This window comes from Anarrhichthys ocellatus, unplaced genomic scaffold (assembly GCF_004355925.1).
Source record: "Anarrhichthys ocellatus isolate YVR2014 unplaced genomic scaffold, GSC_Weel_1.0 scaffold5, whole genome shotgun sequence".
In the NCBI taxonomy this organism is placed as follows: Eukaryota; Metazoa; Chordata; class Actinopteri; order Perciformes; family Anarhichadidae; genus Anarrhichthys; species Anarrhichthys ocellatus.
This window is the reverse complement of record NW_022280035.1, coordinates 9818791-9882717: the sequence shown is the minus strand read 5'-3', so window position 1 is coordinate 9882717 and position 63927 is coordinate 9818791. Positions and strand designations below refer to the sequence as shown.

The window sequence follows — 63927 nt, the reverse complement described above, 5'->3', positions numbered from 1 at the left end:
GCAGTGTGGGATGGCGGGCTAATGCATATTAACCTGAGACAGAAGAATAGAAGATAGGATAAGCCTAGAGTTTTGAAGGAAAGCGGACTTAGCTCAACTGTTGGCGTCCAACAAAGACAAGGTGGTCCACAGCCACATCCGAGCAGGTCAAAGAGTGAGCAACGCACATCCAAACCCATTCCAGCAATCAGCACACTTCTAGCTGCACATTGTTGAAAATCCAGATGGTTCTCGTAACAACTGCCACATTTACTTGCATATACATCACCATTTTTCTCTTGAGCAAAGATCGCCAGAAACTGGGTTCAATTTGTAGTTATGTCTTTCTTCAGCCACTCTCACTCCTCTTTCTGTTCTGCTCCATGCTGTTGTCAGTTTCTCCCCTTCCCCCAGTTCACAGGTGTGTTTGATTTATCGCCTCACTTTCTCCACCTTCTGTTCCTGTCAAGGTTGAAAAGACTTTTGATTTAAAAGGTGTATCCTCATGAGTAATGTGCCACAGTGTAATGCCCATAGGTTCAGTATTAAATGTCTATTTGCAGATCTGTTTAATCTTTATAGTCACATTTTTTAGTCAGATTGTATTTGTTCATGAACATGTAATCAATTCTATCTAAATGCCATTGGCTATTGGAAAGTTGTATATTTTCAACCCTGTGAGTCTTTCCAGTAAAAGGGTCAGTGGAAAAACAAGAATTAAAAAAACAAGTGTAGCATTGTAAAACTGGTTTTATAAATTCTGACTATGATAGAAAGGATTAGTCATCTATTGGGTGTTATCGTTGAGTCATAGGTTACAACTTTAATGTATCCCATGACTGGTTGCAATGAAACACAGTTCTGTCCTGAGCTGGACTTACAAGATGATAAAAACATGTTTTTCCCAGGGTCCATTCACTAAGAGTAATGTTATCTTTTCCCAGAGTGCCTGACATAAGTACTTACTTATGCAATTAAATGAATTTATTCCCAGTGTAACCTGATTTGTTGGCTTTAGATTTCTCATCTTTCACTCTATCACTTGCTCATCCAGGTCATGGTGACAAAAGTAATAAAAAAAGAAATAATCACAATTACAACAATTATGTATTATAAGCCAAGTTATTGTCTTTACCACACTGACAAATTTAAATTTGAATGTTCAAGTTATAAAATGTTTGTCCGTGTTCCTTTTTGCTTTTTACACCGATTAGGAACATCACATTTGGTCTAAATATGAAACGTGGGAAAATTTAGTTTTTTGTACAAAACGCCGAAACAAAACATTTTAAAATAACAAATCCAAGTTTGGAGTTTTTTTCACTTGTACTGCCTGAGTGCACGCTATGACATTGGGCTACTATCACCAGACGCAGGTAATTATAGATGAAGACGAACACGCAGCATGACGCTAAGAGGAGGGAGGCCTTACGTTAAACTGAAATCAACTGAGTGTCAGTTCTTTCCTCCGTGTCACACAAACTCTCTCCATCTTATGCCTCCTTTGTCTATCTTCTCACTCACTCCTCGTATCTCTCACTCCGGCGTTGAAGTTTCCATCAAAGCATCTCGTTAATGATGGAGCACTCTCATGCATCTTTAAGCACTTGATAGGGATCTGTGCAGTTTCAGCTCTTTGATCACACAGTTTAGTTTGATTCCAGGAATTTCAAATTTGAGTTTGAATCCATGGAAATTATGAGGTTCAACAGTATTTCTAGTCAATTTCTAGTTATTGCAAATTTAGAAATCTGGAGATATTGGAAAAGGACAAAGGGCTCTACATATATACTGAGAGAACTTATGAGCAAGATAACTGCTTCTGAACTAGTTAGTCTATTTGACTTTGAATATAGCATCACAGCATTCTCGTTTCTTCTTAATAGATTTTTTTTTCAGAGCAGACATTTCGACAGAAAAGCAGGTAAAGCAAAGGTGGAACTAATAACATTATCGATGGCTCCGGTCGAGCAATTATTGCAATACAAAGCAACAAGTTAAAATGTTCATATAAGTTCCTCCGAGGAAAAAGCTTCTTTTTAAAGTTACATAACACAACTGCCAACTTTATTCTCTCAGGGGAAGGTCTTTTTGTGTGTGTGTGTGTGTGTGTGTGTGTGTGTGTGAACATACAGATGTATGTGTGTGTAACCTCTTTCCGCACTTGCTTGTAACTTATCTATGTGGCCCGACAGTCCCTTACCAGAGACCAGGTAGCGTGTGAACTCTGCTCTCGTCTTCTCCCAAGTGTCATTCATCCCTCCTTTCTCTCTTTTCATCGCCAGCTGTTTTCATTATTTGTCCTTGGATGGACCTAATTTCTTTCGGCCATGGAGTAATAATCTGGGTCATACATCTATTCATGATTTAGGGTTCCTGTTTAGTTTAGGTTTTCCTGGAGGTAATGCAACTGGTTTGACCACAGCGATTGAAAATACAATTTTGGGGATTGAGAGTTGCCATAAAACGTGTCTGATCTCTTCAGCAGCACTCTGAGAGTCTGAATGTTGGAAACACTGTTTTTGTATTATTTGCATAATAACACAACAGTTGCAATGTGACACAGAATAAGATTTAGCTCTAAAGTGGCCCGTGAGTACATCTTAATCTGCATAGCTAATTAGACATTTCTTGCAAATCGAAACTTGTTTAGTATATCACCAGACGCCCTGTAAATGTAATGCACTGCTTAAATCTAATATTCTGCATGAACATGGAAAGCATACCTTGATATTTCAGGAATGTGGTCACACATAGGTTTATGCCATTTAGCCACTCATGTCGTATACATATCCGGATCTGCACTGTAAAAGGTGTTTCTACACCGGATCTCTTGGCTCTAAAAATATGAAAGATTTCATAGAAATTCATATAAAAACTGCTTCCTGAAATGTTTCTATCAAAATGACGTCCCTGGCATCATGTGTTATTATGAATTGTCTTTTATCGGTTGTGTGACGTACAGTAGATTTGCCCTTCATTCAGAAGCATTTCTTCACTGCACCATTACTCATCAGCAGAGCTTAGTAAATATTTGGTTGATTATGCTGCAGCAACGTATTTGCATATTAGCGACAGAAAAAACACCACTGCTGTCATAAGACATCGTCTAATTGTGCTCTATTACCTGAATACTGTGCTCAAACATATATTTCACTTTGCCCACTAGCTACCTACTATGAATATGCACAACACAATTTTCATTGTAATTTGGTAATAAAAAATCCGACAGTGTTTTACAACATAAGGAGTCTGTTGCATTTTACTCTGCATCACCCTTGAAGGAAGCAAGTGCTTCTTTTAGGATCCTGTTGGTGACTGCTAGATATTGTTTTATCTGAAACATAGGTAATAAGTATTACCAATAAGTATTTACCAAATGTATACATTTAGCTTAGGAGAATTTGTCGGCCTGAGACGAGGTGTTGAGGTGAGTCCAGAGAGAAGGGTATCGGGTGAAGCTAACAGGCATCAATAGCTAGAGAACTACTCCATGTCAACCGAAGACTGGCATCCTATTGTTGCTTGGCTGACTTCCAACGATACTTTGTGTGTGTGTGTGTGTGTGTGTGTGTGTGTGTGTGTGTGTGTACTAACATTACAGTAAAAGCAGAGACAGGCCACTGAAAGCAATGACGAAATGGGGAACACCGATGGAGATAAGAAGAAAATAAAAGAGCGCTAACTGCCTCTCGGTCTCTCACAAACACACACGTGCACAAAAACATACACCTTTCTATAAACACATGAGCGCACATTAAACAGGAGAGGACATGATTTAAAATCCAAGAATATATTGCATACATCATAGTAAACTGTATACTGAAATGTTATCATGTATACAAATACAAATACAGTGTAATGGTCTTGTTGTTGTAATAAACTTGCAGCCATGACAACACAGGCCTGAGGCCTCTGAACTTTTCGAACAACAGTGACTTTACAGACAAGGGACTATCTTAAAAATATATCATCATCAGCATTAAGCCAATTGTAATACAGACAGAAAACACATACACATACAGTACATATAATCTTTGATCACATGCTCAACTAGAAATTCAGACATTACACAGGTCTGTGATTTCGAGATTACATCTTATTCCTTAAGCCCAATCAGACGCTTTTCTCCTTTTCCAAAAATTCTATTATTATAGGAAAATGTGTTATAAAAGAAATACTCATGAAACAAACCACCAGAACATTACACCGATGCAGCATAATTGACACTTTCTCCTCCAAAACAAGACGGATCATGGGACATTGTGGCTTGTAATGTCCCCCTTCCTCATAACAGTTCCCTTTATTCAGCAACTATCTTTGGCTTCTTAATTCTCGCTATCAATTTTAGTGTTTTTCATGGTCTCACTGAAAGGCATACTTCCTTAATACGATTTACACTAATTGACAAAAATAATGATGTTTATAAGGAGAGTAAAACAGATGGGATCCACTTTGGATATGTTAAATTGTATTTATGGTCAGGATGCATTTCTATGTTGGACAGCATTGTGGAAAATAACTCTTACAAACAAATGCTAGAATGGAGAGAGGTTGCAACGTCTACATTTTCAATCAAGCTAAACCAGCAAAAATACTGAGCATATATGCATGACAAACATATATTTTACACTGAGATTATGTATGGCAAAGTCAACAATATGCTAAAATCAATTAAGGCACCCCATTATAATACATAGTGTGGAGTCAGTTCATCTGCTAACATTAGTGGAGTATTGTTATCCACGCTACTCATCAAAGAGGATGAATAAATACAATAGCTATTAAGTTTTAAATAAATAAATACAGAAGGGACATACAGTAAACTACAACTATACACAAGTTACTCATTCAAGACACCTACAGGAACATTGTGTTGTTTTGTTAATGTTATTTTTACAATCTTGGTCTTATTTGTGTAGGATTGGCCATCAATCGGATCAGTTACAATTTCACACAGTTATTCTGAAGTTCACAAAAAGGCATTGACCAAATTTTCCAACATAAACGTCTTTTATGGTGTAACATGACCTGTTGCTCACACTTCCTTAACCTGTAAATCATCATAATCAGATAATGTATTAGCTATTCCAGCATTCTTTACCTTTCATTAAGTTTGACTGTTTTGAACCAATAAGACACTATTTTATAGTTGTGATAAAAGTCAATTTCACCACAAATATCAGTGATGATGTGCAAACTGTTATAAGCAAAAGGATTAATGGCCAAGACATTGAAAATAAGACCAAAATAATAAATAAAAACATTATGTTTCTATGCAACTAAAGAAGAGTCCTAAACCTATGTTGACATACAACCCTGAACATGAACATAGCTGAATTTGACAGCTTGTCTGTTGTTTTCAAAGTGTCATTTTCAAATTAGACAGAAAAGAGGTAAGTACAGTACATTCTGGATATCCTTGTAAAACCTTTTTATTTTACAAAGTACAAATATTTTATATCATTGATCCTATTAGACCCTTATTTGAGGGAAATCATTTCATCAGTTCATTTCCTCTATATTCTCATTTCTCTTGAATATTCCTTAGTCTCTAACTCTAAATTGTGTTCAGTTATTTCCCTTTGTCGGTCTGTCAGATGCCGTTGGCTTTATTGAGTGAGGTGTTGCTGCCCTCTTTGGTATCTGTAACAGCCTTCATGGCTTGCTCAACAGCATCTGCCAGGGGCACCTTGTCCTCTGCTTCCGTCTCTCTGTGGTAGAAGTAGTTGAAGTTGGAAACAATGACGGGAACAGGCAAAGCAATGGTCAGCACACCTGCGATGGCACACAAGGTGCCGACCATTTTTCCCCCCGTGGTAATGGGACACATGTCCCCGTAGCCTACAGTTGTCATGGTAACCACAGCCCACCAGAAGCCATCAGGTATGCTAACGAACTGGGTGTTCGGCTCATCTACCTCAGCAAAGTAGATAGCACTGGAGAAGAGTATGACTCCGATGAAGAGGAAGAAGATTAACAAGCCAAGCTCACGCATGCTGGCCTTCAGAGTCTGTCCCAGGATCTGCAGCCCCTTGGAGTGACGTGAGAGTTTGAATATACGAAACACCCTGACCAGACGGATGATACGCAGAATGGCCAAAGACATGTTCTGACCTGAGCTCTCTTGTGGCGTTGAGATCAATTCTGTAATCACGGTAACAAAATAAGGGATTATGGATACAATGTCAATGATGTTCATGATGTTGTTGAAAAATTCCCTTTTGCTAGGACAGACCACAAATCTCACACACAGCTCAAAGAAGAACCACGCAATGCAGGCAGACTCAATGATGAAGAAAGGATCGGAGAAAGTTGTGGGCTTTGCACCAGATGGAGCCACAGAACTGTGAAATCTAGATTGGTTGAAAGGCAGAAATGCTGTGTGCACAATTGGGTCAGAGTCATCTCTGAATTCTGGCAGCGTTTCCATGCAAAAAATAATGATAGATATGACAATAACAAAAACCGACACTAGTGCTACACCTCGGGCTGCATTTGAGCTCTCTGGGTACTCAAACAGCAACCAGAATTGCCTGTACACATCATTATTAGGTAGAGGGATCTCAACATCCTTTATGAATCCTTCATCTTCTCTGAACTGCTCCATGGCCTCGATTCCAAGCTCGTAGAACACAATTTCATCTGCAAACACATCCAGGGGAACGTTAGCCGGACGTCTGATCTTACCCCCTGACTGGTAATAATACAAGATGCCGTCAAAGCTTGGTCGGTTCCGATCAAAGAAGTACTCGTTCCTCATTGGATCAAAGTAGTACATCCTCTTTAAAGGATCACCTAGCAGCGTCTCAGGAAACTGGTCCAAAGTTTTGAGCTGTGTCTCAAAACGAAGACCGGCGATGTTGATGATTACTTTCTGGTCTCCGTCATCCAGCCCTTTTTTATCCGTAAACAGATCCTCGCAGCAATCTTTTGCAAGCCGGCGAAAGATCGTCTCACTCTCCTTAGTGCCCTCACTATTTAGCAGCAATTTCCAGTTTGAGATCATACTGGCGCAGCTACTGTACCCTTGTCTGCTAGGAATTGGCATCTTTGGGGACTGGGGTACTCCTAGTGTCTGTGTGTGTGGAATGGGTATAGAAGAGGTGGATTCCCAAATGCAGGAGGGGACGGGTGTAGAGGAAATCTGAGAGGCTCGCATAAGGTAGTTGCTGCCTGGGCTGCTGTGCTCTGGAGGCAAGTCCACTGTGAGAGCTGTGGTTTCATCAGCGTAGGAGTCCACCTCATCCTCAAAGCTGCCATCAAGATCATCTAGGCTCTCAAAGTCTACCAGGGCCACATCCATGGCTGCAGTTCAGCCAGTGCAAAGCCTTGGTACCCCAGGTTAACGCAATCTCACACACACACACACACACACACACACACACACACACACACACACACACACACACACACACACACAGACAGATGGACAGATGGGAGGCTCAGTCACCAGAATCAGCAGCAGGGTACCAGAGCTCTTCAGCAAAGCACTTACAGTCACAGGAAAAATGTAAACACCTGTAGAGTGAGAGACAGAGAAAGAGAGTCAGTGTGTTTTGTTCAATGGTTAATTGTTTGTTCTGTGTTTATTGTCATCATTCGATAAGTATATGACATTGGACAGCAGATGTTCTATCAAAACTCCTTGTTTCTTAGATACCCATCTCTCCAGAAACCAGCAGAAAGAGAAAAGCGAGGGGGAGAGGGAGACAGAAATGTGGGAAGAAAGAGGAGAACGAGGGTGAGGCAGCTTGAAGATGTAAAGAAAGAAAGAAAATGGAGATTATAAAATAATAATCAATCCTTTTGAAAGAAAGACAAACTTCTTGTTACTTTTTTATGTTATGGTGTTTTATCAACACACTGTGATGAGTCATGTAACTGTGAAACACGAAGACAACAAACATAAAACAAGACTAGCTAATGGAGGGCTTATTTGTTACATGCTTGAATATCTTTGAATATCCACACACATTATTTCTCTATCTCACACATAGACATAATCGCAAACATAACACTCAAAGGGAATCAAGGTACGCGACCTGTAATAACCCAGGCTGTAGAAGGAGAGAGCATCTCAGGGTAACTGGGGCTGCGCATACATTAGTGCATAATTAACTGGCTGTTCAGTGATAGCTCGGGCCAAGCTTCCCCATGACACCAGGGGTCACATTTACACTGCAATATGACACATTACTTCTTCTGGAAATACACTCTGCTCCTATTGTGCCATGCATGTGTATCTGGATTTAAACTGACCCGAGCTAGTGTGACTTTTCATCAGCAAGAAGATTACATTTATCAGTAAGCTGCTCTTTGAGGTGTGCATCAATTAGTGTGATTGCATTTGTCTAAATGTGTGTGTGTCTGTGCAGTGCATATATTGTACATGTGTGATTGTGTGTGACTGAATGCTGACGCCTAATACAGATGTCTAATTAAAAACCAGTGCCATCTAAAACCAGTGCCAGTGATAGCAATACTCTGGGAAAAAGAAGGGGGGGGAGATGGGCCGGCTGAGTGGATAAAGAGCATGACATGAAAATTGTTGGGAAGAAGGATGTGGGTGGAAGGATTGGGGATTGGGCGGGATGAGGACAGAATGCAAGACAAGGAAAGGAAAGTGACAATGAGAGAGAGTGGGAGTTGATAGGTGGGTGGATAGACAGGATGATGAGAGAGCAACCCTGACAAGGAAAGAGGGGCAGTTTATCAAGAGCAGACGAAACAAACGACAATGAGGGGTAAAAGACACAAAATCTGTGATGGATTGTGCACACAGGAAGAGGGCTCACTCAAAATGAGTAAAGACGTCCAGTAGGATTGCACCTATGATACAATTACATGATGAAAGCCATGTAAAATGTTAAATCAAATCAACACCACAAGCATAACTTTCTCATGATTCTAAAATAGAAGTTGCACAAGAAGACACTTGCTCTTAGATCAATACCTGGAAATTAGCCAATGATATTGCACTGCTCGACCAATTCCTCATGTTTTTCCAATAATTCAATATGCCGAACGAACTGCCGACCCTTAGATGTCTGTCTCAGAAAGTAACGGAAAGACGTATGATTGCTGTGACTCACCAAAATAACAAAAGGTTTCCAGAACAGTTCAAGATGGTTGCACAGATTGCGGTATTTAGCTTTATTTACAGCTGTGCCACAGCTCTTTTGAAAGTTGTATGTTTAGGTTAAGATTCTGCCTTCTTCTAAAAACAGAGTGAAATCTGACTCAAGACATGTGAAATGAGATAAAAGCTGCAATGCCAAGCTGCTCCCTTTTCTGTTAAAAGAAGAAACGTAATGGGAACTTAACTGCCTAAACAAGCTCAACATTGCCCCACTGCAATAAGACTTTACAATAAATCACCTCTGGCCAAATCAATCACACAACTATAACACCGTTACACTGTTGTTTGCTTGTTTGGTTAAATCTTTGCACTATTGTTTAGTTAGTTAATTTAATATTGTTCTATTTTATTGTATATATTATGCATTTTTATATTTAATATTTCCCCTTGCGGGATTAATAAAGTAACTATCTATCTATCTATCTATCTATCTATCTATCTCTAGACAGAATAATAAGCAAGCAGCACACACCTTACCTTCCTGAGCAAGAAGTCTACTGACCATGTGTGTGTACAATATGCTGAAAAAAGCAAAAACGGGAGAGGGAGAAAAAAGGTTGTTGACAAGTTCTGCCACTGTGGTAGCTTTCTGCTTCTTCCTCAATTGACATCAGAAAGACTGACTTATAACAGACTACATTGGGTAACCTTATGCTGGACTAGAAACTAGAGCTGTGGCCAAGGCTACACGCACACACACACACACAACACACATGCAAACAAGCATGGACACAGGTCACAGAAAAACAATGAAAAGAAGCAGAAAGAAATCTGTCAATATTGTGCCATTTATATTTTTGTATGCAAGTGTGTGTCTGTGGTTGTGTGTATATGTACCTGTATATATAATAATAATACATTTTATTTGTATAGCGCTTTAAAAGGCACTCAAAGACATTTTACATGGTAAAAACAGAAACAATAAAAGCAATTATAATAAGAACAAAATAGATGACGTCATAACAGTAAGATATATATATATATATATATGTATATATATGTGTGTGTGTGTGTGTCTGACATGTGTGCCATAAGCCATCTCTCAGTGATCTGTGCTCAAGGCCTTCTAGAGTGGAATGGAGCGATTAGATCCTCAAATCTCTCCATGCTTGACTAACTCACCCTACACACACACACACACATTCCTGTACTTCTATCTTTGTGAGGACACTCATTGCCATAATGCTTTCCCGACCCCCTTACCCTAACCTTAACTATCACAACTAAATGCCTATCCCCAACCCTTAACATACCATACGTTGACCTTTACCCTAACCGTAACCTAAGTCTAGTAAGTCTGACAAGGGTCAGTGTGATACCGTCCATAATTAGAGCAGGAAAAAAGGAGGAAAAGGACTTTCTCAGTGTTCTTTCTGTCATACTCTCTTCAAAATCATTGTATTATATTATGATTCCATGTATTTGTATGTTAATTGATGGCAGTATACCTGCATATCTGCAAATGCTTAAGCAAACAAAAGAAAAATCTGCACAAAAACAATGTAATCAATGTGGACACAATATAAAATTAATCTAGATGTTGTGCATTGAATGAAAACACATGAGAGACTTTTTTCTAGAGTACATGACACATGCTGTACATTTATTCATTATTAAAATGATCCATATTAGCAAAAACTATTCTATTTAGATCAATTGAATGGATTCTTAAACATAAAAACACAAACTCTTCCAACCGTAATGAGGTTAAAATGTATATGCATTTTAACATTGCATAACCACAATCAAATGTTGTGATTTTAACACCATGGCATTTAAAATGAACCTACTTCCATTTGATTAATGACAACATTAAACCACATTTTAAAAGGCAGGCTGTCTGAAGTTCTGTGCTGAAGTCTTGAATTACATTAATTTAACAGATCAGTGGGCAAGGAAGTGATTTGTGGTTTAACAGGGTTTATAACTCAAAAGAATGAAAAATAAAAATCTGAATAAATAAGAATAAAACAATTAATGAAGAGATATTTAAGATATAATATATGTGGACATACACAGTATATCATATACTATAATACATTTGCATATACATAGAAAAAGATACTTGTAGCTCTGCTGTGAGGACAAATGCTTCTAAGGAGGCATTGTGACCTTGACTTGTGTTAGGAAAGCGTATAACAGAATAACAGAGGTGTCGTATGGGGCCCCTGCCAACCCATGTGGTCCTATTCTTGCCATGCTATTTATATACGGGGAATTATAGTGGGAGCAACCCATGAGATAACAACTCTTAATACACGTGCACACAAATACAGGCATGCACTTCACATAGTTAGTAGAAAGAAAATACATGTGGGACAGTATGGGAGTCTATCGGAAATAGGTTCTTTTCATGCTGAGCTGAGCAACTGTGCATTTCAGTAAGCTGAGCGCAGTGACTTTACCACATGTGTAAACATGAGCAGATGTTCAGGCAGATCTAGCTTAACTACAATCCTTTGCTATAGCTGGTCGGCAAGAGAAGCATGTGGAGAAGAGATTTAAATCTTACAAATTAAAATGATGATGATAATAATAATAATAACAATAACAACAACAACAATAACAATGGTACTACAAATAATAATTGGAATAATTGTATAACATTTACTTAAAATGAACCTTTTCCAACCTACGATTTGCTATATAAACCATTGTAACACCAATGTCACTGTCTTAAGATGCGTCATGCACACTCGTTGTCTCCACATTACACACACACTGCTTCTCTCCGACTGAGCGGATTAAAGTCATATCCTCTCCATAAAGAGATAACAAACAACATGTCCATGTCGTTAGTTGACTTTAAAGCTCTTTGTTGACTGAGTAGGAACGAGACTGCGGACTTCAGAGCTTTTAAAGCATAAAAGGTTTAAGAGGCAAAGAGGTCAAGCCTGATCCATGTAAAGTTTATTACAGCCATTACGCCTCCCGAACCCTCAGCTCTGACAGTAGCTGGAAGGTGGGTTTTCACGTGTGTTTTTCTCTTTGTGTGTGTGTGTGTGTGTGTGTGTGTGTGTGTGTGTGTGTGTGTGTGTGTGTGTGTGTTTGTGTGTCCAAAGTAATTCCACTCAGGCTTGAGGTTTCAGAGGCTTCATTAAATTTTCAAGTGATCTTTTGCTTGCTGCTGATCCTGGGGAAAGTCCTAACATTTTGATCTCAATGGATCTCAGGTCTGCCTTTGTCATCAGTTGTGAGTCACCTGGAAAGATTGGTGCAAATTTGCCTAATATTTCTCTATGGACACTTTTATCCCAGTTACTTATCTAGTGTAAGTTATATGACAATGCACTGATACATAATATTACGCTAAACTATATACTACATAGACTATATACCTAAACTGTGATGCAAATTTGCTTAAAGCTTCCACTGATGAAGCCGTTTCAATTTAGCATGTGTCCTGTTTAACAAATAGTCCAAATTCCAACACACTTTACGAAATAATATTCATTATTACAAGAATACATCTGCAGTGTGCCAGATGTTTGCAGCTGAGCCCAGTTGGTGATTTTGTTAAGTGCGCTAGCACAAGTGTAAAAGCATTAGGGTTAACTTTTCATTCTGTCAAAAGAACTACAGGGGGCCTTCTCTCCTCCAGGTAAAGTAAATACAGTATGGTTGACATTGTATGCTGGACTTTCTGTTATGTCCCTGTGTTGTGGTGGGGGGTCTCTGGCTGTGTGAGGGCATTGGTTGGTAGAGCTAGTATTTTTGGACCCTGGAGTTTTTTACCCTATTAAGCAGATTAATGCAGGCTGGGTAGCTCAGTGCTATAAGCCGAGGGATCTCTTCTGTCAGATCAACACAGATACTAGCGAGCCATCACAGATAGGCACACATACACAAATAACACACACACACACACACACATAGGGAAACATAAGGCTGCCCGAGTCACATATTTATACCTCAATTCTCCATATTTCTATATCTGTCAGACAGAACATATAGAGCAATATGTTCACTTTTAACACCTTACAACTGGTATGTCATCAGAATTTATGTGTAGAAACGAAAGTGTATTTCAGGTACGCTTAAAAGAATACTCCACGATTTAGCATTACACTCTATAACATTGTTAGACTCAAAACAGACAAAAAACCCAACAGAATACAGGATAAAATCTGATGCATCAGTTGGGTTGGAGATTTCGGTGCGTTATGCTAGTAGCAGCTAATGTAGCTCAAAATGCTAGCCTCGAGAAGAGATAAGAAGCGGGCTACAGAAGTCCAGTACGATCACTTCTTTTTAACTCCACGCCCCCAATGTTTTTTATTTTCAAACTTCAACTCCAGACTAAACACAATTACACACTTAGAAATCACAAGCGCTATAGCAAAGAGTACACTGTGAATGAAAACCATGCGAAGCAATGATGACACATTAATGTGTTCAAAATTTCAAAATGTGAATGTGTGATTAAGTGCACACTGAAGTAGACAAAAGCAATTATTTTTATTTCCAGATGATGACTTTTGAGGATGATTGGTTTTTGGAACATTAATTACTGTACCTACCTATCATTGGTGTTATTAAGCTTTGGTATATTTCATACTGGTAGAATAAAGTATATAGGAATTATTAAACATCATTGTCACTCCAGTAGTTAATTAATTATAAATTATTCAGTAATGCTCTTGACATTATTGTCAATGTATAAAATTGTACTTACTCATTCATAGCCCCCTTGCTGCCACATGATCATTTTATTTCCCAATGCTGTGACACATAAGTGTGATGTGAAAACCAAGAATTGTATATTCATTTAATACAGAAGATTATTCCAGAAGTCCAAACTGCAGCTTGATTGCAATCCACAGCCTGGTCCAGCCCAGAGTGACTGTTAAGTATCACACATCCAGAGAGTGGAAGTTAAAACTGTTCACCAATACATCATTTTGAATGCACACACAGAGACAGCTGACAAACTGCTTGAAAACATTTAAATAACATTTTGCCCATATGTCTGTCTGGGGCAGATTTGTGGTCTACGTGCAGTCTCCACGAGGCATTCATACGAAGTAAGCTGCTGATGCTGACATGGGTGTGTCTGCAGGCTCCAGGCCAAGTCCCAGCGCACAGCAGCTGGGACCAAAATCCTCCCTTGGCCTTTGAGACAGACAGACAGACAGACAGACAGACAGACAGACACACACCCGCACACACACACACACACACACACACACACACACACACACACACATACACACACAGACACACACAAAATCACTTCCTTCCTGATAAATACAAAACTTCCTGCGGAGCATCCAAAAACAGAACATTGTAGGCCTACTTTTGACAAAGACAAGACTGGAGGAAATTATACAGGCTAACCAACAGGTGCAAACTACGGTCATTCATTCAATCAGAGGAATAAATCAACAGTTTATGACAAGACCATTCACTTCAATTGCAAAAACATCCGCAACAAACCTGGAACAAAGCTTGTGACTGTATTTCAGATCTAGAGTACATGCCTTTCAATCAGAAGAAGTAAACATAAATCCATAAATCCATCTAATAGTGCTGGAGTTATCAGACAGACAGCATACTGCCTACTGCTCTGGTTTCAGAAAAAAATACATATTATGTCTGAGGTAAGAAGACATTTACCATATGCCAACTGCAATATAGTTATATTGTTTCTTGTTACTCCTAGATATGGACAAACAATGAACGCTGCTAATTGTTTGAGTATGGAAACATAAAAACATGTCAGCTCTTGTTATTTGACGGGGCTTCCTCAATTACTGGCACAGAGATTGATGTGCCAGCATGGGTCTGTATTCCTCTGTCACTTCTGTTGAATCAGCAATGTTGTGCTGCGTCTGCCTGCATCTCACTCATTTCTTCTCAAACATTCATATAAGGTCTCTTCATGTTACTTAACATCTTCATCGAACTCTTTTTGACCTTTGCCTATCATCATGATGTAACATAAAACCAAAATGTTAAATGTCATTCCGATTTACCTCAAAAGCAGTAAAACACACGCACACACACACACACACACACACACACACGCACACACACACACACACACACACTCACACTCACACACACACAAAAATGGACCAAACATAATGTGCTTTTCCTGTAAAGACCTGTTTCACTAAGTCTCAACACCAAGAAAAACTCCTTTGCCATAAAAGGTTTCTTATTTCTTAAAAAAAACTTTTGGGTTACGCAGGTGTTAATTAATCACAGAATGGAGTGTGTGAGCTATGACAGGTGGGAGAAAGATAGAGAGTCAGTGAAGATTTGAGGGGTTTTGTAAAAAATGAGATACTAACTTCAGAAAGTTTGGTTGGAGATAAATAACATTTGTGACTTTGATCAAAGAGGGTTTGGAGAAATGGATGCATGCATCCATGCAGAGGTAAAACTCTAAACACTACAACACTTGTAAGATATAGAAAAACATTATAGTTTGGTGTTACATGAAACCCTGAACCAGACAGAGAAATAAAACACATTACATAAAATCTTTCGTCAAACTGTGATTGACTATAAAAAATGACTATATAGATATATACTGTATGTCAGTGTTTTTGACACGCATACAAGCAACAGCGCTTTGCAGATCAAGGTTTTACATGAAACATGATGCACCCATTAAACACTATATCTATTTAAAGCTATAACACCAGGCCTGTTTCCAGTCTAAGAAAAAACCAAGCCACGGTCCTAGCTTTCCTCAATTCTGAACATATTTGAAAACAATTGAGATGGAAAAGAGGAAAACGAATGCACCATCACAGATGCCGTAAAATAGTTCTGAAGTAATATGTACAAGCTAAGTATCTGACTCTGTAATGTAAGGAATGATGGACGTAACAAACATCCAAATGAGAAGAATATATGTATCCAGATATATGGGAGAATTATCTTAAGGATAAGCCATGCGCCATTTCTCTCTGTTAGCAGGAATGTATTTTTTAAATGTTTTCAATTTCTTAAGAAAGGAAGAGGTCAGAAAAAGAAGTGGCCTAAGCTGTGATTTCTCTGTTGTTCCAGCGGCAGACATGAGCACCGCGCATGCAGCGCGACTGTGCAACAGCTGGTTGAATAGAAAAAAAGAAAAAAAACGCTGGATCACACAGGAGTCTGTAGCACTTGTTGTAACAGACTGTTGGAGGAGAGCGAAGCGGCCTACCTTCAGTGCGATCCTACAAACTTCCGGGCGTTGTTGGAGAAAGTTTGGCGCTCCGGGCCATGCCGGACTCATGGTTAGCGCGCACTGGAGCGACTGACCACAACGCGCGTCCAGTCACCCCCGGGCTGACCGCACCGACAGCACGCACGGCGGAGGTGTCCCGGCCAATCACCCTGGGGCCAGATGTGAGAGTTGTATAACAGCAGCATGATTATGTTTAATTTGGCCAATTCCCCGCTTGCAAAATCCCTGTTCTCTTCCGAGTTCTCCGACCAAAGCTGTGTCGCTTTATCTCGAGGGGGGGGAGAGAGAGAGAGAGAGAGAGAGAGAGAGAGAGAGAGAGAGACTAAGGAGATTTAAAAGGCTTGTTTCCTAACCTCTGCCTGGCTATCCCTTATGCTCTCTTGACCACCATCAGACTTTCTCTCCTCATTTCTAATCAATACTGTGGCAAGGAGCTAATTATTTTTTTACTAAATGTCTTTAAATTATAGGTTCACAAGTTGTGTTTCCACATATGCAGCACTACTCCCCACGACCCGTTTCCCTTTAAAAGAGTTGAGTTGTAGTTGTTTTGAGATGGCCCTGAAAAACATGTGAACCAATACTTTGGTTTTTAGTCCTGCATTCCATAAAGACATTTTACTGTTTTGCAATTCCACTTTGTTATCTATTGCATGTCCATTTATAAGTACATATATTGTATTTCACCTGGGCTGTGCATATCAAAAGGGAAACTCTCCATGGTTAAATAAGAGGGATTCACTGCATTACTGTCATACATTTCCCGTCATCACTGTTTAAATAGATGTATCTGACTCAGATGCTTCCACTGGCTGACCCCAGGACCTGTGAGCAGCCTCACGCTGGGGAGGGGATGCCACTGTCTGGCTCCTTTCTGACTGAACATTGATTGGGACAGAGTTGAGTAGCATGCACAGTATGGATAGGCTTCCCTCTGCAGGCTTCTGGTGGCACTGCACTTTGTTTACTTTTCAGGCCTTAGTTCTTAAATTTAAGTTTTTGGTTTGATTTGATTTGGTTTGCATTTGTTTAAAAATGTGACCTGTCTAAAGTCAGTTTCAAGGATGCACTATTTCCCCCAATAACGGTTGATTATAGTGTATCACATCTAATTGTTTTCAAAGCAATGTCCCCTATAGCTCCTTTAAAAAAATGCAGCTGTTTCCCCGAGGCATACCGAGTCGTTGGTGTTTTTACAGTAAAATGGACATGGTTCTGCAGTTTGAAGTGCATAGCCACATATCAGTTATGTAACAAATATATCAAAACTGCTCAAATCTGAAATAAAGAGAACTGGTTCCATATTTATGTCTGTATTGTTGCCACCACTCGATAAGCATCAAATATGTTCTTTTGTTATTCTTAATGTTCTCTTATATATCCTTTAGTCTAAAGAATATTTTTTTTAAATCTATAAATATTGGGCTACACTCTCAAATTTATTTGGCCCCATCCTTCAGGCATGTGTTCTTGATTTTTCAAGTCCCTTATTTAGGGACGAGATGTATCTCACTGTTTCTCAGACACACAAGTCAGGATAATTCTGCCTGTTTGTGTGTGTTTCCACCATCCTAATTCATATTCATGAGTAGAGCTGTCTTCTTCCATGAAGCCTAGACTACATGTCTCAACAGACTCTCTTGGTCTTATCTCATTCACTCACAATTCTCTGATTATTTTATATTCCTCCAAAAGTTGTTACTGCCAACACCCTTTGTGCTCCGTTTTCCCATTTGTGTCCCGGGAATAGGCCAAAGAGCAGCGGTAGCCAATTACAAAGATAAAGTGGACGACGGGAAAGAGGAAAGATCTGTTGAATCTGAAAAGTCTGTTAAATTAGGGTTGCGGTTTTTTCTTTTGGTGTCGTGTCAGCTAGTTATTTTTTTTATTTATCTCCAGGAGAACAAATAGCCTACATTTTAATCATATTTTGCATTGATCCAGTACCCACCATCTTTATTGAGCCTTATCCTTGATGACGTTTCACGCTTCCTCTCCTATGTTTAATGCTTATAAGTGAAGAGTGATAATGCAGGTGGGTGGTGAAACGTCTGGGTTACTCTCTATCCATATCACAGATTTTCCTACTAGCAATGAAGGATACTGTAATGCTAAATGTATATGAAAAAAGAGCTATCTTCTTGTTGGGTTGGGTGTTTCAACACAGGAGACCAAACAAATGGAGAGACAGTCAATTGAGTTTGAGATACATCTACTATAAGTCACTGCTAATGCTCTCCAATCATCAACCCATTAAGTAATCCACTTCTGATGCATTCTTGATCAATACACTAAGAGGCACGAAAAACAAAAACAAAGACCTGATTAGTGTGTGCGTGTGTGTGTGTGTGTGTGTGTGTGTGTGTGTGTGTGTGTGTGTGTGTGTGTGTCTCCACTGTGGCCACATCTGCAAATCTGTGTTTTACAGTGTTCTTGCAGGTACAAGATAATTCATACAACAAAGCAAAGTTAAACTTCAGACATAGGAGAGTAAGAACGCACCAAAGGAGGAAAGAAATACCAAAAGAGATCAAAGATCGAGGGATAAAACAGAAAAGGAAAATGGAGACCAGGAGGGATTGTAGAACGTGGTTTTTGAGTTCATTCATTATTTATGCGGTAGGGATATTTTAAGCCCCCATATCATGTCTCTGAGTAATGAGTCTGTCGAGGTACAGAAAGGAGAGGAAGTGGGTATCATTTGTATGTTTCTTCACTGTGGTGATAATTATTGCACTTTGCCCAAAACAAACAGACAGATTTGTTTGTGGTAGTGGTGTGTCCAGGTTGTTAATGGCTTATTTTCTGTTGCAGAGCTGCTCACCTTTTTTTTACTGTAATGAAACAAGAAAAGTAGAACTGAAACCACTTTCTTTTTTCCCCACAAAACATTTAAACAAAACAAAAAAATATTTATTTTCTTTTGTTTCCTTACTTATAGATATGTTTAGTGTAGTTTGACACAAACATTTACAGTAAAATGTGAAAAAATTAATTGGGTGAATTTGGTAAAAACACACACACACACACACCCACCCACACACACACACACACACACACACACACACACACACACACACACACACACACACACACACACACACAGTATTCAAAGGTGTGCTGCACAGCTTACCAGTAATGCACATAGAGAGAGTAAAGGATCTAAGTTTAGTATACTCAGACAATTGCAGGCCTGCTCATGGACACTAGGGGGAAGATTAAAGAACAGGAAGGGAATTAGTGGAGTATGTGTGTATGTATGTGTGAGTTACTGGTGAAATGATGTGGGCCATAAAGACAAAAAGTGAATGACAAACTTCGCACAGCAGGCAACTTTAAAGGAAACCCTTCATCCTCTGACCACTCAGTCAATAGAAATGTATTTGTAGCTGAATGATGAGGGCATGTGATATGCCTTTTGCTCACTGTTTTAATTGATACCCTTTAGTTGAGTGGATGTCTCTGTCCTTTAAACATACATACCTTCTTCTCAAAACATTATTAGTTATGTAGTTAATGTCATCTGAAGAAAAAAAACAGATTATTGTTATTTTATAAAAGGTCTGCGGGGACTCCTGTTGGTAGGTCAGGGTTAGGTCACTGCCGTGCTTGGTAAACTAGGCTATCTTGTTAATCCTCTCCACATGTTACCCTATGCCTTGTGGTTGTTTTGCCTCCACATGCTTAACTTTGTTGCCGGCTGAGATAAAGACAGATACAGTACAGTAAATAAACAGCACGTTGGGAAATAAAGATATCAGTAGATTTCCTTTTGGTTTATAGGAAAAGCCTCCTTCTCATTATGTCAAATATGGATGTATTTATGATTTGTCATCCATATATACTGGACTATCTGCAAATCAACTGCAGAAATAAGGATTTATATGCCATATGTATTATTTACAAAAATTGTCTTGAAATTCCTCGCTCTATTTTATGTGGTTTATGTGAACATCTTCTAATAATATGAGAGATGTCACTATGTTAAACACAGCTCTTAAAATCAACTCACTGTAAACAGCTATTCCATACCATAAATACATCTTATCAGCTAAGATAACATTGAAGACCCTTGCCGCGCTGTGTTTGGCTGTAAGTAAAGGTATATGATGAAGAGCAGACTACAGAATGTAGGCCAAACTCATGAATCAATTCAGCTCATTAAACACATTGACAAGCTGAAAATCCCCAGTGTTGTCCTTCTTTTCTCATACGTCCACCCAATGTCTGACCTAACTCCCACTCCAGCTCCTCTATTACGCACTCCCTATTTCAACCATGCATCATCCCTTCATTTGATGTATTTTGTTCAACAAAAACTACTGATCCAACAAAAAAAGCTGGTCCTCCACACTTAAAATGACTATAAACAAAGCAATATACACAGTTCTTTTGGCTGTTTAACTATCCAAAGCAAGAAGGAGATATCCCCTTTAAACATAAGGGAAACATGCTGTGTCTGCTATTAATAGAGGAGGTTACTATAACGGGCTTCCACTGTTGGTACAGGAGTGATAAAAACGGTTTCCCCTCCTCCACACACACACACAGACGTACGTACAAATATGCACATAGTACGTACACAGGTTTCCCCTATGGAACCTGGTGTGCTATAAAGGAAGCTAAGGTTGACAGGCTATCAACTGGGCTGTGTATTAGGTTGTAAATCAGCTAATTTTGCTATGAAAAAATATTCACAGCATGTGAGGCAATCACTTGGTCTGTTGGGTATATCCCTAAAGCATACAAAGACAAATGCTCTTGTGTCCATCAAAATGAAAGAAACTGGGCAGTCAAACAAATTGGTAACACATTATTTTGATAATTTTCTCCTGGCTACTTTAAATCATTAAATAAATGTTGCAGACAAAAGTAAAAGCGCAAGTCAGGACAAAAACAGGGAACAACCTGAATTGCATTGTAAGACGGGATGTGTGATATTGTTGCAGGATGCAGGAATAGTGGCTGTCTGGCTGGCTTAAAGAAAACTTGAGCCAAGCTTCTGTTTAATACGTAGATAATCAAACAGCAATCAGTGGATCAATACCCATCAGTTAGCTGGAAGGATGCCTGTATACTGTCCTTAGCTGACATACCGGAACCCAGCCAACTGAGGTGTACCAGAGGGAGCATTATACTCCTAATATATGTCTGAGAGGAGCATCACATCACCCACTGTGCATTACTTTGGTGCTTAGTGCTGGTGGAGAGGCAGAGATGGAGAGAGATGAGCACAAGAGAAAATGTGTGGGAAAGGAAATCTGAGAGGGTCAAATAATAGAGAGTGTAAGTGAGATCAAATTCACGCAGCAGCGATATAAGCGCAAGGAAAAGACAATGAGGGGAGAGATAAACATTTTCATCTCCTGGGGAAGTGTAAAACTCTATGAAATGGCACTGATACAGAGTTTGTTTGTACTTGTCCCACTCTACGTTGAACCAGGAGTCAAGAGCGTTTTGCTCTCCTCTCTCTTCCTCAGGTTCACCGTTGCTGGTTTTATAAACAGAAGCTTACGCAGAGCATACGGTTCACTTAAGGAGAGAAGTGGGACATAAAAACTATTGAGGGAAGGGTCGATAGTCAATTAAAATATTACTTCTTTAATGGACACAAGAGCGGCCGCTCCAGTGACGCAATCATCAATTTAAATTGTATATGGTACCTTGTTGTGTATACTCATGCTCCGTGATGTAGTTAGTTCAGAGACTGACATTAGCTTTTTACATCTGGCCATTGCATTCATGCTTAAAAATCATAAAAGTGATGTTCATTTGTAAGATCATCTTGCTACACAAAACTTGTTCGTATTCCAAAATCCAATGAAAGAAACCCATCGACTTTTTGTCGAGGGAACCAGTGGGAAGCTATCTTCCGGGGTTGGCCTACAAAAATACATCAGCCCCTATTTAGCTGTAAGAGCACCGAGGAAGAATTAGATATGATACAAAACTGTATGCTTCAGGGACTTTGCCATGTTTTGGATGTCATGAAAACAGTCACTGATTTAAAGTTTGAGGAATCATCTTCTGCTTAATTATGGAATGTCAGACATACAAAGAATATAGTAATGGTGAAAAACATAAAAGACAAAAATCTGCTGGTTTGGGCTAACATGATAATATATCATTATGAGACAAACTGATCTGAGTCCATTATTAATGTAGAATTGCAAATTTGTTTATCTTTTTCCCTTAATCTTCACAAATGGTTCTTTAGATCACATAAGAAAGACACAACAGTAGCTTGAGGTTATAATCAAGATGTTATTATTGATATTATGATATTCACAGTAGGTTTATAATTTGCAACTATATTAAATGATGCCAGTAATTCTCTATCAATATTCTCTATGAATCAGTTTTCACTGAAGGTCCTCGTGAAGGGCATGACAAATGTTCAGATCCATGTTTCCTTTATGCAATAATGGACGGTTTGCTTCATGGTTCAGTCTTTTTCCTAACAAGAAAAAACACAGACCGTATACTGAAAGCTGAGTAGAGGCTGCAAAAGCTAAAGACAGCTAGTGAAGAAGCTGAGGGTTATCTAAATCTCATACACACAATATTTGTGTCAAATAGCAAAGTGGCAAAGAGTTGAAGAAGGTAGAGGAAATAAAGTAAGAGGAGCTGGTTGTCTGGGGGTAAATATGTATTAAGACATTACAGACAGAATCTATTTGACCAAGGCCTGCGTGTGTATTCTAGTCAAACCTCAGTCCCTGCTCCGAGTGAGCTGATAATAACAGTCAAATAGAAAAACATATAGAAAAAAACAAACAACAGTTCATTTATACGGTGTCTGATGACACAAATAAGTTAAAGTTCTCATAGAAATCATATTTCCTATTCATTCCTTAATCCCTCCTTAGTCCTTGGAGCATATTCAACCTAAGAGATAATTCACTTACATACAACTTAAGTTTCTTGGATTAATTCAGCCAGCATACACTTTGACTCCCCGCTACACAGGAATCTGTACAAGCTTGTTTTAAAGTTGAAGCTTTAGGCATTTCAAGACATCATTGAAAGCAGCTGTAACTCTTAGATACATTGTTTACATGGCTACGTCTGTTCACCACCAATAGTGGGTTTGAGACCATTCACTTTGTGGCCTTGAAGTTCAATAGGTGTCTGTCCTGACAGCAAAACATGACCATCACAGGCAGTGTGTGTCCTCTTGTATGTGGAGTACAGCAATGACGCAGCAAAGATGTGTTTTCCTTGGTTAAGATGATGCTGACTGTTGGTTTCTTCAAAAGAACGTTTTCAGTCTCGACAGAGATTCACTTCAATAGTCCAGGCGAAGCTTTCAAGCCACATAAAGTCACATAGGTGTTCCAGTACAGAAAAACAGTTTTAAAGAATACAAGTACACATCAGATCAGACAGAAAAAGAGGGTGTGGGCAGAGTTTATCATTCTTTCATTATCGTATTTTCCTTCCCAACCTTTCCTCTCCCTCCTGCAATCCCCAGTACTCGGCTGATACTGCAGCTTATCTCATAAGTCAACACATGCTCATAGATCTCATCTCTAGTGAGTGTAGCAGGACATTCCTTCCTCTTTGTTTAATGTACTACGTGCATGTGTTGAAGATATGCACAGGCTGTAATCAGTGTGCTTAGATCGAGTAGAATATATAGACCTGGAGTCAAGAAAACCAGTGTCTTAGATAAGTGCTAATCTCTGAGTCTAAAAGCTCTCTATTTCTCACAATCTCTTTGTCTCTTTTATTTTCTCTGTCACTCACACACGCACACGCACACACACACACACACACACACACACACAACACTGCACACTGAGCGTGATGGGCCTATATATCAGAGATAAGCGCACTCAGACAGTCCCTTGGAGCATTATGATGCACTTGGCAGGGCAAAAACTCTGCCCGACTGACTGTTTGAATCTGTGCTTCCACTGGGCTGGCAGCAGATACAGTAGTAGCTGCTGTTGTGCTTTCACTATAAGACACAGTTACTGGGTTGTGACTGCAACTGACTATAAAGACGTTAAAACTTAAGCTAGCGTTAGTTAACCTCTGAAATGTTGATCAAACGTTTAGCTATCCCTGTTGTGGAGTCTGGCGTGTGGATTTGGACTCTCCTTCCCTCTCAAACCGTCCCTGTTTTCTCTCATGTTGAACCTGTTGTTACTTTCTCCATACATTCGTGAGAGTTAAATCTTTCCGTGGACACGCAACCCTCTCTAGGTAACTAATTCACATAGATTGGGACTCAATAATATCTCAAATAACAATGGCAAGAAGATGCTTATGCAAAGCATGACATATACTTTTAGAGCATACAGTTTTTGCACATAGCCGCAGTATAGATATAGTAATATATTGATGCCAATTTGCTTTTTAAATATTATTCATACTAATTCATGCTACAATGAATACTTCAAAGGACATTCAGCACTACAATAGCAGAGTTGCTGTTTGATAAAAAGCGGATGAAGGACACATAGCCTTGGTCCTGAATGATGTGGGCAAAATGCGGCAATGGAATGATTGCTTAAACTGCATTGAGTATCACAAAGAAAAACAAATACTGGGAACAAAATTAATCTCTTTTACAACCCAGGATACAGAATGCCAGGTGGCAGTTTGTCTTTGGTGATCTAATAATTGAGCTAACAACACTTTTAACTTGTTCCAGAAGCAGGCAAAGTTTAATAATTGTTAGCAATTGTTTAGGAGGAGAAATGTCATTGCTTCTTGCCACTTATCCAGCAATCAGAATACTGTATTGATCCCTGGGTGGAAATCAGACTGAGTATCACAAAGTTGGCATTGGTGATATGAGAAACGATGACCTTAAAGGTGTCATAGATTCATTTTAGTTTATCACTGTGCTCTGTCTTTGGTTGTTGGTCCTTAAAGAAATCCTTTTAAACTGTTAGAGTTAATACAGTACCATAAAAGCCTTATACATAAAACAAGTTAACTTTGCTGCCATAAATCTTGACCTTGGTTGAAAGTAATTATAGTTTACTCCCTTAATCTCATTTGATGTATTTCTACAAACGCGGAATGATATGAAGTCAAGAACAGCAACATTTATGCTGGGCAGTGTTAAACTGAACACTTCTTACTGTACATCTGTTACAGTGGACCAGGGTGGCGGCTTAAGAGACACTTTTAGGTAAAGTTAAGAGGATGGAGAAATAGGCACTCACTCAGAATGCCGCCGAGAAAACAATCACTATCTTTCTACATCACGTATCTTAATCAACGAAAAATGTAGGTGAGAAGCACACATTCATCATATTACTAAAAAAACATACACCAAATCAATACACAACAATAAATAAACATTCATTCTGTTTACTGAGACATTTCTTTTGTCCACCTGCTAGCCTGCATTGGCTGGAAACAAAAAAAGGCAAAGTCTTGGCGAGAGTGTTCTTACTGTAAATCCACTTGAGCTTCATTGAAGAAAAATGGCAGGAAAAAGGTGTGCTATTTATGGTCCGGTAATACAGCACAGGACATCATATATCTGTTGGTCTCAACAGAAACCACTAGCTTGCACTGGACATATCTAGAAGTGGCCAAGAGATGAATGCTAGGGCCCTCAGGCAGACAGAGAAAGCAACAAAGGACCATTTGGTCCAAAAGCGTATTGTTGCGCTCTTCTTGCGCATTTCAGTTTTCCCCTGACAGTAGAGATGTGATCTTGGTGACTTTGTTTTTCTCTGAGTCAGGACCTTGGCAGTTAGAGCGGCAGATTAAAGTTGCTCATGAATGCTGATAATATGGCCTGCTTTTAATCACAAGTTAATAAGTTAAGTTACATTTTTAAATAAATGTCACACTGATGTAAATTGTTGTTATCGTGCATCTTCTCCCAGCAGCAGTTTGAGCAAGAAGGTAGAAACTAGTGGTCCCTTAACACTGTTAATATTGGTTATTACTAGTTAGGCTACTATTTGGCTACTGTTGCCAGCAGGGTGACTACTGTCACATAGGTAAGACTAACTCCATGCAGACACTGACAATGTCCTAAATAAGATGGGTGGTCACTCTATGATATGCGCTGATAGGTCCACAAGATCTGAGACAACAAGAGGTCCTCTTGACTGACCTTTTCTCCAAGTTAAACCCACGTATCTGCTCTGGACTCAAATACTGGGTGCCATATATTTTTCAATACATAGTGTCACACCTTAATCCTCCCCTTGCAGACAGACCCCAGCTGAAGTTAACCATGTACAGTAGCTCACATTATACATCTGTACGCATCTTAGTGATGTTTACATAGTTAGTGTTGGCCAGTGTACAGTTTCCTGTTTTTATGCCCTCTGGTCTGAAGTTCTCAGTGCTGTGGTTCACAGCCTCCTGTATCTCCACATAGTCAGATTTACTGAGAGTGGACCCACTGCCGCTCCGACCGCTCTTCTTCAGATCGTCTGCTGAGCTGGCTTTAGGCACACTTGGGGTATTCAGATACTGTGCCTGTTCCTCGCCCTCCGTCTCTCTGTGGTAGAAGTAGTTGAAGTTTGACACAATGACAGGTACAGGCAGGGCAATAGTCAGCACACCGGCAATTGCGCAGAGAGACCCTACAATCTTTCCTCCAATGGTTGTTGGGACCATGTCTCCATAGCCCACTGTGGTCATGGAAACCACTGCCCACCAAAAGGCCTCAGGAATGCTGCTGAACTGGGAATCTGGCTCATCTGCTTCAGCAAAGTAGACAGCACTGGAGAAGAGGATCACACCGATGAACAGGAAGAAGATGAGGAGGCCTAACTCGCGCATACTGGCCTTCAGAGTCTGTCCCAGGATCTGCAGCCCCTTGGAGTGACGGGAGAGTTTAAAGATACGAAACACCCTGACTAGACGAATGACACGGAGAATAGCCAAAGACATAGCCTGCTGGCCTGCCTGGCCGTCCTCTGGCTTCTCTGCTAGCTCTGTACCCAGGGTGATAAAGTAGGGGATAATTGCCACAATATCAATGATGTTCATGATGTTGCCAAAAAAACCAGCTTTACTGGGACAGGCAAAGAACCTAACTAGGAACTCAAAAGAGAACCAGATGATACAGAGGGTCTCCACGATGAAGAAAGGATCCTTATAATAAGCTGAGCTGTCATAGGTAGAGGTGGCGTTGGACATGGACTGTAATGGATAATTGTACATCTCCTCATCATCATTTCGGAAAACTGGCAATGTCTCCAGGCAGAAGCTGACAATAGAAATAAGAATCACCATGACAGAGATGATGGCAATGATGCGCGCAGGACCTGAGCTCTCTGGATACTCAAACAGCAACCACACTTGTCTCTGAAACTCATTCTCTGGCAGAGGCCGCTCCTCTTCCTTTATGAAACCTTCATCCTCCCTGAAGATTTCCATAGCCTCCTCACCCAATTCATAAAACCGGATCTCCTCAGAAAAAATGTCCAGGGTCACGTTAACAGGCCGTCGCAGCCTCCCTCCAGATTGGTAATAATACAGAATGGCATCAAAACTCGGTCGATTGCGATCAAAAAAGTACTCGTTCCGGAGAGGATCAAAATACCTCATCCTTTTCTTGGGATCCCCCAGCAGCGTCTCTGGAAACTGGGAGAGGGTTTTGAGCTGTGTCTCAAAGCGCAAGCCTGAGATGTTGATGACGACCCTCTCGCAACATTCGTGATCCAGCTCTGGGTCATACAGGTCATGAGGCTGACCCGGATGTGCTGCGGCCTCGTCCGCAGGGTCGCTGGTAGCAACCGTCATGCTGGAGGAAGATGGGACCTGCAGGTTTCAGACAGGGTGTGGCCACGGCGGGCCACGAGGAGATAAAGGCACCACACACTCGCAGGTTCGGGTACAGGAAGATCCGTCTGCGAAGAGCTACAGGAAAGAAAGCAGAGAAAAACTGCAAGATTATTGTGATAACCATTGTGTTCCATGTTAAGTTTTGATGGCAATGCGCAAGAAAAAGTTAATTTAGATTTGTAGCATACATATTTAATAACTTGTATCCACTGGTATATATTTCTGAAACAATCAATTAGTTAAATTGAACATCTTTTACTGACTAAAATTGTGAGTAATTCCTAGAAATGTTGTGTTATTTCAAGACCTTCCTGTAAACAGGCAAGAGATGGGCAGTTGAAAATAACAAGCATGAGATGGGGGGCAGAGCCACTTGAGCACATTGGCTCCATTGTGTCTATGTGTATTAGGTTATGAGTTCTCTCTCATATGAGAACACTGCAGGATCAATATGCCAGCCAGTAATACTGTATCAGCTCTCACAGGGTGCAGTTACAACCAACAAATCTGATTATATGCTGAGTGCTCCACACAATCTGTATGAGACCAACATTCCCTTCAAAAGCTGAGAAAAACTTCATCAAATCAATGATCAAATTATCAGTATTATATTTAAGCATATCTGTCATATGGTTGACATAGCCCACTGCATTACAGCAGAGCTGTTTGTTGACAACAACTTTCTAATTTCATAGGCCACTGCACAAAATCAAAATGTATGAAGATGCATAGTTTTGGAGACTAGGCCTAGTTCAGGTCACACTATTTTACTTTAAAAGACAGCCACATATGTGTGATTTCGTAGTTAAAGCAACAATATCTGAATTTTAAAAAAACAAGTCCTACCTATGTGCACTGACGCTTGTAATGCTTGTTTACAATGTGTCCTCTGGTGGTAATGCGCCCAGCAGAAGTGTTCGGTCAAAAGTCAGCCCCCCGCGGTCAGAGCAGCTCCTCTCTGCCAGCCATATATCGCCCAAAGCTCTGGCTCTGCATCGGCGCAGAAGTGGGAGATGGGACAAGGCGTGAGGTCGCCTCAGTGACCAGCAGATAAGTTACATGTTGTGATGCAGCTAAGGCTACAGGTTGAAGCTGGTGGGGTGGGGTTGTGGTTTGGGAATAAAGTGAGCAAATCTAAAAAATGTTTGGCATCAGCAAAATATCACGCCCCCTCTTCAGAACAATACGCTGCCGCCTGCAACAACAAATGTAATCCTGCGATATCTGCAGAGACTTATTGGGGAAGGGAGGTTTGCGGGAGGCGTTGTTGTCAGTATTTCTACTCGGTGGCACCAATGGCAGATCTCATCTAAAGCGAAATCACCTGTTTGATCTCCAAACAGGTCCGTCTTCCTCCTGAAGGGTTTTCCATCTTTGTTTTAGCTCGTTAAAATGTTAATTCGTTTACTTTATCTTCACCCTCTTTTTTTCTGATGGGGAATAACCATATCAATACACCAATGATGCAAATTAGTAACAAATGGAGGCTTAATTTCGCAACCCTTTCCATGGAAAAACGCAGTCCTCTGAGGGCGTTTTTCATAGATGCAAACCTATTTTTTCCCCCTAATTTGGAGACAAAGCAGCCCGGTTCATGCACTGGGGTTTTCAAACATTACACGACAGTGTTGTAGTGGACTGGCAAGCGCGAGTGAGTTAGTTTGGAGTGCAGGTGCTAGACATGCTCAAGCCATTTGCAACCCTCTCCTGTGTGGATCATGGACAGCCACAATAGACTCCATGCACTAAACAAAGCAGCATAGCGTTATCTGTCGGACTACAGCATATATTTCAGATAATGGCATGCAGGAATTCACCCTGGTTCTCTTGGTGCGCAGACGCATGTATTTTTATCCAGTTTGTCTCCTCTTAAAAGGTGCCTTGGGTTCGTGAGTCCATTCCTTCATAGCTGTCCTTCTTCCCTTATTTGACTAATGTGTCCAGCGGATGTGTCACCTCATCACGACCAACTGTTTTTGAGCTGCCGCCTCTTCCCATGTCTCTCATATTTCACCATAATTCACCATAGTTGAGATGCGTGGGCTGCAGCCGGGCATCGCGGAGCATACTAAGATCTTCACGCGCGCCTCGCCCCATCGCTCTGCGCTCCCCGACACTCTTGTCCTCTCTGCTACACATTAAAGGGGAAGCATCGCCCACCACAGGGTGGTAACGGTTTTCAAAGAAACATGTCCACACAGCAAATTTGGTCTAGCCCGAAGATAGAAAGAAAATGAATAGAAAGAATACGAAATGTAAAATGTTTTATTTCAGTCAGGAAAACATTTGAAAAGAGACATGCAGATGTGGAAAGTCTTCCTCTGAACTGAAATGAGAGCAATGAATTAAGGGAATGAGGGATAATGAGCCAGCAGCTACCTGTGCATGTCCTGTTTGAGCAGAACACCAAAGTTCCTGCCTGAACTACTCGTAACCGAGTCATTTTATCATTATTTTCATATAGCTCATGGTTTGAGCACTTGCCACATCAGTCTGAATGGCTGCTGGCATGCCTCTGTGTCTGTTTAAGGATAATCTATTTGTATACATGTTTGTCTGTGTACTTTGTTACTTTAGTTTGAAGAATATTACAGTATGGGCTCATGATGGTAGAACCCACAAGTTGAACTCTATGGGTGTGTGGTCCCAGTGAGGTAATTAATGTAAAATAAAAGAATACAAAGGCAGGCTCCAGTAGTTTGTCATGTGTACTGTAACTAATTATTGCACAGACCCGTTAAGCACATACAGGCACACACTCACACAAACAGAGGACTAATGCTAACAGCTGTTATTGCAATCATGTAAGTAGACGAAATTAATGTCAAGTACACCAATTGGCTACACAGTCAAATAACTAGTTCAGAGGAGTTTCCCTGCAGACAGTCTTCCTGCCCTTTTTTCCTCCACTGCTTGAAAGTGGGTCATGTGATATGTCTTCAGGTAGAGCGCGGGAATCACACGCACATGAAAGGAAAAAGGAGACGCAACTACCTAAAGAATACATGAGGAATTCCACATGTCCTCCCCCATGTATTCTCCTTGTTCTGCCATTTCTATTGTCCAAGGACAGGTCGAACATGTTATGCAATTCTTCTCCAATGAAAGTGTCAAAATACTGATTAAGATGATGACCCAACCCCAGAGGGACTGCAGCAGTAGCCCACTCTGCACAGAGCTGATGGCTGAAGGTCTCAATGAGCTATTGACCCTTTTACATAAGCACGCTCACTGATGGAACTCTTAAATCCTCATCGTCCATGACTGTAAATGAGAGGGCACAATTCTAAATGGAGGGCATCTAAGAGCCCAGCCACCAATATCCAATGCTGGGTATCAGAAGAGTAATGATTCTTTATCTGCCACCACATTCACAGCAATTATCTAGAATACAGTTTTATTAGCAGGATGGGGAAGAGGGCACAGAGAGTATGAGATATGGGATCGAGTTAGTTGGGGTTGGGGGAAAGGCGAGTCATTCTCTGATGATTTATGTTTCATTTTATTCTTGTGACTACCTTGAAATTGCATACACTGGCAACGTTTCATGTTAGAATTCAGTGCTCATAACTCTTTTCTTTAACCAACTTGTTTTAGTAGCCATACCCAACCATAAATGAATGATCCCTTAACCATCTGAGGCACAATCTAACCTTATCATACCCAAACCTTTAGCTGCCAGCTAGGGGGAAAAAACAGACAAGAAAACAATAGAATAACACTGGCAATGAATGTTTTGCAGATAGTGCAGAGACAATATGTTTGATATGTTTAAGAGAGATGTTAGTCCAGGGAGATCTGTAATTAGCCAGAAAAAAGAACCCCTAAAGCCTGATAGCCACAATTTGTGTTAAAAAAATCTCATAATCGGAAACAAATTTATAATTAGATTCAGAGTGCCCTACACTTTCCTTTATGCCCCGAAATCCATTGCTCATAAAACTGTTACACTGATAGGTCATAGAAAAATGCCGCTCCTAACACCTCCAGAACTTGCCTGAGAATCATAACATTTACACCTTTTCTTTGGTATAAAAGTAATCCAGTTATAGAATACTGTACAGCCAAACAGGAAAGGCTAATGGTTAATGAAGCATATTTCAATGCTGCCATAACGTAAACATTTTTTAGTTGTAGCCCACATAAGAACTCACTGAATCCATAACAATATGCTTCCGGTTTGCCAACTGCAAGACAAAAAATAAGGAGGAGCGACGGATTCCATAAATATATAAATTTAAATATGAATTTGAGTGTTCGCGCAGAGCTGTCTTGATTTTGTCTGAGGAGGACCCTTAGTGTTTGAAAACCTCTGATCTATAGAATAAAGTAGGCAACTGATAGTTTCATATTTCTTGTGCAGTTGATCTAGAGTTTTGAGGGCTGTTAATTCTCCAACCATTTTAAATCCTCAATTCTGTTTCCAGTTCCCTCTCACCTTCAGGTTGTGCCAAGTCTCAGCAGAAGGAACCATTGATTCTGTTTTGTATTCAGCCGAGCAGACCACATGGAACCTCATAAAGAAACTTAAGGATGCTTTTCAACTAACAACCCCACATGACTGCCTGTAATCACATCTGAGCACTTTTTCATTGTTTAAAAAATACATATTTTTTCTTTCATCGAGCAATTTGTGACCGTGTTCTCTTGTGCCAGCTGGTGCATTGCTGTGGCTGGACAGGGGCCCATGGCTAACGGGGCACCCCAACATTTCAGAAATGTGTATGAAATAGTGAGGACAACATGAACGTGCAGGGAGTTCCCACTCTACACACAATGTGCATAGAACCCCTTGTTCCCAAGATATAAGCACAATTAATACAATTATTCTACTCAGAGAATAAATGAGTTTTTGATCCGTCACTGCAATCCCACACAAATAGCTCAGTTGAGATATGTTGTGAGATGATCAGCATATTTGTGTGTCAGTATGTGAGTCAGCACACCTGCACGCCTAAAAATCTCCACCCTTTTCTATGCAGCAGAATGTGTGGAAGCGAGAGAGGGATGATGAGCGTGAGTAACAGACGGAGTGAAGGAGAGAGGAGGGCGCTGATCCAACTTATGACAGCAGACTGCAGGGGAGGGGCTCTGTCCTGGATGACCTCTGCTGGTGCTGCAGCAGGTGATCACTCACTCACAACACACTCACATACAGATGTAATAGCATACTGTATTGGCATGTGCATGCAGTCACTACTAGAACATGTGCACACACTGACACACACATTTAGACAAAGTCATACTGACTCCATGTTTCTTTATAGCTCCAAGACAAGAAACTGTTTACCTTCCATTTCCCTGTGAACACAAGGAAATCCTGATTTTATTCCTAATTCATTTTTGCGTGTAGGCATCTAAATAGCACTCCGCAACAGGCATTCTCCTCTATGACAATGAGCCAAGAAACTTAATTACCACATCAGCTTTTTTTTGTCCCTTCATCCTTCTTCATTTTCTCCCCTCACTTATCTCTCTCCCTGCATGTCTCCCTCTGGGGTCCCTCTATATTTAGAGATTGACCTTGGAAGTTGCCTACCTGCCTGTTGAGAGCAGCCAGGCTGATGAGGATCACTGCTTTCATGATGAGATATGTCCTCACCTTTGGAGTAGAGTACTCTATTATTGATTCTGGATGTGGTTTCACTTTATGTTGTTCTCACAGCCTTCGAAAACAAGAGAGAAGAAAATCAATGACCCAACTGGTCTGGAGGTGTGGCTTAGCTTAGGGAGGAAAGTTGGGAGTATATTAATGATATCTATACTGCAAGAGTATGCACAGCTGAATATGTTTGCCATATGAAGAGATCTCCTTTACAATGAGGCTCAGCAGCATGCTTTGAAACATTAATTGAATGACGTGCAAATCTCCCCTAGCAAGTGTTTTCTTCCCACACTGCAAGCAGCAGTTAAGTGCAGCCTGTCTAGTCAGTTCAATCAAATCAACAGCTAATGTATATGAGCCCCAGTCTGTTGCCATTCTGTCGGTGGTGTGTGTCTTACTTGACAGGGACTTGTGGCAGCACCGTGTCAGAGCCAGCATACCGGAGCCTCGTTGAGGACGGCAACACCCGACCCCACAGAAATGATGGTGACAGGAGCGGAGGACGCAAGGGAGGACGGAAAAGCGAGGAAAAGGTTGGAATGACGTCAGGAAGAGCTCATACGCGTTGCAGAGAAGAGGCTTGGTGGAGGAGCAAGTGAGGAGACGAACACAGTCAGCAGGAAATGAAGTTAAACATGTGCAGAAAATGAAAATGAATGGAGGAGACGGGACAACAGAGGTGGAGAGGGTAGCAGATAAAGGTCACAGTGACAGAGTGATGAGTCATCCAGCAGAGCACAGCAGCATCTCTCGCTGTTTCACACTATCACCCTCTCCACCATCTGTTTGTTTTGACAGCAAAAACCGAGATGACTGGCAGCAGATCACCCCTCCAACAGCTAGAAAAAAAAATCTATTATGTCATCTGTGTCTGAATATGCTGCAGGTATTGTTTTGAATGTTTTTTTATTTGTGCGCCTGCATGTGTTTGAGTGTGTTTGTCTGAGATTGTTTTGTGTGTTTACATACAATACACATGTCTGGATGGGCAGTCCCACCTTGTCTACTCAGCTTGTGGCTGGAAACTGTAACTGATCAGCCAATCAGCATCCAGAATTAGTCAGAAGCACTAGCAACAGCATCATCACCCTTAGCAACCATCCTTCCCAGCTACCAATGGCATGGCTCTGCTACTGAACATGGAAATAACACATAACTGCAAGTCACAGAGAAAAATGCATTGTAGGTGGCAGGTGTGAGGGAAATCAAAAGTGTTATCTTATCTTCTATCATGTTTTGTATGTTAGGGACATTTGTAATCATTATTGTATTCATTTCAAAAGGGAGTGAGAGTCAACTGTTTTGGTTCACTCTCACAGTGTTGTTTGGCTCGGCTCAGCACCAACGGCAAACAGACAATTGTTTATTAATTGTGAACAAAGCGGATCATTTAGCAGTTAAAGATTTAGCACCTACGCAGTTAGTAGAGACCAAAAACAGAGCTGAGAGAGAGAATATTACCAGGTGGACACAAACACACCCATATCAACTTAAAGCTGATCATATGTCAATGTTGTATTGACACATTGTTTCTGTTGCCCCCCAAGTGACCCCACAACAAAAATAAAATCAGTCATTCCAACTTCCTAAAGATGTTAGAATATCCTTTAGTCATTAGTAAGTAAGTAAGATTTATTTATAAAGTGCTTTTCACAGACATTAGTCACAAAGTGCTTAACAGGAGCAGAATTACAAACATAAAAAACACAATGTGACCATTTGAGGGCCAATAATTTACATTTAAAAAAGCACAGAAAACAGAAAGTACAAAATTAAAACATAAAAGCAGGCCTAGGAGATGAGTTTTTACCCAAATGGCAGTCTAAACAGGTGTGTCTTGAGCTGATTTTTGAACAAGTTCACAGAAACAGCAAACCGTAGGGGTGCAGGCAGAGCCTTCCACAACCTCGGTGCTACTGCCTCAAAGGCTCGGTCACCACGGGTCTTAAGGCGAGTGCGTGGGACAGACAGATAATTTGACATGTTTGACCTGAGTGCAGGGGCGGGTGAATGAGAATGAAGTAGTTCAGCCACATATGTAGGAGAATTAGCTATTGCTGACACTCTGTGATCCTCTTATGCTGACATTTGTGTATGTGTGCGCGTGCACATTCAATCTGCTGTTGGCATCATCTCCACTTGGACGTGCCGTTCAAATGGAGTCCCTGCATGGTGAGACCCAACCCACATGGGCAATACCCCGATCCTCTTCCAGACACACACTCAAAACACACAGACACACAAAGTGACGCACGACCCACACTCGCCCTTCTCAGAAGTCATGTGCACATAAACACTGATGATGTGATTGCAGACAGCTTGATACCTTCAGTGCACCTGAAGAGGGCCGAGTCTGTTCTACAGTCTCTTCAACTCGCTCGACAACCTTCCCTTGTTGCTATGGCGATTTCCCTGGTGAAGCGCCATGGCTGGCGGTGAGCTTTGATGACGTCATAGGTATTTTTGTGATCTCAAAGGCAGATATCTTTCACCAACATGTATAGTAGTAAAGCCAGAGAGAGAAAGAAAAAAAAAACAGCAAAGAGCCAGGTAGATAAATAGTTTAAAAGGCGATACGGGTTGTCCATAATTGTGCTGCACTGATAAACATCTGGAGTATTTAGTCAACAACTATTACCACATATCCAATCACCTTAAATAAAGGCGGTTTGGTACTCGTGGACACACAATAGCCTAGAGATGTGGCAGAGTTATTAGCGAGCTGGTGGGCTCACTGGAGCAATAAAGCACACTTGCTCATACACAGGATGACAGTGTGATGGCTGTAAACATCTGTTAGAATGTTAATATTTACCTCCTGCGCCACAGAGATGATATGAAGTTTTCCACTGGACTCATACACAGCTCAGGTCTCTTTAGGGTTCAGCCATGCAGCCTAATGTGTGGCAATAATGTTCTCTTGAAATTGGGTATCACTATTTCTTTTCCAAGCCAAATTTCAATCCCTGGTGATGTTGCAGTTATTAAATCTGTCAGACAGAAATAGAGTATTTTATTTGTCAATGTTTATTGCATTGATGTTTGCAAATAGATGAAGTATACTCTCATAAAGAACTGGCCCAGTCACCCTGATACAGAGAGGTTCCCTTGCTCTGTCTGTTCAGCACAATCACGGTGGAGACTGTTGCTGCGAGCCAAACACCATAGGACTGTGTACGGCTCTGCATGAGAAACACTTATTAAACAGTGACAATTCAACAGCAGTGCCAACAGCATATTTATGGATGCTAATGATGCGATTATCTTGTGAAATTAGATTAACATTGAACGATTACAGCTTTTATAATGCCACTATCGTATTTGTCATGCACAGAATCACATTTTGATATTGTAAAAGCACTGAAATCACTGGATCTTGTGTCCTACTGTAAACAATGGCATGCTTTTTTCACCTTTATCCTGGTGAATAATGAAATACAAATTGAATAGGTTGCATCTATTAAACAACACCATACTGGAGTGAATGATAAGTGGATTAACTGTATAACATCCACACAGAGAAAGTTGTTTCAAATGTCTCTCGTCATGACATAATCAAAACATACAGTACTCACACATATCAGGCAAGAAGGTCTGTAATTGGACCTAGATATTCTCCAAAACATAAATGAGTACCATTCTCTCAGTAATTGAGTGAAAACAGACTGCAGCTCCTCCAAAATAAAGACAGTACAACTCATAATCTCTTTATATGGGTCGTGTTTAAGATGGCACAGAATAACACAGAACAAATACTGGCATACACAGCCTCCCCCTGACATTATTCTGCCCCATCTCCCAAAAAAATACCAGTGCACCCTGGGATAAAAGAGAGCCATTCACAGGCACATGGATATGTGTGAGTGTGTGTGTGTGCCTGTGTTTGTGTGTACAGTGCATGCATGTCTCTCTATCTTTCTCCATGTGCAGGTCAGGGGAATAGCTGCAACTATCACACACAGATATATATATATTTTTTTTTTTTTTACATATTAGCAATACAGAGCACAATGAGCTAAGAAAAAGGCATATGGCTAACAGTCTTTGATTTGTATCACAGTTTCATATCAGAAAATCCCGGTTGGCCTCAGTTGTTGCCACTTTTGACTTGCCGTAAAAGCTGTTTGTCAGTTATTGTCCGTAATGTCATATCATTACTCAGAAATATGAAAACAGAATGTGTAAAGTCCAGGAATTAAATGTGCTTTGCAAAATTGCTGGCTGTCCTTTTGGAGTTTATATAGAAAGCAGTATGGAGAAATGTCCATAACACAGTTCCAGCTGAATTCTGTCACTGCCTGAATCAGTCTCGATCTTTGATGGTTCCACTCACAGTGCGTTAACTTCAGAAGAGAAGCAGTCCGGAAACTGCAGCTACAAAGCTGTATTTAGAATATGTTATATGTCTGTTTTTAGTCATTCTTGTGATTGCATTCAATTCAGTGGTTGTGGGGGGGGGCTGGTATGCAGTCCATGAGGACAGCAGTTAGGAGGAGTGTAAGGGAAGAAAAATGGATCCAGTTGAGTTCTGTCTAAGCTCTTAAATTTAGCCAATCTGGCCCAACAGGAAGACCAGAGTCATTGTGCCCCTAAAGAGAAAAAAGGGTCACTACAGGTTAATGGGTAATCTATAAAGCTTTAAACTGAGCAAACATTTCTAAGAAAATATCAGTGAATGTTAGTTGAAATGTCACAATGTCACATTTATTTTTCTTATCAAATGGAGTCTGATTACCTAAATGTGAGGCAGTATAATTGCGGTCAGAGGTTCCAGAAGGTTTGTGCAGAAAAATGGAACGACCTTCACCTGAGAGAGAGTGAGAGTGAGAGTGTGTGAGAGAGAGAGAGAGATAGAGAGAGAGAGAGAAGAAAAAGCAAAATTGTTAGAGCCACACAGCATAGCCAGACCCATCAAACCAAGGCTGCTCCTCTTCTCCCTGCTTTCTCATTACCACTCGTGCAAAACTCAAACGAACTGTAAACACAGTTCAGACGGCGAGGAGAGGAGGGGAGAGGAGGCGAGAGGAGGGGAGAGGAGGGAAGAGGAGGGGAGAGGAGGGGAGAGGAGGGGACGGCAACTTTTGGATAAGAGAGTCTCCAAAGGTCCTGTAACAAGGGAAACATTTTACTAGAACTGTCCCCACTGACACATTTTCCATTAAGCTGTTTTTGAGTGAAGCAGATGTGCATCATAACTGCTCACTCACTGCAATTTACTCTGTATAAGAGCAACTAAATGTCTACACTGTAATAAACTTAAGAAAGAGGAGCAGAGGTTAGGAGAGGTAATTGGAGTTTGTTAAGAAACAAATGTGAGACTGGATTAAGCTTCAGAGATACACATTAGCAAAGGGGGGAAGGGTAAAAATAGAAAAGACGAATGTGCATGGTAAAGTGCCTTATTTTAATAAAATAGCTTCCAGACTGACCAATCCAGTTCAATGTTGAACAAGTAGCTCCTGTCTCCTCCATAATACATCTTGCTCACTGATCAATAGATCAGTGTTTCTCCTCACTGAAGCTTTTATGTGACCTAAGAAATGAGTAGGCAATTTAACTGATGACCAATACGGAGTTTTTCACTGGAAATATATGAAGTCAAGATCAGGGGTCAAAACGGAAAAGAATAATCAAAGAAGAGGTCATTCATTCTGTGGGACCTCTCACTTTGCCTTCAGGGTAAGTCAGTTAATGAGACCGCACTATTTTCACTCAACCATGACTGGAGAGGTAAACATATAGTATTTGTATACTTCCACACACATGTGCCCACAAGCACAAGTTCAAGTGCACACACAGTCGAACTAAATAGATTCAAAACATGGCTGCTTGACAGATTCCCAATCCTGCCCTTTTAAAATTGTATCTCCCTCATCTCTATTTGAATTAGAGTAGTTACTGTCAGTAAACCTATATTGCAAAGCAGTTTCAAAGACAAGAGTGATGTACAGAAAACATTATTTTCAATGGGCCTTCATCCAAATTCACACACTGAATCTACAATAAAGATGAATTGTTTTAAACATGCTAGTGATAATATGCTGTTTTTAGCAAATAAAATACAGGAAAACCCCTGAAAAGGACCACAATCTGCAACAGCTCAGAATGCAGTTAACAATGGTGTCAACCCAGAAGCTTTCGCTTCCTGCAGCCTGTTATCTCGTGGATATTTGACCTCTGTGACTCTTTGATATCAATGGCAGAGGAAGACAACGGTCACAAGGCAAGGTGAGCCACCTGATCTGTTAGGAGATGATGGCCACCAGGGAGCAGCATTGAGACAAGATGGGCCTGTTGTTGGTGCCCATGTTTATTTCATAGACCAAGTCAGCTGTATGTTAAATGCCCCCCCCACCCCCCACCCCCATGACACTAAACAGAAAAACCTACACACTCAGGCTGATGGAGCTGATGGAGGTACACACCTGCAACTTGTTGGACATCAGTATATTGTTAGCATTAATACAAGTTATGACAAAAAAAAAAATTGTCATATTTTGTGATATTGAGTAAAACAGTAATTGTAGGAACTGTTTGACCTGCACCTGTGAGGTGTAACTCAAACAGATACATTTATCTAGATACATATGACCTGCTTGAATTGCCTAAAAAACAAACAAACACTGGTTTCATGGCTAAAGGTAAAGGGGTAGTTCATACTCTTTATGAACTACCCCTTTACGTTTAGCCAGGGGCATGACAGGGATTAGAACCTACCAGTTTTATCAGTGGGAGAACAGCAGCCTCTGCTGAGCGACCCCAGTAGCGCACTCAAGACAGCCAGACACAAAGCGCTCCCAGTCCATTCATAATTCCTCACGCGCCAACTCTCCTTCCACTTCTCCCGGCTCATCGCCTCTGAGTTGTGCCTGCTTCATTTTGGGCGGGCAGCACAAGGTGGCAATTTGTAAACAGACCATCTTACTTCAATTTTTCTTTGTGTCAATGCTAAAGTCACTGAGTGAGCTTGTTGGTTGTAGTGGCGCTGGGCATGTCTGGTCGTGTATTTGTTCGCACTGTCATCAAAGCGTGATGACAGAACACTCTTATTAGAGACCGAGGACAAGCTTTTCAGACGAGAATCTTAAAATAAGCTTCCAAGCCACCTGGAAGGTTACTGTGGAAACAAGGGTGCCATGGCAACGGTGACTGGGGTTACCGCGGAAACCACCATCGCCATGGCGACTGCATCACAGCGGGCTATATTTGAGGCATCCAAAGAGAAAGCTACATCTTTGATCGTTGTGTGTGCATGAAAGAGGGCTGTGTTTCTCCGCACCAACGATGAGACACCGACAGTCGGCGTGCTCCTGTGTTTATATGGTGCCGTTTACACATTAAATAGCCTAGTGGGGCAGTCCATATCAAGGAATTAAAGGGGATTATTTTTAAAGACAGTAGCATTTGGACTAGACTTTAACAATAAAGGCATATCACAGAACGGTCTAATTGAGATAATATATGCAGAACTATGTTTTCAGACAATGTGTTTAAACACACATTTTTAAATGATTCTGAATAATGATTATGGCTATGACTGACGGATCACGACTCAATGCATGTTAATACAGCGTGAGTTTTCTTCGAGTAACATACATTTGTACTCATCCTTCACAGTTATAAAGCTTCTATGTTGTGATTAAAATATTGGCTATTGCACAATAACAGGCCTAATAATGGGAGCTCTTTCTCTCCAAGCGCGAAAGGAAAACAGAATTTCGAATTCAGATCACCGACATGGAACATCCTGATTCTATTAATGGAGCACAAAGCAGCGTCTCTGAACAGACAGGGATCGCTCTCTTTCTTTCTTTCTTCGTCTGATAGCGCAGCTTCTGTGGTGCGCAGCGACGGAAGCAGCTGTGTTTACGCACCACCCCTTCCTGTGTTCAGGGCCACGGCTCTATAATTGGCTACACGTCGGTGAAAATCTTTTTGTTTACATCCACACAATTCTGCGAGTTGATTTGCGTGGTAGTGAGGAAGTTGGGCGGCTGCTTGAACGTGCTGTTGATGCCATGCTCCTCTATCACCATATACTCGCTCTTGCTAAGCGAGGAAGAGGAGCGTGTCTTCTTCAGCTCCTCTGCGTCATTTAGCGGCTGACAGCTGCCCACGTGCAGGTACTGTGCCTGCTCTTCTCCCTCCGTCTCTCTGTGGTAGAAGTAGTTGAAATTTGAGACAATGACAGGTACAGGCAGGGCAATAGTCAGCACACCAGCGATGGCGCACAGAGACCCCACGATCTTTCCCCCGATTGTCACGGGGTGCATGTCTCCATATCCCACGGTGGTCATGGTGACAACAGCCCACCAGAATGCATCCGGGATGCTGCTGAAACCCGAATCTGGGTCGTCTACCTCAGCAAAGTAGACAGCACTTGAGAAGAGGATGACACCGATGAACAAGAAGAAGATTAGCAGGCCCAGCTCACGCATACTGGCCTTCAGAGTCTGTCCTAAAATTTGGAGCCCTTTGGAATGACGCGAGAGTTTGAAGATGCGAAAAACCCGAACGAGCCTGATTACGCGCAGAATGGCTAGTGACGTGGCCTGCTGTCCGTTTCCTTGCCTCTCTGCCAGCTCTGTGCCCAGAGTGATGAAATACGGAATGATGGCCACAATGTCAATAATGTTCATAATGTTTTTGGAGAACGTGGCTTTACTAGGACATGCAAAGAAGCGCACCAGCAGCTCGAAGGAGAACCAGATGATACACAACGTCTCCACAACAAAGAACGGGTCAGAGAAGGGGCTGGTGAAATAGGAGAGTGTGCCATTAAACTCAGGTGTAATGGTGATCGAATCCCTGTTATCGTCCCTGAACTCCGGCAATGTCTCTAAGCAGAAGATGACAATGGAGATGAGAATGACCAGGACAGACACTATCGCTATGCCCCGTGCGGGACCCGAGCTTTCTGGGTATTCAAAAAGCAGCCACACCTGTCTTTGGAATTCATTCTCTGGCAACGGCCGCTCCTCCTCCTTTATAAAGCCCTCATCCTCCCTAAACTTCTCCATAGCCTCCTCACCCAGCTCATAGAAGCGGATCTCCTCAGAGAAAATGTCAATTGGCACATTAACGGGTCTCCTGATGCGCCCGCCAGACTGGTAGTAATAAAGAATGGCATCAAAGCTTGGTCGGTTTCGATCGAAAAAGTACTCGTTCCTGAGAGGATCAAAGTACCTCATCCTCTTCTTGGGGTCCCCCAGCAGAGTCTCTGGAAACTGGGAGAGAGTCTTGAGTTGCGTCTCAAAGCGTAACCCTGAGATGTTGATGACGACTCTCTCGCAGCATTCGTGATCCGGTTCATATCGGTCCAGAGAGTGGTGGCCCGGGAGAGCCACCGACTCTTCTAGCATGTTGTCACACGCGACAACAGTCATGACGTCGGCCTCTGTCTCTATGTATCCGTGGTTCACGAGGTTGTCGCCCCGGGTTTTGGTTGCGCTCGGCGGGGGTGATTGCAGGAGGCTGAGGTGGTCGTCCATGCGCGGTTGAAGAGGCATTCAGGGGCGGCCGCCTCGCCCCCTCCGCGAACCCCGGTCACCCACAGCCGCCACCACAGCCTCTTCTCCTCCACCGTCTCTCTCACTTTCTCCCTGCGCTTCACTTTCACTCTCTACTGTTGCTGTTCCCGCCCACGAGGAACGAGCTGGGTTTATAAACAGGCCATCCACCCGCCCATGGCGCGCCAGCGCTGGGTACCTTTCCTTGTCCTCCGCCAATCGCAGGACGCAGCGATATACACAAGAAGCAACAGACGGGCGTCATTCAACTCCGTCGTTTGGGCGTGCCCGCCTCCATCTGTCCCCCTCTCCGTCTTGTAGACACGCGCTTCAGCACCCACACAACAGTCATATTTAAACAAGGTCATTGCCCACAGATAGGGCATTTTCAAATAGGCTACTCATAAATATATCAGAGCCTAATTCTTTTTTCCGGACATTCTTAAAAGACACACCAGCATCAAGTGTTAGACGATATCTTTTCTTCACCCAAGAAACATATTTGGGTGTGCGATGGTATAATTAAATATGTTTGGAAATGGACTATTGCACTTAATTCTGCCGTCGTTAGTTTATTAATTACGCACAAAGTGATGGTTGGAGTGACTGGCATCCATCTGAGACCTGAAGTTGCCCATAATGCCCTTAATGCCTGCGTCCCAAACGTGTGAGTGAAGAGGAGTAAACACGGCAGCGGAGAGAACAGCTCGATGTGAGAGATAGAAATGTGTTGTTCAAGTAAAATAAGACCAACTTTGTCGTAAAACAAGTATGATCTAAAGAAATACAAATTAACATGACATCAAGGAACACACAATCCATGTCATATTTAAGGGCTAATATTGTGAATGTCAGAAGGGAAACTACAGTACACAGCATCACTGGACCTGTGACAGATGTGATCAGATATAATCAGGAGAGAGAGAGAGAGATAGAGACCTTGCCTTTCCCATCTGAAACGTGACATTTTTTTTACTTTCTCGGATTATTAGATGCACTGTGCCATTTAGCCTTTCCAACCATTGTTTTAAATGTCATGATATTCAGCCCTAAAAGTGACAAGTATCCCCGAATGTATTATCATGATACATGCAAAAGCAAGAAATAGGACGTATATGTCATTTTAGCAACAATAAAAATAATGTGATGATACTTCACAAGCAGTTTGGGGAAGTATCAATTTCTAAACTGACCACAAAAAGTTTTCTTAGTCACCTGTTATTGCTCCAGTTGTCGCCTCTAATTGCTCAACTTAGTTGGCAAACATTTGTATTTTGGTTGCAGGGACTTTCTGCCCCTGGGGGTTGCTGTCCAAGGTGCTGAAATAAAAAAAAACTGTGAGAGTTACCAGGGACCACGAGTTTTTTATTTTTACAAAAAAATGAAATTCTCACCTGCAGGTGGAAATCATTTCCTTAATTAAATCAACCTGAATGGAAGGAGCCAAAGCATTACAGTAACTACACTAAAGCTTGATGAAGAAGACAAGAGGTCAGAGAAGACTTACAGACGTTAGCGGTTATCTGTAATCTGTAGCTCGTCAAGCTGATCATAAATGCTGTGCTCATGAATTATATATATATAAAAAACACCTGTGGCTTCTATTTCTATTTCCATTTTGACCTGAGTATTATAGTTTTTCACTAAAGCTGAGAGGTGTGCTGAAAACAAAGTGTTTCATTGGCTCCACTTTTTTAAAGATTTAATTTGGGGGTCTAGTGGCCTATGCTTAACACGCCAACAACAAGCAGGGGTCAAGCACAGCTCAGGACCTTTGTAGCAGGTCCTTGATCAGGGCTTCACAATCCATCCAGTGTTTTGAGTTACAGAATCTGCTCAAACCAAATTTTCTTTCTCATTAGCTGCCTGTTGACTTAACAGTTATCGCTTCATTTGTGGAACAGGATCATGTTTTGCCACAAATGTTCAAACAAACATTTTCCCATTTTCCTCATCCTCTTTGTTCCAGTATTCTTAAATCAGAACAATGAGGATGAATGGATAATTACTGTACATGTGTAGATTGTTCCTTTATGATAAGAACTTGATCACCTGCATGGACAGTTTGTGGAGAGGGGTTTCCTCAATATTTAGATAAGCCCACACATTTTCACAAGGTTAGAGAAAATAAGGACAATTCCCCAAAGTGAGGACATTGTGCTGGTCCTCGCTTTTATAAAGAGCTGCTCTGGGTTTGAGGATGAATATAGTCAGTGAAATGTCTTCATGAATAAATATTACTACCAAACACTTGTGTATGCTCCCCTGTGTGTGTGTGTTTAGGTTGGTAGGTGGTGGTGGATATGTGAGCCGAGAATAAAATGAGAGAAAGCATGAAAGTTGACTGGTTACCGAGCTAAATCTACTCCACAAAGAAAATACCAGAAATCAAGAGTTTCATAAAACCAGCTCTCTTTCAGTCTGCTCCTCTGATGACTATAACCAAAGGAGTCACATTTCACCTTCATTCTTTATACACCATGTAGTGCATGCAAATCAACAAGTGGAGGGAAGACAATATCAAAGGGAGGATCGGAGGAAAGAGACCTCAGGCTGATTGTAAGGGATGACTGTTTGCTGCTCATGAACATCTGCTTCCTCCAGATTAAATTAAATGAGCATTGAATGAATGGACTAATCTGAGAAGTCTCCCTTTAACATGGGCAATGCGTGGCAACACCCAATCTGACACATACAGTCACACACTAAACACACCCACACACAAAAAAAATTGTACTATACTTGTATATGGCATTTACTTACATTTATTCCTTGCAGGCAGGCATACCCTATAATGACTAACAAATCTTGACCCTGAAGTGTACATTTTAAACATTGCAACAGTGGTGCACCATTAGTGGTTTTAACCAAATGAAAGGTAATAAATAAATAATGTTATAACAAATAGTTCACCTTATGCAGACCAGCCTTTGGTTCCAGAAGGGAAGAGAGTCACCAGAGAGAGAAACAAATACAGATACAAATACAAAGGGGTATATTGCTGCGTTTCCACTACACTTGTTTAAGCTATTGCTACTAGCTACCTTTCACTAACTTAAAGGGGACATATAAGTACAATCTCCTATATTCAGTGATTATGCACACATATTTGGGTATTTTGAGTTCCTACTAACCCACAAACTGTGAAATAAGACAACCCAGCCCGTTTTTCAGATCAAAAAACATGATTCAACAATCCATTCAGATTTGGCTCCCCTTCTACGTCACATGCAGGCTCATTATCAGAATATACAAACGACGGCTTGAGAACAATATTCTCAAGCCATGCACCCTGAGACTGTATATAAGAAATGGCCGTAGTCATTGTGACATCACCCATTGGTTTGTGGACTGCCGTTTTGAAGCTTTGAGTTAGGCCCTTTGGCCGTCGCCATCTTGGATTACACAGCACAATTCTATGGTTGTCATAAAAATAAATGTATGATTAAATAGAAGAAATACAGAGGACAAAATTAAAATGAGATAACAAATAGGTTGCAGTGACAGTTCCCCTCTCTGGGTCTAAGTGTTAAAATTCTGACAATTCTATACCTACAGTATATGCATGACAATGACTGGTGAGGACTGTAACTCTGCTACATTCAGTGTAGACTCTGTTTTCCTATTGAGGCCACATTGAAGCTGTCTTGTATTAAAAGGGCCAGTCGGTCCACAGGGAAAGAGCTCAGAGACAGCCAAAGGGCCTTTTAATGTGGTTTTGACTCTCCATGTTAAATATAGGACCACCCCAACTCCCTTATTAACCTATGAAATTAGGCTACCCTGCACATTGCACTTGAATGCCTCAAACTGGAATGTGGCTGACTGAAAGGCATTGAAACAGGCCCAAAGAGCATGTGAGGGGGAAGTGGGCCATTTTGGAGGAAGAACAGCTCAGCTGGCTGAGGTCATGGACATCTGGTTGCACTTGAGAAAATGGGCTGGTTTGGATGTTTTGCAAGGCATGCACAGCAGCATCCATTCACACAGTTCCTGGAAAACGGGTGAAGGTAATGTCTTTAAGAGAAAACTAAGGGTGGGGATCATGATCATCATCTGGCAAACCTGTCCTAGCGTCTGCCGATCAGTGTTTATGTGGGGTTTTACTGTAAGCTCTGACCCCACAAGTCGATTTGCATTCGTTTCTCTCAAAAAGCATTTGCCTTCAGGCCATCGCCACAGGAAATATTAACATTTGCTCCATTACCACTGACCACACTATTGCCACCATACAACTGTAATGGAACATTTATTTTTGTTGTTTGTCTTATTTGTTTTCCTTGTATCTAATTAGGCTATGCTACTGCCCATCCAGCCAAGCCAATGATTTCTTTCCTCTTAGGGTGTTTGCGGGAGTTCATTTTTCTCTTCACAATGAGTCCCATGTTGATGACATGCCAATTTACTTGTGCACCAGTTGTGCTAGTTTAATAAAGTTGCCTCTAATAGCATAAAACAGCCATTCTAGTGGCTCTGCGAGGCTGTATTTAGGCACAGTGGTGCTTTGAGCTAAATGCTTACGTCAGCATGATGACATACTGTATATTCTGAAAGTATAATGTTTAACATGTTCATCATCTTAGTTTAGCATTTTAGGAAGCTAAAATGTTGGTGCCAAACACAAAGCACAGCTGAAGCTGATGGGGATGTCATTAGTTTGCAGGTGGGACAAATTAAGCTAATATTTTGACCTGATGGTGGCGCTAGAGACAAAGTCAGGGGATCAACAAAGACGGTAGAATTCATTATCTGGGAACCATGCATGTCTGTTTTGTGCCAACCCATCCTGTGGATGATGAGATATACCACAAGCTATGTGAAAACTCTAATGTGCTTGTGGCGCTAGTGGAAAAATCACAAGGTCACCAAAGTCAGTAGGATTCAGCCATAAATTTCATGGAAATCAATCCAATAGTTTCTGAGGTATTTCATTCATGGCCGGAGCGATGAACAGACATTAGCATGGCTGTGATGGTGCAGAGACATCCCGGATGTCTGTGTGGCTCTGGAAATAAATGTCCCTTGATCACATCTCTCTTGAGCTGTGGAGAAAGTTTAAGTGCTTCTCTGATTATATTCCCTCGGGAGAGGCCTTAGGGAATGACATGCGGACTAATGTCAGAGAAAGAGACGGACAGACAGTCATCTTTTATTCATTAAGGGACAGCGACTCTAATTTATAAGGTGTCTGAGTCATGCCATCCATTTAGCTACACAGAAAATTTACATTTGTAAAGTAACCTTTTACATTTTTCTGCAGTGTTTTTTTGTTTACAATGAAAAAGTTAATTCATGTTAGAAGTGATTTGCATAGCAATATTTTTATTGCTAATGAACTGGCCTAACTGATGAAAAGTGCTGTTGTGAGATTCAACATGAGTCTTTGTTATTACTAGACAACTAAATCCATCAGTAATATATACAATGAATTATATCCAGTTTCTAATCATTCCACTTTTGCAAGCAATGTCTTCCTGTTACTTAGCCAGTGACATGCCCTCAACTCCAACATCCTCTTCCTATCCACATGCACAGACAGTAAAAGCACACAGGGTTGCTGTAATCTCAATATTCAAAAATGAAGGGGAGGCCCATAAGGACATAGCACCTGTGTGTGGATGAATTAATCAACCGTTCATATTAGCATAACTATAGATATTAGGGCCAGAGTGCAGCTGCACAGGACAGAGGAGGCAGACAGGAGGAGAAGCAGAGAGGGGGAGAGGGCCATCTGTAAAACAAAACCTGACAGGCCAGGTCCTGCTGTAACCCCGGCAACAGAGAGAGGGATGAGGGGAGAGGGAGGAGTACGGCTGGAGCTCGGCTGGCTGTGGCACTCTGTTATTGTTTGAGCCTGATGATCATGTCTGCATGCTGAGCGGAGACAAAGAGATAAACAGATAGTGGCCGTAATTGACAGCATGCATGTGGAGCACCACACGTGGTTTCACCTAACCAAATCTACAGATAAGATCAGTCTGCTTGGTTCCACTTTTTTCTGTCTTGAAACAAACTTTGCCACTTAAAAGGCATGTGCTTTTTTGGGGTCGTAATGATAGGGTTTCTGGACAGTTCCTGCATGACTGGAGTGTAACAAAAGTATGAAGATGTAGCAGTAGGCGAAACGTATACATAATAGATACAGTTCCACCAGACTATATCAGCTGCAGCAGCAATGGAGCGGGGGCTTCCCTGCTTGACACACCAACCATCAGTTCCATTTCGATACAGACGGCTGAAGTTGCTTGAACTGAGGACTGAATGTGTTATCCATATTATAGCTCTGTAGACCAAGCAGGGCTTTGATGAATTACAGAGCCTTATACAGCACGTCTATGAATTAGAGTGTTTTCTCCGTGTTCTGCCCTGGACCCTACTGAGTAACCAAATCTTTCTCAGTCTGAAAAGTCACAATGAATTACAGTTACAACCATGAGAATAGCTGCTGCATAATTGCATTACACGACAGTCACTTCATTTGTCAGTCTATAAAATATAAACCAGTGTGTTCTGTCCCTTGGTGGCAGATCTGCAAATAACTGGGGAAGCCATGTTCGTGGGACTCTCGGGATTAGAAAAGCATTAATGTGAAAGCCCCAGCCTCCTCTCTTGACATTGCTCACACTTTAATTTCTCACATCATCTTCTCCTCCATGTCTCTCACCTCCACTCATTCCTTTCCACACCTTATAATCTTTTTCTTATCTGCTTAACTTTTTAACGTTCTGATCCTCTCCTTGGAGGCGTCTCCTTTTTTAGTCCCTGCTGCATTTTCTTTTTCTTACTTTCCTGAGAACAAAGGGTACAAATACACTATATTTTCCTTGTATATAATACTTTTAATAATACATTGCTTTTCTGCAATATGTCCTTATTTGACACTGATCTGAAAAAGTAGACAGAAGGGATAATTGGCCAAAATTATGCTATTAATGAAGAAAAAACTATATTAAAACTTACTGATTAATGTTACGCAATATCTTATTACGTATTTTGAAATTGCCACAGCAGCTCAGTTGTTTTTTATTTTTTAAATGCTTGGGTTGGTAAAAGCTAGAAGTAAAAAGCTTATGTTATAGGTTTTAAACAAATTACACCAAGAGGGGTATTTACCGATGTATAATATGTCAGAACAAACCATTAAAATCTCTTAAACTTGTGTTAACCATGTAACAATTTACCTTACTATGAAAACCTAAGGAGAGAAGTTCATACCCTACATCTAAGGGAACGGGCGGATCTGATACCTGGTGTGGACAGACACTGCAATCTGTCTGCCTAATATGTTTGAAAGCTACGAAAATACATGGAAAGGCGCTCCCTTTTTCTCAATATAATGTCAGAAAAAATCATATGTAGATGAAAGACACACTGTTTGTTGCAAATAACACCACATATTAATGTAAATCAAATTATTCATCGACCTTGTGGGTATACAGCTAACAAAAGCTTATACTCCAACACAATAAACAAGCTTAACATTCACAAATTATAGCCCACACCCAGAGTCCCATAAGTTCCAAAGTTTCTTTATTCAATTTAAATAGTCCGATGATAAATACTTATCTGAGGCCAAAAATAATATTTTTGACAGGTGGCGAGGCAACGCTGTTCAGTAATCTGTCGAACCCACGCTATCTCACCAAAGTCCGTTTAGCTAGTGGGTCTTTTCTTACAGTGGTCCAGTGAAGTTTCCCAATATATAATCCACAAAGTTTGATTTTGATCCTTTGCGGTACAATTGCCAGGAAATCGTGCTCCTTTCCCGCAAAAAACTGAGTTGCTTCCCCTGTCTGTGCGCTCCAAAGTCAGTAGGCTTCATTCTCTGGGGACCCTAAATGTTTGTACAAAATTTTCTGCCAATCCATTCAGCAAATATTGAGATATTTCCCGGGATAACTGAAGGTTATGATCTGCTTGATTCATTCTCAGGGGACCATAAGGATACAAATATTTCATTTCAATCCATCCAACAGCTGTTGAGATATTTCAGTCTGGATTAAAGTGGTGTACCGACAGACATACAACTGGCAAACAGACATTGCCATCCAGAGAGCTATGCTAGTTACAAAAACACACATGCTGCTACTTTCAATGTGAGACCTCTTTCCCACCTTGTAATGGCATCAATATGTGGAAGGGTCACTGAACACAATATGAATAGAAGCTAGTTGAAGTATACATACATGACAGAGGACTTTAAGGAGGGATAACATTCACTGTAGGCCACCCTTCAGCTCCATTTCCATATTCCTCGTTGGTGGCTTTCTCCCGCTGTGTATTTTACAAATAGATGAAAAGGGGAAAGGAAGGTGTTTGGTCCCCAGGGTGTGCGCATATGTGTGTGAGTGAGTGTGTGGTGTGTGCTTGAGTGATACCATGGGAGGTCGAATATCTTTTCAAAGCCTGCCTGGACTCCACAGAGGCCGAGGCAATAAGTCATTAATAGAACACACACACACACACACACACACACACATACACACACACACACACACACACACACTGTGGCTGGAGCTCCTTGGTGGCCTCTCTGGCCATACATCCTTGTTAAGTGGGCCAACCTGTCTTTGCCAACAGCAACTGTGTGAACACGCACTTTTCTCCTTAGTTTTCTTAGCTTCCTTCCATCTCACTCTTTACCTCTCAACATCACTGTATATGAATCGTGTGGCGTCTATTTTTGCAGCATAGCTACCAATCTATTAATTATCGGAGCTCTGCAGTACATCTTGTGAATGCATGCGAGTGTGTATGTAGAGGACATTTAAGGAATCCGTTAAATAATTGGTATTCCCCTTGAGCACGAGGCCATACAGGAAACTCTAGTCGTGCAGATTCAGCAGCCTTATTTAATGAATTTACTTTCATTAACATATTACAACACGCGTGACTAGCTAGATGTCGAGATAGGGCAAGAAAAAAATGTGTTAATGTGTTATGCATACTTAATTACAGCCTGTATGTAGTTAGGCGGTTTGATCCCTGGCTCCACTAGTCCAGGTCGATGTGTCCTTGGGCAAGACACTTAACCCCAAATTGCTCCTCCTGTTCCTGTGTATGCGGTGAATGGGTGTGAATGAATAGTTAGTCCCGATGGGCAGGTGGCACCTTGCATAGTAGCCCCTGCCATCAGTGTATGAATGGGTGTAAATGGGTGAATGATGACATGTAGTGTTAAAGCGCTTTGAGTGATCGGAAGACTAGAAAAGCACTATACAAGTACAAGTCCATTTACCATTAAAATATACTGTAACAAAGTTGAAATCTTCTGTAATTTACAATTTGTTTTAAGATCAATGGTCTGCTTAGTCTACACTTTTTCCATATTTGTTTATGTTTTTGCATGTGTCTTGCTGCATAATCGTCGTGTTTGCTTGGATGTTTTGAACCTCAGCTCTCTGTATTTTGCTGTTGTTGCCCTACACACCCTTTGAGGATTATATCTGCTGGGCCTTGCAATAGCAAGCAGCATGGTTTCCCTCCTGCTGCCAGACGCTTGCTGGGAGGAAAGTTTCCTGTCCACTAAAAGAGAATAACTTTTCAGGATTCAGGATTTTTCCAGCTAGTCCAGTGGCTTATTGTTTGACAGAGATATCTGCCCCACTGCTTCCCTGCAGAAACATCTGCACTCACACAAGGACCCTTGTGTGAGTGCACAAAAACATTTGTTCTCACGGCTGATGGGTTCATAGAAGTTTGACATAGGAATATGTTGGAGCAATCTACTAATAATATCCAGATTGTTTGAATATCAAAACATGACTGAGTATTTTCAATAACACCAAATGTGTGGAATACGTCAACTAGAAGAATATATGGTGTTAACTTAAGCATCACTCATCTGCATACCCTTCAGTTGCCAAAGTGATCGTTACTCCTTTTGTTTAGTACTGAAATTCTGGTTCACTATTAGATTACAATACTGTCATATCACAGTGAATAGTTTTTATATATAAAAAGAAGATTGTTGGTATGAGTGAAAAGTCCTACTGCTATACAACTTCCACCACTGAGTGCCTTTCAATGGCTGCAGATTAACATGCATGTCAGGACTGACACAGGAGCCACTCCAAACACCAGCTCTTCTCCAGTCAATACACACACACACACACACAATGAATGTGTAGTCTCACACACACACACGCACACACACACACAGTTCATGTTTTGTGTGTGTTTGTGTGTCCACTATTATGTTTTCCTCCATCTTTCTTTCTCTCCTCTTGCCCACCATTCACTCATTCATCAGGCTCATCTTCTTTCCATCTGTCTTCATCCCCCCATCACTGGCCTCTCTGAAAGGTGTTGCCTTGATAAATTATTCAGTTCTGGCATTTAGAAATCTCTGCCCTTGTGAACAGAGAGCACACATTTACATCTGTGTGTCATATAAGCCCTAACCTCAACATGTGTTGTATCCTCTCCCCACCAGTACTTGACATAGTGTGTTTTTTTCCTAAATCCATAGACGCTGTGGTTTCTAAATTAAAGGAATGTTGTTTTTTGAATTAGTGATTTACAAACTGAGAGACTACAAAATGTACAAGTGAAATCCAATCGATACCGGATGAACAATAACAGGGCATTTCTAGATTTTAGTGGCATGAAAGGATGTGAGGCTGAGATTTTAATACAATGTTCAAATAGATACAATAATCACTGACACATATGTTATGTGTTATATGTTAATTAGGGAAATAGATTCAGGATTAGTTTACATATTTACATTTTATAAGTAGACCTAATAAAAACAACAGTTTGTCCAGGAATAGTGGTCCTGAGAGTGACACAATTTTAATTGATCGGGCAAAATTATAATAAGTGAGTGCTCTTGCGAAACATCAACCAATTAAATGTCAGCAAGGAACTGAGTCTTTTTTCCAGGAGCAAGGTTGAAAGACATTAACAAGAGAGGCTGTAAGCAGTGGAAACAAAAGGACAGGAAGGCCTGGCACTAATTACAGTAAAACAGGAGTATTGGAGGAAATAGTATTTCCATCTGGATTGTTTAAAGGGGAACATTTTGACAGTTAATTCCCACCTGACGTAGTTGTCATGCAACTTGAGTTTTACTGGAGAATAAAGTCATTCCAAACAATTCCGGGGATGTCTCTCCTGCTGCAGCTTCTTCAACTAATGAGTGTAAAATAATTAGCTGTCACTGCTTTGTTAGTTTTGTAACACATATACACACAAATATCAACAGATTGCCAACCTGTTTCTTTGAGAGAAAAAAGAGACTTTTTTATTATCTTATTATCTTATCTCGTTGTCATTTAGTACATTGTGTGCCTGTGAGCCGGTGCTCGTTAATTAGACACACGATTGTTGTGAGAGAGGACACTGTGATGAAAAAACGAACCCAATTTCTTGCCGCTCCCAATAAAAGGGTGCAGATATGATTATACCAAGCATGCGCACACACACGCACACATGTACAGTGACACACACATTTTCACATGCACATACTGTATGCATGAGCACATATATGATTAGTGTCAGCTCTTGCAGTTCAATGATTTATCCCTCTATTAGTATGGGGACATAGACAAAATCTCGTCAGATGGATCCACGAATGACAAGACATTACGAACCCAGTAACTTGAATCATTGGAGAGACAGGCACTTCCATTAAAATAGAAAAACTTTCAAAACAGTCTAAGAACTTAGTGTAAGACAATGACTCCTGTATACTATTTTAGTGAGTGGCATCAAACTGAGATTACAGTCAGTACATCTGTGCTTTTCACCCACCTCTGGTGAACTAAAGACCACTGTCCTGGGACACAGTGCTAATTATATTCAGAGGAAGAGAAGAGAAGAGAAGAAGTAGAGAAGAGGTATAAAGTTAAAGTAAGTACAGAGGGTAATTTTGGTCCGTCTTAAGAGGGCAAAGGGTTAATAGCACTGAGACTGCAGAAGGCCTGAGCAACTGGAGGAATCAGAGCAAATAGAAACTGCACAAAGACCCACGGAGACTGGCATAGACATACATAATGTGGAGACACATACTCACTCACCACAGACCTCCCCAGCTATCCACTTTGACAGATGACTTCCTCGGGCGTCTAGGGGATGTGAGACAGTGTGAATTGAATTTCAGGGAGAAAAAAAGGGGAACGCACACACTAATGCACACTCACACACATGGCCCATGACATTGGCACAGTTAAGTCTAAATTACATTGTAGGTTCCCTCAATCTCTATAAGGCCGAGGGTCATTTTGTCCCCCATTATGCCTCTCCATCCTCCTTCCATTTTTCACCCTTTGTCTCCTCCATCTTTAAATTCACTTACCACTCATCCATTCTCCTCCTATTTGGAACTTATCCTGGATGTATTTTGTGTTGTCTTTCGAATGGGTGTTATTTTTATGGTGCATCCATAAATGTTCATATGGGTGTATATCCTGAGGGAAGACACTTGTTTTGAAATATGAAAAGAGCAATCTGTGACACAGGAGAACTGAAGTTGCAGAAACCATGATTGTTCTTGGGGAAGTAATTTTAGACTCATGTGGCCAGGAGGCCTCAGAGTCAAAATTCTGAGGTCATTTACATAATCACACTTTGGCTGAAGGCTCCATCACTGAGCATGTAGGTTAGATGGGGGAATACACCTGGGAGAAAGAAAATTCATGTAAGGCAAGCTGGATGTACAGCGGATCTTAGACTTCCTTTCCCATGCAAGATCCCCATCCTCCTCCTGTAACAAGTTCTTGTTGCACATGGAGCTGCAAGTCAAAGTCTACTAATTTTTACACCGTGTTTTTTATTCATATGCTTTTATTTTATATTTTGGTTGACTGTAAATATATACTCGAAACCGATCTCATGGTAAGCAATTAGCAAGACATTTCACCAACCGTTCCTCGTGTCATTAGAACACAACTTGGTTTTTTTTGGGTGTCACTCCTGTGAAATGGCTTCAGTGGTTCACATCAGTGGTTGCAGTTATGTTCATGCAACACAACCACTTAGATTTAGGAGAAACATCCAAGTTGGGCTTGAAATAACATGAACTAAGTAAAATATGTACGTAAACAACACAACATGAGGCTGTTCTCCCACTAGATCTCAGTTCACGGATAGACACTTTAAAAATTAGCATACTTCCAAGATGCATACAGCCAAAAATGTGACTCAAAAATGAAAAGTTTCAAGCTATAAAACCAAAACAATGAGCTGAAATACATTATAAAGCCCCTTAGAGCTGAGGAGAACTGCAGAGTCGGGTAATAAATCTCTCTCAATGTTTGTCATTGTCAAAATATTGATAGCAAGTAAATAATCCCTTGTTTTTCCAATATCATACACTATGTATGTGTCCACAAACAAAGGTACGACGGATATACTTGATATCTATGTCTATTAGTACAGCCATCAGGCTAACTAAAGACTACCTGAATCTCTTCTGCTCAGCCCGGTGTGAACCTACAAAACAGTGACCTTCAGGAGGACAGACCAAAGAGGGAAAGAAAAAGTACATGGAATCAAGGAGGGAGGGGAGAAGTAGATTAGAAGGGTGTGTGTTTTAGGGGAGGCGGTCATTCCATTAAACTGCTGACTCCACTCTGGCCTGTGATGGCCTTTACCATAGCAACAATGCCTGATGGAGGTATGTTAATAATGTAACAGATGGGAGAATTAAGCTGCCAATCAAAGCGATTCAGTCCCCACTGCACTGAGTGAATTATTCACCACAGGCACTGATTAGAACAGGGAGAGGAAGTGAAAAAAAGAGGCTGACAAAGGTGTGGAGAGTGTGACAAAGGAGAGTGATGTCACTCGGGAGGAGAGGAAGAGAGCCAGACAGAGAGGAAGAAAGAAAGGTATTCTCCTGTTATGTAACTCAGGGGTTGAAAAGAGCGGTGGGTTGTGGCTTATTTCAAACGGCTAAAGACAAAATAACATTATTGTTGAATGGCTCTGCTGCAACATAGTGTGCTGCCCCTTTCATGCCTCCGTATATAGTAAACTGTTCTGAAAATGTAACGCCTTGTTTAAGCTGATTTATGTCTGAACCTTTTCTTGACAGCTCCCCCGTTTCTTCTCCGTTGCATGCTCTGACAGCTGTGAGTAAATGCTGATAATTCAAAGGTGAAAATGCACACTTCTGTATGTTCACACACACACACACACACACACACACACACAGGAAGCATATATAAACATGTCATCTTCTTGTCACTGACAGGAATGCAGATTTGACAACCAGCTGCAAACACTCTAAAGGACAATGACAAAATATGGTTGATCCCTTTTCATCCGATTCAGTCACAAATTATTTTATTTTCTGATCCCCTCTCTATTTGACTCTGTCCCTCAATCACACGCCCACACGCACACCACTTCCTGCCTTTTCAATTAGCAATGCTTGAAACACGACGCTTCCCGGCAAACCTTTAGTCATTGGGATGCAATTAGCAACTTTAATACATTGAGCTCATATATAAATACAGCCTTTATCACTTCAGATATAGCAAAAGGCAAGGCAGGGATGGAAAGAAGCTGATAATTAGAAGCCCGTGGCACAAAAGGAAATGTGCTACATAATCATTTACATGTGCGTGCACACAAGACAGACATGCAGGAACACACACACACACACGTTTTGCAGAGGTGAATTCAGCTCAAAGTTCACCGCGTTCTTTTGATTGTCAGATCTTCAGGATTGCTCCACAACAGTATGAGTTGAAAACAATGGAGATGAGTATATTTCCGTCAGGAAAAGTTAAGTTATGAATGATCCAACCAGGTTCATCAGCTTTTACCTTTCTGGTTAGCTCTGTAGTGTACATCTAACGCAGCATGTGTGTGAAAACACACCCGTCCATATGTGCAGTAGTGGGAAACCAATCAACCAGCCAGCCATTCCTTCATGACCCAGTTGACTGTTTTTCCAGGATTGTGGGCGACCCTCCGGGATGGAGCACTGTGGGATGAAACATCGTTTTTCCACATGCCGGTTGTGTGGGGGTGAGTGTGTGTGAGAGATAGAAACAGAGTCTGCTTGTGTTTGCATATGCATGTGTGTGTGTGCGTGTTGAGGGTGGAAAGACACTGCTGAGCTTTGTTTTTGTCATGATTACACATGGTGGAATAACACCTCAGGCAACCAGATGGAGTCTCTCTGTAAAAGAGCATACACAATGAAGTTCATCTTTGAACCATTTATTCACTTTAAGAATGGACAAACTTTACAGCAGTGAAACTGGCTCGCAAGAAGCCTTTATTTGAAAAGTTTAGAAAAAACATATCACTAAAACAATTGGATGCATAAGATGTGAAGAAATTCCCAACAACTTGTCCCAGTCACATATTATTGATTACAGATAAAGATAAACACAATGATGAACCGATGATGAAAAATGTACATTGAACACATGACAGTTGACTAAAACTGCAGTTTTATCCTTTCAACCTCCTTTAAACCTCCTTCAAGTTAATGCAAGATCAATATGATCAACAAGTACCTCGCTTACCTCCCATGTCTTCCAACAGACATATTTAGCAGATCGTCTTACTCGGACGGGTTTGGGCAGATGTAACACAGCTTTTTTCAAAAGGTTTTGTTGCAGTATTTGATATTGATAAACATGCACTTTGCCTTGCTGCAGTCTGGGAACCAGCATGTTCCATCATCTCGTTATACGCATAATGTACCTTTAGTCATTTCCCTCTATATGCCAAGGAGCCAGTGCTTAAGATAAAAGACCCTTAATTAGATGAGATAGTCTGTAAAGCCACAGCAGCTTGCTCATTACTCAAGTACCTGCACTCCTGTTACATAGAGAGCACATTTACAGGATGCCTCATGTTAGGGTAACACATATATCTGTGTTTGTTCTGCTTCATAAGTGTGACCTAGTGAACAACTCTCCTGTTAGAATTGGGCCATTAATAAAGTGATAAGACGCTCCATTAGTGAAGGTTATGACAACAGGCCGAAACAGCTGAGCATGATGTGCATCAATGTGTACAAGCCGCGGTTTAACATGGGGGGGGGGCTGAATGTCACTGACACAATGTGTGGCGTCTGTGCGGCTGAGCCAGTAACCCTCTCACTGAACTATTAGCACAACATCTTAAAGAGACTCCTGGGAGATCAGCATCTGTAGTTACTGCTGCCCTAAACAACAAACTGGCAACTCACACTTCACTTCCTAAACAGCTCATTTAAAACATTTAGGCTAAATACAGCATGGCACTAAAACAGACATGCTCAGTCTACAGAGTTTAATCCTCGTGGCTCAAGAAGACGATCCGGGGCTTCACAAACCACAAAGGCTCAGACTGACACTTAGATAAATTGTTGCCCTTTTTTTTTTTTTTCAGCTACCATTTTTCACTGAGATCGACCACTGCTGCCCCCTAGTGGTCTGAATGAAACTGAACAGGGAACCAACAGTAAAGACAATAAGTGGAAAGTGCTGCACATGCTTCACATCATAAAAACACAAGAGAAAATTTGAAACACTAACGTAAAACAAAATTAAGAAATTAAAAACGGAGGGAGGAAAGGTAAGTAGAGGAAAAGGAGTATTCTTTTTTTTTAAAGAATGAAAGAAAAGAGATATAGCGGGAGACAGCCCGCCTTTGTACTCTAGTACAAAAGAGCAGACAAAGAACCATAGACACCTGATCACCAAGGCCTTGGACCAGAGAGAGAGAGAGAGAGCCTGCAGGAATAAAGAGCGAGACGGACGAGGGCATGGAGTGCATTTGAGTGTATGTGTGTCTGTGCAAGTGTGTGTGTGTGTTTTATCTGGGGAAGAGGTGAAAGCCAAGAAACAGGTCCCCATTGTGCAGTATGGGGTAATGAGGGAGGTAATGAGGGTTTGGGTTTCCAGAGCTGCCCATTACAGTGCACCAGGCTGCTCCCGAGAGAGCCAGGGGATCGAGAGAGCAGAGGAGGGGTGGTGGGTATCAATGAAGATAGGGGAGCTCGATCTAGATAGCAGTCAACAGCCGTCTGTCTCAAACTACCACACAGGGAGTCGAAGCGACACTGTGGATTTTGATAATGAAAGGCAATGGATGATTATGATTTGACATGTTGAAGTATGCAAATGTTAAATATTGCTAATTGCATGTTTCAGTAAAATTTGAAAATGACTATTTCCTGCAAATGATGTTCCTACTTTGGGTTTGATTGGCATATTTGTTTTCATAGCGCTTCACTGTAGTATTATAAATGACCACCTGAGGGCAGCAAACAACACTGATGCTACAATGTTTCTTCCCAAACTCTGAAAATAAGATATTATCATTATCATATTATGGACTATTTATTGATTTACCACCATAGTTAAGCACACGCATGTGCAGACACAGAGCAATACTTTTATACTTGTAAATACCCCCTGAAATACTAAGATCGTCTACTTATATGCCATTACAAGTAAAGGTTATGCACTCAACAATGTACCAAAAGCATCAAAAGTAAAAGTACCAACGATGGAGCAAAATTGGATTTGTATTAGTGATGCATTAATGTGTGAGCAGTCTTCTACTATTAAACCTATTACAATGCACCACACATAAGCTCATTTGTTGTGTGAAAAACTACAATCCGCCAAGTAACTTGTAACTATAGCTGTCAAATAAATAGTGGAGTTAAAAGTACACTCTCTCAAAGAATGGAAAGACTAAAGTATAGGTAAAAGTACCCAAGAAATTTACTTAAATTAAGTGTTTAAGTAAATGTACTCTTCCCACCACTGCCAAAACTTAACAATACCTGATTTGAATTTTAACCTTAAAAAGTATTTTGAAGAAGTGAGAACTGGCCAAATTGTCATAAAGATAGGCAGACAGAAACCAGCCATCTTTATCCTCATTGTACAGGAGATGACACAAGGAATGCAAACATGCCAGGGTTGAATTGAACAAATGCACACACGTATGTGCAAACACTTTGTCACTTTATTGTGTGCATTTTTACTTTAAGACAGAGCTGGAACTTCCTCTTCCACTTTAATAGCTAAACAACCACTATAATGCAAACAGTATATTTTGCCTAATCTGACATGCTGAAATCCACGGTGGAAAAAAAAAAGACATTATTAAGTAGGTGAGGAGAGATTCACTCTGTAATACATGTGTACTTTCTGTCTGTATACACAGTAAACTAGAAAGCTGTCATCTTCAGGAACAAGTCTGTAGCCAGTTAGCAGTACTGGCTGGGAAATAATGGAAGATTCAACAGCAGCACTGGCTTTATACAGAGGTTCATCTGCCCTTTAGTATAATCAGTTCAGCCACATGAATTCAGTAGTGACTCTTTATGGCTTTAAAGTCTCTCTCATCTCTGTTCCCTAAAGGTGTGTGTCTTAGAGAGCTTTACTAACCCAGCTTTACAAGCGTTTGTCCAAAGACACAAATACCAGCCGATTCATCTCAGTGTGTGTATCCATCAGAGCTGTAAAGCCTTGGATGTCACCTTGTCATCCCCCGGCTTGGTTCTCTGACTGTTTAAACTCAGGAGACTGACACTGAGACTGGGGCAGAACGAGCTAGCAAGTGGAATGTAAGCATTTGGGAAATGTGAGAACTTGTCTGCGACTTGCACTCTGTGTGCAGTCTGCAGCACTATTGTGGTCTGTGCCTCTGCTTGTGTGGGTGCGAGTAGTCTGAAACCTAAAAGTATACCTGAATTGCTTTACAGAGATTCTAGTTGCTCCTGGTGACCATATGAACATAATACAGCAGTGATCCTGGGGGAGTCTGCTCATCATTTTACAGTAAACAACCAGCTCCCTCTCTTGCTACATTTGTATTCATATGTTGAAGATGAAAAAGGCCTGGAATGTGGCCTGGGTTAGAAAGAGGTGGTACAAAAAAAGGAACACCTTTGGGTTATCTGGCATCTTGCCATGACATTTTCCATTGCACTTCGAAGAAGACTGTGTGCAATTCATTATATAGGGATAACATATGTGCACGTCATCACATGTGGAGACTCGTCTTCCATATGGGGACAAGAATCCAGTCCAGTAACTATTTATTTTAGTGTCCTGGTTTTATATCTGCTTGTGTGTGCTTCTATCTTTGTGTGGACTAATTTGAGTTTTAGACCTCAACAGAGAGGACATTTTTAGCAACAGTAACAGTGTCAGTTGTTTGGTCCACTACTTTGGTCCAGACTAAAACATTTCAACAACTATGACATGAAGAGTCATACAATCTTTCAAAAATCTTGTCAAAATCAAGATTTGCCCAATACTTTGGTTTATGACCAAATACATCCAAAACTAATAACATTCCCATCAGCCTCAGCTGTACTTTGAGTTCAGTCCTGACTAGTAAATGTTAGCATGCTAAAACAAAACATGGCGAATGTGGTGAACATTACCTTCTAAATATCACTCTGTCGAAATCATCATTGTGAGCATGTTAGTACAGCCTCGCAGAGCCGCTTGGCTGTAGACACTTTGTCATGTTGGACAGTGAGCGCATTCTTGCCAGTCTTGACTCCTTCAAAGGGCTGTTTACAAGTTAAGACTTGGTGTTAAGGTTAAGGTGAGAATTAGATTTGGGTTAAGGTTAGGGTTGGGGTTATGCATGCAGCTCTGATGGTTAAGGCTGATTGGGAATGCATGTATCAAGAAGGGTCCCCACAAGTATTAAGTAATAACAAGTACAAGCAAAACATACCTTTAATAGGAGGACAGAAGTAAGGTTTTATCAATCATAGTTTCGGCATGCATTGCTGTGCTGAAGGTAACACTAAAGTACACATCCCTGACCTAACAAAGTGCGCTGTTGATCTACCCACTGCATAACAACGTCCACACACGTATACATTTTTCCACAGAGAACTACTGCGTAGAACAATGTTCCTCCACAAAAACATCAACAAAATATGATCCGTCTGTATCTTTTCTTTCATTTACCACAGCTGTAATTTAAAATGAAACATGCCACTGTAATTGACCACAAAACAAAAACTAAATTACAGTGTAGACTAGCAGAACCATAGTTAAGCAGAAAGATTTGAAAACTCTCAGAATACCAACCTGAAAACAATTACTGGGGGCAGCAGAGAGAGAACAGAAACAACACATATTTCAATAAATGGGTACAGTATGTAGCTTTTTGGCCACTGTCCATACCACCTATATTCCCCTGATGGCTTTCATTTATGTAACTCCCACAGTGAAGCCCAACTGACTGGCTTTGAGCTATGAGGCGGACTGGCTGGACAAAGACTTTAGGGGTTTGTGATGGTACAGCTTGATCCAAAGGAATGAATTTATTGTCAATGTTCTCTGGGAAATAACTCAAAATTCTTTCATTGAGCAGGGATTTGAGCCTCTTCCCAGGTTGCATATTATCGTGTTTTTTGCTCTTTGAATGAATTCTTAGAATGACTCTACACTGTGAAATCCATGATTAGCCAATACGCTCCAGATGTGTCTGCAAGTTTAGCTTCGCCGTAAAATTTTAGCTAAAGAAAAGACGGCAGCCTCCCTGTCAGCCTATTAGCTCTTAAATATACCCTCGACACTCGAAGCACACACCAGCAGCCCCACTGCACAGCTCCTAGTTGTACATTTCCTTCTCTCTCTTTCATTCTTCTCTTCACACACACTGTTTGGCCCAGGTCCCAGTCATGCTACTCCTCCATTAGGGGTCCTTGTGGCAGTGGGGCTGCCCTATGAAATGCCTGCGTCCTGTTTGATCCCATCCTAGATTTCAAAGGGAAACACCTGATCCCCACCCTGGG

The 63927-nt window shown here is 41.0% G+C and overlaps 3 protein-coding genes across 7 annotated transcripts; all 3 read right to left on the bottom strand.

Moving 5' to 3' along the window:
* Nucleotides 1-3183: 3183 nt before the first annotated feature.
* Nucleotides 3184-7370, bottom strand: kcna10a (potassium voltage-gated channel, shaker-related subfamily, member 10a). The gene has a single exon (XM_031844458.1). It carries the CDS (start codon nt 7283-7285, stop codon nt 5576-5578), a length of 1710 nt encoding a protein of 569 aa, XP_031700318.1. The 5' UTR covers nt 7286-7370; the 3' UTR covers nt 3184-5575.
* Nucleotides 7371-24646: 17276 nt separating this feature from the next.
* kcna2b (potassium voltage-gated channel, shaker-related subfamily, member 2b) lies at nt 24647-35365 on the bottom strand. 4 transcript variants are annotated; one of them, XM_031844466.1, is made up of 2 exons: nt 28926-35365; nt 24647-28179 (listed from the first exon to the last, which is right to left on the bottom strand). In XM_031844466.1, the coding sequence occupies exon 2, from the start codon at nt 28035-28037 to the stop codon at nt 26535-26537; it is 1503 nt and encodes a 500-aa protein (XP_031700326.1). In that variant the 5' UTR covers nt 28038-28179; nt 28926-35365; the 3' UTR covers nt 24647-26534. The 4 variants fall into 4 exon arrangements, with proteins under 4 accessions (XP_031700326.1, XP_031700324.1, XP_031700327.1 ...); XM_031844464.1 differs by having other exon boundaries at nt 24647-28154; XM_031844467.1 differs by having other exon boundaries at nt 24647-29069; nt 29897-35365.
* Nucleotides 35366-38257: 2892 nt separating this feature from the next.
* On the bottom strand, nt 38258-43449 carry LOC116381928 (potassium voltage-gated channel subfamily A member 3). 2 transcript variants are annotated; one of them, XM_031844460.1, is made up of 3 exons: nt 40402-43449; nt 38420-38491; nt 38258-38273 (listed from the first exon to the last, which is right to left on the bottom strand). In XM_031844460.1, exon 1 carries the CDS (start codon nt 43191-43193, stop codon nt 41598-41600), a length of 1596 nt encoding a protein of 531 aa, XP_031700320.1. In that variant the 5' UTR covers nt 43194-43449; the 3' UTR covers nt 38258-38273; nt 38420-38491; nt 40402-41597. The 2 variants fall into 2 exon arrangements, with proteins under 2 accessions (XP_031700320.1, XP_031700319.1); XM_031844459.1 differs by lacking the exon at nt 38258-38273 and having other exon boundaries at nt 38405-38491.
* Between the last annotated feature and the right edge of the window lie 20478 nt (nt 43450-63927).

What these genes read in the sequence shown, in the direction of transcription:
- kcna2b (XM_031844466.1), bottom strand. Translation starts at nt 28,037, where the DNA reads ATGACGGTTGCTACCAGCGACCCTGCGGACGAGGCCGCAGCACATCCG.
- kcna10a (XM_031844458.1), bottom strand. Translation starts at nt 7,285, where the DNA reads ATGGATGTGGCCCTGGTAGACTTTGAGAGCCTAGATGATCTTGATGGC.
- LOC116381928 (XM_031844460.1), bottom strand. Translation starts at nt 43,193, where the DNA reads ATGCCTCTTCAACCGCGCATGGACGACCACCTCAGCCTCCTGCAATCA.